This window comes from Notamacropus eugenii, chromosome 6 (genome assembly GCF_028372415.1).
Source record: "Notamacropus eugenii isolate mMacEug1 chromosome 6, mMacEug1.pri_v2, whole genome shotgun sequence".
NCBI lineage: Eukaryota > Metazoa > Chordata > Mammalia > Diprotodontia > Macropodidae > Notamacropus > Notamacropus eugenii.
Genome location: NC_092877.1, coordinates 42,520,693 through 42,592,781, shown reverse-complemented (window position 1 = coordinate 42,592,781; position 72,089 = coordinate 42,520,693). Strand labels below are relative to the sequence as shown.

The 72,089-nt window shown below is 37.6% G+C and overlaps 2 protein-coding genes across 2 annotated transcripts; both read right to left on the bottom strand.

Annotated features, from left to right (window-relative positions):
* Positions 1-18,617: 18,617 nt before the first annotated feature.
* Positions 18,618-19,556, bottom strand: LOC140512849 (olfactory receptor 5p57-like). The gene has a single exon (XM_072622219.1). The coding sequence runs from the start codon at positions 19,554-19,556 to the stop codon at positions 18,618-18,620; it is 939 nt and encodes a 312-aa protein (XP_072478320.1).
* A 32,435-nt stretch (positions 19,557-51,991) lies between these two features.
* On the bottom strand, positions 51,992-52,930 carry LOC140512848 (olfactory receptor 5P80-like). Its single transcript, XM_072622218.1, has one exon. The coding sequence runs from the start codon at positions 52,928-52,930 to the stop codon at positions 51,992-51,994; it is 939 nt and encodes a 312-aa protein (XP_072478319.1).
* Positions 52,931-72,089: the final 19,159 nt, after the last annotated feature.

Here is a 72,089-nt window from a genome sequence, read left to right as displayed (position 1 = left end):
GTGGCCCAACACTGTATGATCTGCCCTTTTTGCTAACATTTGCTTTTATCCAAATGTTTAAATATTGTTCTGCCACAGTTAATCCCTTCCAAAGAAACAGGTTGCTTTTTTAACTATGGCATCTCAAAGGACCATCTTTCACAACTGAAGATATTATACATTTCATGCTAATTGACAATGAGGACAGTCTCATTTTCCAACATGACCCTTGTGCTATAAAATCATAAAAGAAACCAAAATGAAGAGTCTAGATTTTGAATCTTTTCATTTTACTTTGCTCCTAGAACTTGGAATTATTGCAAAGGTCTATCAGTATACTAGATAGTGCAACTCTGAAAGATTGTAGGAAATTTCCCATAGAAAACTACTGTTTATGAAGGCAAAACAGTGAAAAGCACGTGCTCAACTGGCTGTAACCATATACTGTTTACGTATTGCCTCCTTCAGTTGGGGAATAGCTGAGAAAATTGTGTGTAGAAATGTAGTAAAATTTTATTATGTCATAAGAAGTGATGAATAATGACTACTTTGGAGTAATATGACAATCCTTTTTTTTAACTGATGCAGAGTGAACTAAGAACTAAATAAATGATTTCTGTGATGACCACAAGGGAAAACAACTTTGAAAGACCTCAGAATTCAGATCAGTACAGTGATGAATCATGTCTTCAAAGTCTGATGAGGAAATTGTGTATATCACTTCTTGGCAAAGACATATCAATTGACACATGCATTCAGATATGGCGGATCTGTTTATTTGCTTTCCTTAGAGAAAAGTATGTATGTGTGTGTGTGTACATATATATCTTACAAAGAAGGGTCTTCATTATGAGCAGGGAGAGGCAGCTAAGTGAGTAGTGCTAGACATGGAGGAAGGGAAAGAACAATAACAAAATATCTGAAAAACACACAATAGAAAAGAGAAATACAGGTGAAGATACAAACTAATAAATAATTTCCATTCTGTTAAACTTTATATTTATATACATTTCTTATAAAAATCAAACTATATTGAAATGTTTGCTTTTTATCTTTGTTAAGTTCCAAATAAAAGAAATTATCTTAAATATTACTTTTTCCTGGAATGGTGTTATTGTTCCCAACTCTAAATTCAGTTTTCTTCTTTTCTAAGTCCAGTAAGAAAGAATAAAAATACCGAAATCCTGTTCACCTCAGAGAAGAATTTGACTCTAATATTCATATATGGGTCTATGGTTCAACTCTTTCTCTATGACCACAAAAAGTGGAGAGTGCTAAGTCAATTTTTCAACACCTCCTATCTCATCTTTTACTCTCAGGAGACTATGTTATATGCCAATATTCTGACAAAAGTAAGGCTATCTCTGCGGACTCCCTTTTCCATCCTGTTGTACAATTCAGACCTCCTCAATATCAAATCCTATTGTTTTTGCAAAAATCACTGAAAAAAAGAAAGCCCTTCTTTTCTCAAGGGCCAGCTCCTCTACTTCTTCAATTGATCCCTTCCCTTATATGTCAACCTGAAACTTTCCCCATTGAAAAGCTCCTTCTAACCTTTAATATCCTACTCTATGGACTCATTCCCTTTTGTCTACAAATGGGCCCACATCTGTCCCATACTTTAAAAATCTCAATTTGATACTGACATCCTTTCACTGACATGTTATCATACTATATCTCTTCTCTTTTCCAGTTAGCTCTCAGGAGGGAAAATGTACCCTCAATGAGTCCAATTCTTTCTTCTTACTCACTTATTATTTCACTGTGCTGTTGCTTCTGATTCCATCATTCCACTGTAACCATTCCCTGCAAAGTCACCAATTATTTCCTAATTCCTGCAGCAAGATTGTAATCCTCATTTAAATTCCTGTAGTGTAAGACTTGTTTCAGCCTTTGTATTTGAATCCCTAAAAGTTAGAATGTGCTTAATAACAGCTTAATGATTGGCTTCTGTGCAGTATTTGACACAGGGGACATCTTGCTCTTACTGGATATTTTCTCCTCATGAGTGTTCATGACACTACTCTCTCTTGATACTTATATTCCACTTACTTGTGTAACCTTTCCTTCTCAGCTTTCTTTGCCAGATCATGATCTCTGTGCTGCATCCTAACCAAACGTGTGCCCTAAGGTTCTATCATAGGCCTTCCTTTCTTTTTTTACTACTCCTCAGGGAGCCCATTAACTTCCACAAATCCCATTAACATCTCCATTCTGCTGAGTCCCAAATTTATAGATCTTAAACTAGAACTCATACATCACCAGTAGTTGGACATTTGCACCTGGATGTCCCAAAGGCATTTCAAACTCAACAATTCCAAAAAAGAACTCCTCATCTTATCCCCAGCCTTCAGCCTAATCCTACTCATCACTATAATTATTTCTTTCTACGCAGGGCCCCACCATCCTTCCAGGTACCCTTCTTTGTAATTTTCTCCATCTTCCTTTCCCCAGCCACTCAACTGCCACTTCTTGCCAGTTCTACATCCACAATGTATATCACATCTACTCTTATGACTCACACAGCCACTTCCCTAGTCAGATTTGCATCTCCTCTCACTTAGACTTTTGCAAAAATCTTAACTGGTAATTCAGTCTTTCCTTCCTCTAAACTATCCTCTAAAAACCTACAAAAATGTTCTTCCTAATATATTTATCTGACAATGTCATTTGTTTACTTAAGGTTTCCACAGATCCCTTTTTGCCTAGAGAACAAAATAACAACTCCTCAATTCAGTGTTTATACTCCCACATCACCTGAATACAGGTCCCCTCTTCAGATTTGTTTCACTTTACTCTCAGGCATATACTCTATCCTATATATTCCACCTCAACTGACCTGCTTTCTGTTCCCCAGACTCAGAATTCTATCCTTACCTCTGTCCCTCTGTAAAGACCATTCCATGCCGAAAATGCCCTTTTTCATCTCTGCTTCTTAGAATCTCAAGCTTTCTTCATATATCAGCTAATGGGTCACCACTTACAGGAAGCCTAGTTTCTAAAACTCTGTACCTCTTCAACTTATCTTATATTTGCTTATCTGTGCAAATATTTTATCCTCTCCTCTCAAATGTAAGCTCTCTGATATTAAGGGCTGTTTGGCAATTTTCTAGTATCACCAGTGGTTAAGACACTGTGGACACATCAAAATACTAGATGGATTGAAGGCAACCACACACTTTTGAAAACTTCAAGTCTCATTTATATTGGTAACATAATCAAAATAACCACACGACAGGAATACCAATAACTCAATACCACAATTTAAATTTCATAAATTAACAATTCTTAGAGGAAAATATTGGTGTGCTCATTTTGTAGATGAGGTAACTGAAGATCACAGAGGTTTAGTCACCCATGATTTCAGACAGACCTAGTAAGAGGCAGATCTTGGATTCAAACCCAGGGTCCATGATGTCTAATCCACTTCTCTGTCTGCTATATCAACTGATCATTATATCAATGAAATTCCTCACCCCAAAGCCTCAGTCTGAGATGGGAAGAAAAAAGTAATACATGAAACAAGTGCACCTATGTATATCTTTACATAAAGTATCATTTCCTAACCATGTTCTATCAGACACTTACTGTATGTAGTGATGTTTCAGGATATGTGGTATGACCTGTGATAGATTGGGATTTACTGACTAACATGCCATAATACTCCATGCATATACCTCACTTCCAGACCTCAGACTTTATATGGCACTATGAGAGTCCAGAAACATGAAGAAACAAATCAGGAATGGAGAGAGAGAGAGAGAGAGAGAGAGAGAGAGAGAGAGAGAGAGAGAGAGAGAGAGAGAGAGAGAGAGAGAGAGAGAGAGGAAGAAGAAGAAGAAGAAGAAGAAGAAGAAGAAGAAGAGGAGGAGGAGGAGGAGGAGGAGGAGGAGCTAAAACTCCAAGTAAAACTGAAATAAAATAAAGTCTGATATAGCCAGAATAATAGATAGACTTCCCTAAAATAAACTACAAATCCAAAAAAGATCTAAATATTTTTATAGTAAAACCAAAAACAGCAGTAATACCTATTGATGCAAGAAGATGATTATACTCCAAGGTATTATCTTTGCAAGGCAGAACCATATTTATATTGTGTTTGGCAGCATTTGGGATATAAACTCTTGAGCACCTTAACTCCAAATGTAGCCTACATCATTAAAATGCAATTTGAAATCCATGGGGATTCAGAAAATTACAAACACAGAGGCAAGCTGTATGAGTGTTCTCAAAATTCTCAGGGGCCTTCATTTATTTTTCTTTGTTTGTGCTTATCCATGACTTTAGAAAATGAAACACAAGATTGGATGGCAACATAGAAAAACTAATAATTGCTTTCAGCCTCAGTTTCCTAGTCTGTAAAATTAAAATAATCACACCTACCTCAGAGACATTGGGAGCATCAAATGAGATATCCATACTTTGCAAAATCTTAAAGTACTGTATAAATGTTAGTTATCATTATTGTTATTTCCTTTCTTTCTCCCACAGGTAGACAGCTCAGGAAATTCCTCTTCATTTGAAGTTATTCATGAAACAAACCTAGACGCAAGAGCTACCCAAGAAATCGTCCTTCTCTGAAGAGATAATCTGCACTGACATTGTCCAAAACGGCCCCAGTCAAAAAAATGTAAATGAGAGTATGTAACTCTGATAGGTTTCTCCAGGATACTTTACTACTGCAAGGTATTCTACCAACACTTAGGGCTAGAAAGCTCCTTCTTTTTTTTTTTTTTTTTTTTTTAAATTTTATTTTTTTTTTCCATTTTTTTTTTATTTAGCTTTTAACATTCATTTTCACAAAATTTTGGGTTACAAATTTTCTCCCCTTTTCTCCCCTCCCCCCCCAAACGCCAAGCATTCTAATTGCCCCTATGACCAATCTGCTCTCTCTTCTATCATCCCTCTCTGCCCTTGTCTCTGTCTTCTCTTTTGTCCTGTAGGGCCAGATAGCTTTCTATACCCCTTTACCTGTATTTCTTATTTCCTAGTGGCAAGAACATTACAGTTGATCCTAACACTTTGAGTTCCAACTTCTTTAGCTCCCTCCCTCTCCACCCCTTCCCTTTGGAAGGCAAGCAATTCAATATAGGCCAAATCTGTGTAGTTTTGCAAATGACTTCCATAATAGTTGTGGTGTATAGGACTAACTATATTTCCCTCCATCCTATCCTGTCCCCCATTACTTCTATTCTCTTTTGATCCTATCCCTCCCCATGAGTGTTGACCTCAAATTGCACTCTCCTCCCCATGCCCTCCCTTCTATCATCCCCCCCCACTCTGCTTATCCCCTTATCCTCCACTTTCCTGTATTGTAAGATAGGTTTTCATACCAAAATGAGTAGGCATTTTATTCTTTCCTTTAGTGGAATGTGATGAGAGTAGACTTCATGTTTTTCTCTCACCTCCCCTCTTTATCCCTCCACTAATGAGTCTTTTGCTTGCCTCTTTTATGAGAGATAATTTGCCCCATTCAATTCTCCCTTTCTCCTCCCAATATCTTTCTCTCTCACTGCTTGATTTCATTTTTTTTTTAAGATATGATCCCATCCTCTTCAATTCACTCTGTGCACTCTGTCTCTATGTGTGTGTGCATGTGTGCATGTGTGTGTGTAATCCCACCCAGTACCCAGATACTGAAATGTTTCAAGAGTTACAAATATTGTCTTTCCATGTAGGAATGTAAACAGTTCAACTTTAGTAAGTCCCTTATGACTTCTCTTTGCTGTTCACCTTTTCATGGTTCTCTTCATTCTTGTGTTTGGAAATCAAATTTTCTTTTCAGCTCTGGTCTTTTCATCAAGAATGCTTGAAAATCCTCTATTTCATTGAAAGACCAATTTTTCCCCTGAAGTATTATACTCAGTTTTGCTGGGTAGGTGATTCTTGGTTTTAGTCCTAGTTCCTTTGACTTCTGGAATATCCTATTCCATGCCCTTCGATCCCTTAATGTAGAAGCTGCTAGATCTTGTGTTATCCTGATTGTATTTCCACAATACTTGAATTGTTTCTTTCTAGCTGCTTGCAATATTTTCTCTTTCACCTGGGAGTTCTGGAATTTGTCCACAATGTTCCTAGGAGTTTCCCTTTTTGGATCTCTTTCAGGTGATGTTCTGTGGATTCCTTGAATACTTATTTTGCCCTCTGGTTCTAGAATCTCAGGGCAGTTTTCATTGATAATTTCATGAAAGATGATGTCTAGGCTCTTCTTTTGATCATGGCTTTCAGGTAGTCCCATAATTTTTAAATTGTCTCTCCTGGAACTATTTTCAAGGTCAGTTGTTTTTCCAATGAGATATTTCACATTATCTTCCATTTTTCCATTCCTCTGGCTTTGTTCTGTGATTTCTTGCTTTCTCATAAAGTCCTTAGCCTCCATCTGTGCCATTCTAATTTTGAAAGAACTATTTTCTTCAGTGAGCTTTTGAATCTCCTTTTCCATTTGGCTAATTCTGTTTTTGAAAGCATTCTTCTCCTCATTGGCTTTTTGAACCTCTTTTGCCAATTGAGTTAGGCTAGTTTTCAAGGTGTTATTTTCTTCAACATTTTTTTGGGTCTCCTTTAGCAGGGAGCTGATTTGCTGTTCATGCTTTGACTTCATGTCTCTCATTTCTCTTCCCAGCTTTTCCTCCACCTCTCTAACTTGATTTTCAAAATTCTTTTTGAGCTCTTCCATGGCCTGAGCCCATTGAGTGGGCTGGGACACAGAAGCCTTGATTTCTGTGTCTTTGCCTGATGGTAAGCATTGTACTTCCTCATCAGAAAGGAAGGGAGGAAATGCCTGTTCACCAAGAAAGTAACCTTCTATAGTCTTATTTCTTTTCCCTTTTCTGGGCATTTTCCCAGCCAGTGACTTGACCTCTGAATATTTTCCTCACACCCACCTCACCTCCTGATCCTCCCAGCCAGTGTTTGGGGTCTGAGATTCAAATGTTGCTTCCAGCCTCAGGGCTTTTGGCGGGGGCAGGGCTGCTATTCAGTGTGAGATTAAATTCAGATGCTCAGGTGAGGGCAGGGCTGCCTCTCAGGCTCAGTTCCCTCAGGGAGTTTATGCACAGACCTTCAACAATGGATCCAGGCTCCTGCCTGCTTGGAGAGCCCTGGTCTGCCGCTGCCCCTCAGCTTCTGTCTCCTGAGGGGGCCCGAGCCATGGGGGCACCCCATCCCCCCTCAACCCGCCAAAGGGACTCTCTCACCGACCCCCGTCACCTGTGGGTGGAGGTACTTGTGCGGCCGCTGGAGATCCCGACCCTGAAGCCCGCTCGGATCTGTTCCTCTCGGTGCCGCGGCCACGGCAGGGCTGTACTCAGCTCCCAGTCCCGGCGCCCAGTCCGCAGCACGAAGGACCTTTTACGAGAGGTTTGCAGGTCTCTCCAGAACAGAAATCTCCCTCGCTCCAATGTTCTGTGGCCTCTGGGTGCAGAATTCACCGTGAGTTACTTCTTTGTAGTTGTTCTATGGGTTGTGGGTTCGGAGCTATGTGTATGTGCGTCTTTCTACTACGCCATCTTGGCTCCCTCAGCCTAGAAAGCTCCTTCTAAAGTCTCTATTCTCTGAGCTTAGAAAAGGAAAAATGTAGCACATATAAAGAATCTTGAGATCTAGAAATTTCCTTCAAAGGTCACCTGAAAAAACTTATCAACCAATAGTACTCATTGGTGTTGTTATTCAGTCATGTCCAACTCTGTGACTCTATTTCTTGGCAAAGATACTGGAGTTGTTTTCCATTTCCTTCTCCATCTCATTTTGCAGATGAGGAAACTGAGGCAAATGGGATTAAGTGACTTGCCCAGTCTTGCATAGCTAGGAAGTGTCTGAGGTTAGATTTGAACTCAGAAAGATTGGTCTTCCTGATTCCAGGCCCAGAACTCTACCCACTGCACCACCCAGAGCTGCCCACAGACACTTATTAAGAATCTACTATGTGCCAGGTACTGAGGATTCAAATACAAAAAAAAAAAAAAAGTAAATAGTCACTACTCTAAAGACAGTTACTTTTTACTGGGGAAACAAAATGTACATATAAAGTATAAATAGGATAAAATAAAAAATGAATGCAAAGTACTTAAATATACAGCTTTCCATGTGAGTCTTCTGAAAGGTAGTCATTGGTTGATCCTAGAGTTTGGAGGAGGAACATTCTTTGAAAATATCTTCTATAGGGGCGGAGCCAAGATGGCGAAGTAGAAAGACGCACATACACATAGCTCCAAACCCACAAACCACAGAACGGCAAAGGGGACCAACCCAGGGAGAATTCTGCACCCAGAGACCACGGAATATTGGAGCGAGGGAGATTTCTGTTCCAGTGAGACCTGCAAACCTCTCACGGGGGGTCCTTCGTGCGGTGGACTGGGCGCCAGGGCGGGTAGCAGAGAGCAACCCTACCAGGGCAGCGACACCGTGAGAAAAAGATCCGAGAGGGCTACGGGACGGGATCTCCAGTGGCCACGTGGGTCCCCCCACCCACAGAGGGACCAGCAAACCTCTCGCAAAAGGTTCGTCACGCTGCAGACGCAGAGCCCAGCCCGGACCTGTGGCGGCCGCGGCTCCGAGAGACACAGTTCTGAGAGGGATCCGGAGGCGGGATCTTCAGCAGCGGCACGGGCCCCCCCACCAACAGGTGACTGACGGGGGTAGGTGAGAGAGTCTCTTTGGCGGGTTGAGAGGGGAGTGAGGTGTCCCCATGGCTCGGGCCCCCCCGGGAGGTGGGGGCTGAGAGGCGGCTGCGGATGGGGGCTCCCCAAGCGAGCGGGAGCCTGGATCCATTGTGGAAGGTCTGTGCATAAACCCCCTGAGGGAATTGAGCCAGAGAGGCAGCCCTGCCCCTGACCTCAGCACCTGAGCTTAATTTAACACTGAATAACAGCCCTGCCCCCGCCAAAAATCCTAAGGCGGGAAGCAGCATTTGAATCTCAGTCCCCAAACACTGGCTGGGAAGACCAGGAGGCGAGGTGGGTGTGAGGAGAACATTCAGAGGTCAGGCCACTAGGTGGAGAAAATGCCAAGAAAAGGTAAAAGAAATAAAACTATTGAAGGGTACTTTATCAGAGAAAAAACACTTCCTCCCTTCCTTTCTGATGAGGAGGAACAAGGCTTGCCATCAGGCAAAGACACAGAAATCAAGGACTCTGTGTCCCAGCCCACCCAATGGGCTCGGGCCATGGAAGAGCTCAAGAGGAATTTTGAAAATCAAGTTAGAGAGGTGGAGGAAAGACTGGGAAGGGAAATGAGAGGGATAAGGGAGAAGCATGAAAAACAGATCAGCTCCCTACTAAAGGAGAACCAAAAAAATCTTGAAGAAATTGGCACCTTGAGAACTAGCCTAACTCAGCTGGCAAGGGAGGTGCAAGGGGCCAATGAGGAGAAGAATGCTTTCAGAAGCAGAATTAACCAAATGGAAAAGGAGATTCAAAAGCTCACTGAAGAAAACAGATCTTTCAAATCTGGAATGGTACAGATGGACACTTTGGACTTTTCGAGAAAGACAGATATCTCAGAACATACCGCGCAGATTCGAAAAATGGAAGATAATGTGAAATATCTTATTGGAAAAACAACTGACCTGGAAAATAGGATCAGGAGAGACAATGTAAAAATTCTGGGACTACCTGAAAACCATGATCAAAAGAAGAGCCTAGACATCATCTTCCATGAAATTATCAAGGAAAACTGCCCTGAGATTCTAGAACCAGAAGGCAAAATAAATATTCAAGGAATCCGCAGAACACCGCATGAAAGAGATCCAAAAAGAGAAACTCCCAGGAGCATTGTGGCCAAATTCCAGAATTCCCAGGTGAAAGAGAAAATATTGCAAGCAGCTAGAAAGAAACAATTCAAGTATTGTGGAAATACAATCAGGATAGTACAAGATCTGGCACCTTCTACATTGAGGGACAGAAGGGAATGGAATAGGATATTCCAGAAGTCAAAGGAAATAGGACTGAAGCCAAGAATCACCTACCCAGAAAAACTGAGTATAATACTTCAGGAAAAAAAATGGTCTTTCAATGAAATAGAAGACTTTCAAATTTTCCTGATGAAAAGACCAGAACTGGAAAGAAAATTTGACTTTCTAACACAAGAATGAAGAGAACCATGAAAAGGCGAACAGCAAAGAGAAATCATAAGGGACTTACTAAAGTTGAACTGTTTACATTCCTACATGGAAAGACAATATTTGTAACTCTTGAAACATTTCAGTATCTGGGCACTGGGTGGGAGTACACACACACACACACATGCACACACGCACACATACATAGAGACAGAGTGCACAGAGTGAATTGAAGAGGATGGGATCATATACTAAAAAAAAAAAATGAAATCAAGCACTGAGAGAGAAATATTGGGAGGAGAAAGGGAGAAGTTATATGGGGCAAATTATCTCTCATAAAAGAGGCAAGCAAAAGACTTATTAGTGGTGGGATAAAGAGGGGAGGCAAGAGAAAAACACGAGGTCTACTCTCATCACATTGCACTAAAGGAAAGAATATAATGCACACTCATTTTGATAGGAAAACCTATCTCATAATACAGGAGAGTGGGGGACAGGGGCACAAGCAGGATGGGGGGGAGGATAGAGGGGAGGGCATGGGGCGGAGAATGCAATACGAGGTCGACACTCATGAGGAGGGAAAGGACCATAAGAAAATAGAAGTAATGGGGGACAGGACAGGATGGAGGGAAATATAGTTAGGCCTATACAACACAACTAGTATGGAAATCATTTGCAAAACTAAACAGATATGGCCTATATTGAACTGCCTGTCGTCCAAGGAGAAGGGGTAGAGAGGGAGGGAGCTTAAGAAGTCGGAACTCAAAGTGTTAGGACCAAATGTAATGTTCTTACCACTGGGTAACAAGAAATACAGGTTAAGGGGTCAAGAAAGCTATCCGGCCCTACAGGAGAAAAGAGAAGACGGAGACAAGGGCAGGGAGGGAGGATAGAGCAGAGAGCAGATAGGTCACAGGGGCAATTAGAAAGCTTGGGTCTGGGGGGGAGGGGAAAAAAGGGGAGAAAATTTGTAACCCAAAATTGTGTGAAAATAAATGTTAAAAGTTTAATAAAAAAAAATACTTTAAAGGCAAAAAAAAAAAAAGGAAATATCTTCTATACCATTAGGATCTACTAGGTGGGGGAGGGGTGGGAGTAAGATATCGGGAAGGTTTGTAAGATGACTTAATCTCTTTCAGCCTCAGTTTCCTCATGTGTAAAATTAAAATAATCACCTGTCTCAGAGAAATTGGGAGCATCAAATGAGATATTCATAAAGTATTTTGCAAAATCTTTAAGTACTGTATAAACGTTAGTTATCATTATTATTTCTTTCAACAGGCTATCTCAGGGGGTGGCTCCTCCAATCAGAATTCATCCTCTCAAAAGTATGAAACAAACAATTAATCTTACAGACAGCCTTAGCAACTGAAACTCATTCCCAAGGTGGCACCAGAGAGATGGATCTAAACCTGCCAATTCATCTTGGGGTTGCTATAGTCACTGAAGCTTAATTTGGAGTCCATATGATAATAGAGTTGGAAGGGTTCCTATGAGTCCATCAAGTCCAACCCCCTCATTTTAAATTGGAGGAAACTGAACCATAGAGAAGACAGGAAGATATGGGCTTAAGCCTTACATCAGACATATAATATCTATTTGCCTCTGGGCATATGTAAAGTTAAGGGAATTTGAAGATCTTCCCTGCCCCTTAATAGGCTCATGTGACCTACTTTGAACTCTGGCCCAGCCAACAGCTTGAGTCATATGGAGCCAATGGTGGGGGAAGGCTTGCTGAAAGGGTAGATCATGCAGGGTGCAGCAGGAGAGAGAGTAAGGTGGATCAGAGAGAGAGAAGGCAGAGAGAGGCAGATCAGCTAGCTTGGGTGAGAGAGAGACGTTTTGCCTAAGGGAGCTTGTTTGTGGGAAGCCTGACAGAGTGAAGGCTTGGGGATGAAGGTACTCCTTGCACTGGTAATATGCACAGACTTCCATAATACCATGGTGAAACTGGTTTTCTGGTATCTGAATAAATATTTTGCTTCCATCTTTTAGTTTATACTTTTGAATTTACCCTGGAAATACACCTGGAAACAGTGACTGCTGTGATTATCACATTGGTAATATAAATGATGGTGAGGATGGGATTGCAAAATATGAAATCTCTAATTAGAGATAGGAAGGTTCTAGGGAAGGAAATGGGTATCCTGGATGGGAGGATTTACCTTATGCCTCCCTGGTGAGAGAATGGGTTAAAAGTACAGGACTTTGTGAAAACTGGTAACCAAGGCTACAGAAGGGAGAACCCAGAGATTTAGAAAGATGCTTGCAAGGATACCAGTATTACCTGGGGAAGAAATGGGAGGGATATGTAGAAGAGGATAGGCATTGTTAACAAGTTATTGTATTATATGTAAAAGTAAAGACAAATTGCTGGAAGAAAAGGTTCTGCTGAAAAAGGAGTTTTTCTGCAAAAGAAGCTTTCTATGCTATAGGGTCAGTTCAAACTTTCCTTTAGAAGAGCAAGATAAAAAGTATCAGGTGGTAACAGAAAAGGCAGCTGTGAGTTTAGCTCAGAAAAAAAAAAAAGAACAAAATGAAGGTTTACATAATCCTTGCATCTGTGGGGCCTGACTGGGGCTCAGACACCTGGGAGGAAGATACATAGGATAAAAATGAAATAAATGTAGATGAAGAGGCTTCTAGGAATGTGGGTGCACATCCAATACTACTAAGGAAGTGAGAGAACTGGGGAGCCATACAATGTCGAAGGAAATAACTGAGGATTTTACTCAACAGGAGGTCACTGATATTTTAAGTCAATTCACTCAAAAAATGGGAGGATCATTAATATATTGGATGGTGAGAATCAGTGAAGAAGGGGCAAGAGGAGTATGGAGAGATAACATAGATTGTTTTAAATTCATAGGTATTAGAATCCTTTTGTACAACAAGCTTTTAGGGGTTACCATATTAGAGGCAGTAACAATGGAACTAATCAGTTAGCTGTAGCTGCTGAGGGAGCAGTAAGCAATATCCCACTGACTGTATGTGACCTAGGTGAGATAGCCCCTGGTATTCACTTGGAGACTGTATGAGAAAGTTACAGGAAGAGGTAATGAAAATAGAAATAAAGGTCAGAGACACCAAGGCTTATCATAGTACATCCCTAACAGTTTCTCATAGGAATATAATAGTGAAATCTATTCATCTTGCTTATAAGCATCTAATTCTGACTACCAATTGGGGAAAGAAGATACCCTCTTTTGGAGGTGCTAGATAAGATTTCACAGTTAAGTGATTTAGGGAAATGGGGAAAAAATAAATTTCCTCAAGAGAGAAAAGCAAATAGCCAGATTCAAAGTCAGAATAGACTAACAAGGGGAGAAATTTTTACTGTTTTATTAAGATAATGGATAGATTTTGGAAGAATAGATGATATCCTAACTAATGAACTATATAAGATGTACTGAGAAAAGGGACTTAATGTTAGATGGAATAAAACAGTAAGAACTGCCCCTATAGATCCTCCTGAATCATTGTTTCCAAGTTCATCACACCTGCAGGGAGAATAGGAAATTGGTCAAGCCATAGCTCAGATTAAAGAAATACACAGGCAGCACTACAGACTTCAAATCAGTTTAACCACATCCTAAAAAAAGTGAATCAGCTACTATAACTAGGGCATTAATAGAGACTGGGGCAGAGGACTCTCTTATATAAGGAAACCCTACAGTAAGGAAATTAGGAATTAATGCAGTTCCAGTGGGTTCATGAACTCCAGAAGTACAATTGATGCTGTATTTACTCTTCCTCTGGTTATTGTCTCCTTATTTTTTTGGCCTTTGTTTGTTTGTTTAACCTATTTGCTAGATTTGTCTCCCTCAGGATTACTGCCCTACACTTGTAGATGACTGACTGTTTAAGTTGGATGTCACCCTCTGTCCAAGACTATGGTATGTGACTCCTGGACCAAGCATTGACTGAGCTTCAGATACTGGCTAAAGAATTCACCCCTTAAATGGGACCTCTTGAGGCAGGGACAGGTCTACATCCAATCTCAGCAGGAAGTAATTATAGAACATGAGTTCATTGCTCCTTACCCAAGGGATTTTGGGTCCCATTCGTTCGAGGTTGGAATGATGGTGTGCTTATATCCAAGCCCCCACCCTAAGATACTGTTTTATGTAATTATCTTGTGTTATTCCTATTATATTGTTATGAAGTTAGTTGATACCATTTGCCTCTAAATTCCCATTGACCTATTAATGAACACAAAAGATAGTGCAGCCAAATATAATGTTAAGGGAATTTAAAGATCTTTCCTGCCCCTTAATAGGCCCATATGACTTGCTTCAAGTATTGGCTCAGCCCACAGCTTGAGTCACATGGAGCCAATGCCGAGAAGAGCTTACTGAATGGGAGACACAGGAAGGGTGCAGCAGGAATAGAGAATGAGGTGGAACTAAAAGAGAGAGGAGGCAGAGAGAGGCAGAAAGGTGGCCTGGGTGGGAAGGGGAAATTTTGCCTAAGGGAGTTTGTTTGTGGGGAAGCCTGATAGAAGTAAGACTTGGGGATGACAGTCCTCTCTGCATTGGGAATATGTAAAACCTTCCTTGTTACCATGGTGGAATTGGCTTTCTGGTTTCTGAATAAAGATTTTGGTTTTTGTCTTTGAGGAAGAGACATCTTATTTTGTGAATTTACCCTGGAAATATGCCTACAAATGGATATTGAAAGAATTCATCATTCGCCTCCTGAAAGAAACCCGAACAGAGAAACTCCTAGAAATATTGTGGCCAAATTTCAGAGTTCCCAGATCAAGGAGAAAATACTGCAAGCAGCTAGAAAGAAACAATTTGAGTACTGTGGAAATACAATCAGGATAACAGGATCTGGCAGTTTCAACATTAAGGGACTGAAGGGCTTGGAATGGGATATTTCAGAAGTCAAAGGAACTGGGATTGAAACCAAGAATCACCTACCCAGCAAATATGATATAATACTTCATGGAAATAAAATGGTCATTCAGTGATATAGACGACTTTCAAGAATTCATGTTGAGGAAGACCAGATCTATATTTAAAAATTTGACTTCCCAAGACAAGAATCAAGAGAAGTATGAAGAGGTAAACAGAAAAGAAAAATCACAAATGACTCTCTAAAGCTGAACTGTTTACATTACTACATGGAAAGAAAATATTTTTAACTTTTGAATGTTTTCTCATTATTTGGGTAGTTGGAGAGATTGTACATACACACACACACACATACACATAGATAGATAGAGAGTACAGGGTGTGTTATATCAGAAGAGATGATAAACACACCCAAAAAAATAAAATATAATAAAATAAAAATTAAGGGGAGAAATAGGAAAATTCTGGGAAGAGAAAGAGTAATGGAATGGGGCAGGCTATAATTCATAAAAAAATAAGAAAAATCTTATTCAATGGAGAGATAAGGGAGAAGGGGAGAGGGGGAAAAATAAAGCTACTCTCCTCACATGTGGCTGAAGGAGGAAATAACATGCTCACTAAATTTGATACGAAAATTTATATGCACCACAGGAAAGTAGGAGAGGAGGCAACAAGTGGAGCAAAGGGAATGTTAGAAGGGAAGGCAAATGGGAGAAGGGAGTCAGTAGAAATAAACACTTTCGAGAAGGGACAAGGCCAATTATAGGGGGAAAAAATAAGAGGGGATAGGGTAGGAAAAAGGGCAATATAATTAGTATTACACAACATAATTATTATGGAAGTCTTTTGCAAAAGAACACGTATTTAGTCTGTATTGAATTGCTTCCGTTCTCAGTGGGGCTGGGGAGGGAGCGGGGGAGGGAGAGAAGTTGGAATTCAAAGTATTAGAAACGAATGTTGAGAATTTTTATTGCAATTAATCGGGACATAAGAACTACAGGGAATGGGGTATGGAAATTTATCTTGCCCTGCAAGAAAAGAGAGAAGATGGGGATAGGAGAGGGGTGGGGTGTGATGGAGGGGAGGGTACATTGAAAGAAGGAGTAATCAGAATGCAAAATATTAGGAAGCAGGGGGGAGGGGAGTGATGGGGAGAAAAATTGGACATGTTACAAAGTGAGGTAAAAGCAATTAGTATTAAAACAATAGACTGAATTAATTACTGAGAATAAATCAATGACATCTTTAGTTTAGAGAAAAGAATTTCAGTCTAAATTTCCTAGAGGAAGGTAATCTCGGGTAAAATTTGGCATTGATAGAAAAGTCAAACCTTTAATGGTAAATTTGATTTTATGATTGCCATTTAATCAGGAGCTAGAACATGTATAGAAAGGCATGTAAGCCACTTAAGACTTGCCTCAAAAGATGTTCCTTAGCCAAAGTGAAACTATAATCATATTTGAAACCTGGTTATTGGAACTTGCCATTTTTAGATGCCATGGGACTATTAAGTGACTGTTCTTCTGAGTCTCACTCCAGATATGGGTAGCAAGAAAGGCGATCTGAGCCTCCAATACATGATGCCAGTAAGCTGACGTGATGCTGGTATGAACTGCATAAGGTGATCTCAAGGGAAGGGGGGGAGAGCGACTGTTCATCATGGGCTGAGGTGGGATTCTCCTGACTCGGTTTCCCCAGTGACATCTAGCAGACTTTAAGCCTGACTGAATGCAAGTGGATAATCTAATCCTGCCTGGAATTGAAGCTGGGGAGATATTGTATCCCTGCAATGTCCCTACTCTTGGTGGCAATTTCCTATAGTCAAAAGATTTGTAAGCTTAATACCAGATCTATTAAATTATAGATTATTGGTAGGGGAACATCCGAGGTTAACTCTAAAATTAAGCTATTAGGCTTAGGACTTAAAACCAACAACAATAAGTTAGGGTCCTTTACTTCTTAGTAATACTATGGAGACAATTAGGTCAAGAGCTTATGAAGCTAGCAACATAAAGATTATTTGTGTCTCAGTTGGCTAATGTTTTAAAAAAAAAATTCTTTGGTGGTCCATATTGTAAATGCTTTAAAAAAAGTATCACCTGACCAAAAGTTTGAATTGCTTTATCTGTTATAAACTGAGTTAAAAATAAATTTTAAAATGCACATAGGAAAAAAAATAAATAAATAAAAATTATCTTTTAAAAAAAATTCTCTTTCCAAGTACAAGATAAAAGAGGTGTGACCAAAAAACTAAACTGAACACTCCATCTGAAAATGATCTGGTGATTTTAGTGAATTGCACAGATGAGATGAGTTGAGCACAATGTTGGGCAAAAAATTGCTAAAGCATACTTAAGCTGCATAAGTGAGGCATAATGTTCAGAAATAAGAAGATAATCATTCTACCCTGCTTGAGTTAAATCAGATCTTCCATAGCACTGTGCATAGCACTCAGACACAAATTTTTGAAAAATTTTAACAAACAGAAATGTATCCAGAGGATGGCACCTGTATTTGTAATGGGTCTTGAGACCATACTTTCTGACTTTGAAAGGTAGAGAGCCTTAAAGCTGCCTTTAAGTATCTCAAAGGAGAGTTATTAAATTTGTTCTGCTTAGTCCTACATAAAAGAACTAGAACAATTGGAAAAGTTATGCAAGAAAAAAAAGATTTTCACTAATATAAGGAAAAAATGTCTACCAATTAGAATTTCCCAAAAGGAGAAACTTAGGAGATAGTGACCTCCTTTTTCTGGAGGTCTTTGAGGGAAGACTGTCATGACTGCTTGCTGTAAATGTTGGAAAGGGAATCATTTAACCGATACAGATTGAACTAAATGGCTGTTGAAGCCTCTTCAGACTCTGAGGTACTGTGACCCTACCACTATTTCATCCCCAAATTCTTCAGTCTAATAGTTCCTCCCACTGACTGAGCTAAATATGATGATGCATTCCACTGGAAATTGGCAGAAAAAAATTTCAAAGAGTTCATCCTTCATTTTCCTTTGGCCTATATCTTGAACTACCAAAATCTCATAAGCAAATTCATCATGGATATTAATGCATCCAATATCTCACTGGGGACTAAGTTCAATTTTTCAATAATCAACTTAGCAAGTATAAGATAAAAATATATGGTAAACAACAGCACATGTAAGAAAAAGCTGAGGATTTTAGTAAATTGCATAGACAATAAGAGTTGGCTGAGTGACAGCAGAAAAAAAAAAAAACAAAGCAGATATAGGTTATAGTAAGAGAAGCACACCGTTCCCTGCATCCCAAAATGTTCCACTGCCATCTCCCTTGTACTGATTTTGTGCATACTATTTCTGAATATGCATCATGACAAGAAAGAACTATGTATCATATGGGAGACAAAGCTATTACTAATGAAGGAAGTATTTGAAATATGGGGGGTTCACCACGCAAGAATATGATAATCACATCATCATTCAAAACGTAAATTTCCTTCAGACTACCAATCACATTAAACAACATCAGATTCATTGGCTTTTATTTTCAGCACATTCAAATTCACCAACTTAATTTAATAACAATGAATATAAAATTTTTCAAGTTCATTTATTTATTAGTACTACTCAGACCTAACTATGAGAGTAGAATGTAAACTGTCCATGGCCAGGGCCTATTTTCTTTTTGTCATGATATCATTGACACAATGCCCTGAAAATAGGAGATACTTGTTGTTGTATGGAATTTAATTTATGAAAATAAGTGTTTTGTGCCTATCAATTTTTTCATGGCCCCCTTCACTTTCTTGTTCCTCAGACTGTAGATCAAGAGGTTCAACATGGGAATCATTACAGTGTGGAAAACAGACACAACTTTGTTCTGATCAGTTGAATGTATTGATTCGGGCAATACATAAATGAATGCAATGGTCCCAAAGAACATTGTAACAGCAGTAAGGTGGGAGGTACATGTGGAGAAAGCTTTGGATCTCCCCTCAATGGAACGCATCTTCAGGACTGAGAAGAGGATGTATACATAGGAGACAGTTATGATTAAAACTGTTATTACAATTATTGAGCCTGAAGAGACAGAAGGAAGAATTTCAAAAAGAGGAACATGAGAACAAGAAAGTTTCAGCAAGGGTTTGTAGTCACAGAAGAAGTGATTGATTTTATTGGGTCCGCAAAAAGACAAATTCAATAAGCAACCAGTAAAGGACAAAGCATTCACACAACCACCCACATGAGATATGATGACCAACAGAGTGCAGACCCTGGTAGACATGTGGATGGAGTAGAGTAGGGGGCTGCAGATGGCCACATACCGATCATAAGCCATCACAGCCAGCAGGAAGCACTCAGTTGTCCCAAAGGTGACTACTGAACAAAGTTGGACCACACAGATTTGCAAGGGGATTGAGGTAATGTCCCCAAGTAAGTTCATAAGCATCACAGGTATGACAGATGAGGAAAATACAATATCCACAAAAGCCAAATGGCTAAGGAAAAGGTACATTGGAGTGTGAAGTTGGGAACTCTTATGGATCAATACTATGATGCTAAGATTACCAAGTAAAATGACAATATAGACTCCTAAAAATACCACAAATAAGAAGACACGAAGGGTTGGGTCATCTGTTAACCCTAAAATCAAGAATTCTGTCACAGTAGTGTAGTTTGTGCCAATCATCTGTTCTCAAATGGTGCCTGTTAAGACAAAAGAAATGGTGATTAGAAAGAAATAAGATTAGAAACAACTTAGAAAGAAAGAAAAAACTAAAATCTGAGGATTTCTTCTTATCTATTGAATAAATATTTATTGCCAACCTAATATTTGTAAGATGCCATGCTAGACACAGCACAAATACAATAGAAAGATTAATAAGACACAGAAGGAGATATCAGATACATAAATAATAACAATCATAAATAATAAACAAAAACATAATGTGGTAAAGGAAGTGGTTCATACAATTACTGTGCTCTGAAAATACAGAAGAAGGAAGTCAGGGATTCCTTCATGGAGCTGCAGGTATGTGAACTAAGTCTCAGAATCAGTAGATTTCAACAGGAAAAGATGGGGTTAGGATGCAAGAGATTATAAATAATCTGATACTAGATTGGCTCAGAAAAAGCCTAGACACAACAGCACACAGTTCATATTTGAAACATTTGGCCAGTTTAATATGTTGGAAGCTTTGTTAATATCATATTAAGAGCAAGTCTTATGTGCCCACACTACAAAGGTTCATGCAAAGAGATAGGCCATAAGGAATCCAACTGACTGAACAGCTGAGACTGCCCAAATAGAAAAGCTTATTATATTGCTTTCATGGTGATTATGCTTATGTTTAAGTTTTCTTGTCTATCACATGGGGCACAGAACAGAACACAGCCCAGAAAGGGCCGCACCACATGGGCACAGACAGGACTGGAAAAAGCTGTCAGGGTGTGGAATCATGGGTAGCAGCTGAGGTTCCCAGATTTCTCAACCCACAAATGCCAAAGACAACTTCAAAGGTCAGTGAGAAAGCTCCTTTACCTGGGTGAAAGGGGTGTGTGGTCTGGTCCCAGCTCCAGGGCAGTGACAGCCACTGTGGCAGCAGTATCCACTTTTGGAGCCTTCAGTCTAAAGAGCCTGGGGGATCGAGTGACTGATCTGGATCTTAGATCTGAGTGGTGACCCTGGCTTGAGGAAGAGCACTGGTTTGGTGGAGTCGGTGGTGGCTTTGGAGAGGGAATTCTACTTGCAGATCCTGGGTAGAAAAGAGTGCTTGTGGTTGCTCCCAGACCACAGCACAGGACAGCAGAGGAGTAAGCTCCTCTTCTTTGATTGTGCCATCTTGAAGGAACTGAGAAGTTACAGGTCTATAGAGCACACCCTCCACTTGACAAAGGACTCAAAAGTCAAGTAACTGGCCAGAAAATGTCTAAAAGGGGGTAATATAAGACCATAGAAATTTACTTTCTTGGTGAAAAGGTATTTTCATCCATCCTTTCAGATGAGGAAGAACAAAGCATACCATCAGAGAAAGACATAAAAGTCAAGATTTCTACATCCAAAACCTCCAAAATATATATACAATGGCCTCAGGCCATAGAAGAGGTCAGGGAGGTGGAGGAAAATTTGGGAAAAAAAATGAGAGTGATGCAAGAAAAGTATGAAAAACAAGTCAACAGCTTGCTAAAGAAGACCCAAAAAATGATGAAGAAAATAAATCCTTCAAAAATACACTAACCTAAATGGCAAGTGAGGTCCAAAAAGCCAATGAGGAGAAGAATGCTTTTAAAAAGCAGAATTAGCCAAATGGAAAAGGAGGTTCAAAAACTCACTGAAGAAAGTAGTTCTTTAAAAATTAGAATGGAGCAGATGGAAGCTAATGACTTTATGAGAAACCAAGAAATTATCAAACAAAACTGAAAGAATGGAAAAATAGAAGACAATGTGAAATATCTCATTGGAAAAATCACTTATCTTGAAAATAGATCCAGGAGACATAATTTAAAAATTATTGGTCTACCTGAACACTGTGATCAAAAAAAGAGAGCCTAGACATCATCTTCCAAGAAATTATCAAGGAAAACTGCCCTGATATTCTAGAACCAGAGATGAAAATAGAAATTGTGTGTGTGTGTGTGTGTGTGTGTGTTCATCCTTCATTGCCAAAGAAGACTATGCCATCAGAGAAATAATGACGTGACTTGCACTTGGCTTTGTTTTGAGTGAGGGAGGGCTGTGCAGGTCACCAGCCTCACTTCTCCCCCAGAGTCATCTGAATCCAGTGACCAGATATTCATCAGGATGACTGGAGATGACCCAGGACGAGGCAATTGGGGTTAAGCAACTTGCCTAAGGTCACACAGCTAGTGAGTGCCAAGTGTCTGAGGTGAGATTTGAACTCAGGTCCTCCTGACTCCTGCACTGGTGCTCTATCCACTGCACCACCTAGCTGCCCCAAAAAATATAAATGGAAAAAATTCACCTATCACCTCCTGAAATAGATCCCAAAAGGAAAACTCCTAGGAATGTTGTAGCCAAATTCCAGAGCTCTCAAGTCAAGGAGAAAGTATTACAAGCAGCCAGAACGAAATAATTCAAGTATCATGGAAATACAATCAGGATAACACAGAATTTAGCAGCTTCTACACTAAGGCATCGAAGGGCTTGGAATATGATATTCCAGAGGTAAAAGGAGATAGAATTAAAACCAAGAATCACCTACTCAGCAAAACTTAGTATAATATTTCAGGGGGGAAATGGAATTTCAATGAAATAGAAGCATTCTTGTGGAAAAAACCAGATCTGAGCGGAAAATTTGACTTTCAAATACAAGAATCAAGAGAACCATGAAGAGGTAAACAGGGAAGAGAAGCCTTAAGGGACTCATTAAAGTTGAACTGTTTACATTCCTACATGGAAAGATGTTATTCATAACTCATAAGACCTTTTTCAGTATTAGGATAGTTAGAAGGAAAATATATATATGTAGGTGTGTATGAGTGTGTATGCGTATATTATATATGTGTAGGTATGTATATGTACATGGATGTATGTGTGCATATGTGTGTGTTTATATATGTACGTGTGTTTATACATATGTGTGCATACATATATATGTATACACACACACACACACATAGACAGAGGGCAGAGTATGAGATGAATGTGAATGGAGAATACCAAAAAATAAATTAAATTTACTGTTTAGTGGAATGTACTAGGAGTAAGAGAAAGGAAAAGGTAGAATGTAGCAAAGCATCTCACATAAAAGAGGTGAGAAGGAGCTTTTACAATGGAGGGGAAGAGGGGAGAGATGAAAGGAAATAAGTGAGCTTTACTCTCATGAGATTTGGCTTAAGGAGGGAATAATACACACTCAATTGGATGTGGAAAGCTACTTTACCCTGCAGGAAGGCAAGGGGGAAGGGAATAGGAGAGGGAAGATAATAGAAGGGACTGCTCATTGGGGAAAGGGATAATCAGAAGCAAACATTATTGTGGGAAGACAAGTCAAGGTAGAGAATGTAATAAATGGAGAGCAGGATAGGACAGAGGGAAATGTTGTTAGTCTCTTACAACATAACTATTATGGAAGTGCTTCACATTATTACACATGTATGACCTATATTGAATTGCTTGTTTTCTCAATGAGGGTGAGTGAGGAGGGAGGGAGAGAATATGGAACTCAAAGCTTTAAGAATGAATGTTAAAATTTGTTTTAGCATGCAACTGAAAATTAAGCTATACAAGCAATGGAGTATAGAAATCTATTTTGCCCTACAAGAAAATAAAGGGGAAGGGGAATGGAAGAAGAGTGGGTTATAGAGGAGAGAGCAGAGGAAAGGATGGATGGAGCACATGCTGTCCTGGGGAGAAAATTTTGAATTTAAATTCTTGTGGAAGTGAATGTTGAGAACTGAAAAATAAATTATGTATCAAAAAATAAATTATATTTATAAAAAATTCTCGTTTTCTTATCTGTTAACTTCTTTGGCAGCTGGGTCTTTTCTGCTCAAGGTCATCCCATATCCACATTTTTTCCTTATGAAAGGATTTGCCAGATAAGACTCAGTCCTTTCAGCATGCTTAGATTTTCCCTTCCTGTTAAGTTACACAGAACATGTGAGATCTTCCCTGTCTGTTATTTATCCAATATGTAGAGATTCAGTGAGTCTACTTCTGGCCATCAGTGCCTGAGAATATGGTGCTATATGGTTACATGCAGTTGTCTGGTTTCTGTAGCACTGGAGGAATTGATGACTCAGTATGCACCATAGAAGAAATGAGTTTATATAGAAAACTTTGGCTATGACACACACTTTCATTTCTAGTAGTAATAATATGAACTTCCAGACCGAGGGAGGGAGAGCAGCAGCCCTGTCTCCTACCCTGCTATTATGAGCATATGGTACCCCTGTTTCTTTTCTATCTGTTCTTGTTGGATATTAAATAAATGAGATGAGAGAGCCCAGAAAACTGGTGAAAGCAGGAGATCATCAAAGCCATGAGATGTCGAACCTGCAACTGAAATGAGTAATAGTAACAGCCAAATTTAATAAAAGCTAATACAGCAGCTGAAGGACCTGCCTGATTGATCCAAGCAGCCAATCTCCCCATCAGATGAAACACTGAGCCCTGTAAGGAGCCAGGACAGCTATACAGAGGAGTGACTCATCCATAGCCAACATCATGTACCAGAAATTAAATTAATGGTGATTTATTAAAGGGAGTGTGAAAATGATATTTAGAGCATCCTCCAGCCCCCTTCTTCCAAATGTCAGTTTTTTGTCAGAAGGACATTACTGATAATCAAATTACATTGCCTCTCTTTATCCTGGCCAAACAACACCCAAGCTTGCAAGTAATTTAATCTAAAGTAAGGAAGACTTAGTGGAGACAGATTCTTCTGTCTAGATAAGCCAAATTGGGGCGGGGGGGACGGGGGCAGGGGGATGTTCCCTGATAGAAGAGATATTTCCTCTGTCTGGAGATGAATTGATGATAAAATGATATCAGCCCCTGTTGGAAAGGTTTAAAAACTGTGCACCCTAACCCCAAAGTGAGCCCAGTTCCAGATGGGCTCCCATAGAAAGCCTAGGTATACACTGCAGTTCCCATACAATGCATTACTGCCCTCTTTGAGAGAAGTAAAAATATGGACTATGCAACCTGTTTCTGGTCATCTTTCTTAGACCACGCCCAGAGACTGTCAGGAGAAAAAGATTACCAGGGCCACATCTCAGACATATGTATGTCTTGCTACTTTTATGATTCAAGTTTGAGTCCATTCTTCCCAGGGACCTTATAATTGTGAAGGGGGGTTATAGTGTACTGAATGGGAGGGAAGGGAGAATGTTTTGAAGCATCTACATTAAACTTGAATCTATTCTCCCCAGGCATCCCATGGATATAAGTAGAGAGAATGTGTTCTTGTTTTATGGTATGGGTTTGTAACTTCTCTTCTTGCTATACCTTCTCAGTAAATATCTCTTTGTAAAAATAAAAACAAAAATCACTTCTACTAATTGATCGATATTCTGGGTAGAGCACACAAAAATGGGGGCACAGAAGCGCTCAGGGTTACCTCAATGTGTAAAAGGAAATGCTTTGGTGAAGCTTGTTCAAAAGATGGAAATCTGGTGGGGCTAAAAGAATGAGAATGTAAAAGCCTTCATATACAAAATATACCCTAGAAAAGGTCTGAGGTTTCAATAGCTAAATTGCATCTGAAGAGGCTAGCTAGACTATGAACTTGCCTCTAGAATACAAAATGTATTCATACCACTGCTCCTGGCCATTCATCTACACAAGATGCCCAAAAGAGTAGGAAAAATAGAACTGACTGAATTGGGACTGAGAATCCTAAAGCAGGGTGGATCCTAAATCCAAAAAGTATTGTCCAAACAGTGCAAGCTAGATCTCTTTCATATACAGCTTGGAAGTAACAAACCAAGTCAGAGATAAGCTTTTAAAGGAGTCAAAGAGAAGCAGATGCTGCCAATCCTAAACAAAGAGTATTGCCCACTTTTTTATTTTTTAAGCATTTCTTTTCTTTGCAGAGATAAATAGCCTTCCAATTCCTAATCTACATTGTACTTTGAATACCCATCTGTTGCCTTTAGGAGAGACCTTAGAAACCTATCTGAGCTTTCTCTGCTTTTTCCTGGCATGCTGGTGTGGGGATTTAAAGATCCAGAGATGTAAGAAGGGGTCTTACCCTCGTCTCAGAATCCCCAGGGCTGAACTCAGATCAAGTTAACTCAGAGCTGGGGCCCTTTAGTGAGCAAAGGCAAGCAAGTCCCCCTAGTCCAACACTGTGAGATGTGAAAGGATCATCTCTAGGATCTTAGATTGCTAACTGGAAAGGAACTCTGAAGCTATGTAATACAACCTCCTCTTTTCACAGAGGAGAGAACACAAAGGTTATGCAATTTGTCCAGGGCCAAATACATAGTGTCAGAGTCAGGATTATGAATTTAGGTCCTTTAACTAGAGAGTCAAGCTAAGTGGCAAAGTGGATAGAGTGTAAGGCCTGGAGTCAGGAAGACTCCTTTTCCTGACTTTAAATTCAGCCTCAGATATTTACTAGCTGTGTGATCCTGGGCAAGTCACTTAACCCTGTTTGACTAAGTTTCTTCATCTATAAAATGACCTGGAGAAGGAAATGGAAAACCACTCCAGTATCTTTGCCAAGAAAATGCCAAATGGTATCATCAAGAGTCAGAAATGACTCATCAACAATAACTGGAGAGAGAGTCATTGTCCTTTCCACTGAACCACACTGCCTCTAAGCTCCCTTCAAACTCTATATCCTAGAAACCCATGTTCTTACTTGTTTAAATCATTCAATACATAACTTGAAGCACAGTGTTGGTCACAACTCTCACTATCGAGAGTCTGAAAATATGTTGCTCTGACGTACATTATAACACTCCCCCATCTGAGAGGAAGTTATGGAAGAGAGGTCATTTAAGAATTTACTCCAAAAAAAAAAATTTTATATTTTAATTTAAAAAAAAAAAACATGTATTCATTCCTGGATTCATCATGAGATCGTGGAAAGAAAGGAAAAAATTACTAAGTTCAATCCTTTTTTTTCAGATGAGAAAATTGAGTGACTTGTTTAAGGTCATAGAATTAGGAAGCAGAGGATTTAAACCCTCTGGCGCCAGTCCTCTTTCTACTATGTCAGAGTCTCTTCTTCAAGAGTTTCTGCCCAGTGAATTTCATGTAGTAACTATTAACATATCCTCTTAATTGGGCTCACTGCTCCTGATCTTTTTCTTTTATGATTCACTCTCAGCCCAGCTGTTAAAATTGTAAAATTCTTGTCCTACAGTACAAGTCTTATCACATCATTCCCCTCTGACCAGCCTTCAGTGACTCCCTATTTTCTCTAAGATAAAACTGGGCTCCTATTCCCTTCACTCAGGGTAGTAAATATTTTACAGCTCCCTTTCAGGATGCTAATCTGAATTATTAACATTTTCTCTATCACTTTCTTATGTCTACATAATCAACATAACAAATCGAGTCCTGATTTGTAGTTTGTTTAGATTTTTGAGACATAATACAATGAAAACTTAACAACCTACTCTTGCAAGTTGCTTAGAGCTTGCCCCAACACACTCTTGCTCCCACACCTGATGTTCTGTCTCCTTCCTCAGACATTTGCACAAGCTGTCCTCCCATGCACAGAATGCTCTTAGTCTTTTCAACTCTTAGGTTTCAAAATCTCAGACACACTATTATGTGCTAGAGATCTAAAGACAAAAAAAGAAATGATCTCTGATATCATGTGGCTTATATTCTACAACTTGTACACCAGTAAATACAAATAAGCAAGTAATTTCGAGAGAGTGCTAACTTGGTCAAATCAAGAAAATACTCCTGTAATAGCTAACACTACAGTACGAGTTCCACAAGGCAGAGAGGGGGAGAATGCTTTATAACCCCTTGTATAAAGGTAAAGAAACGATTTCAGGTATATTTATAGACGTATGTCTAAAGGAAGATAGAATCCCACTGTCTCTTGCTTTTTCATTAGAAAGTTCCTTGGAATTGTTCAAATAAAAGATTGATGATCACCTCTCAGGGATTCTAAAGAGGAGATCCCTGCATTGCGATTATACTAACTGGTTCATTATATTATCAACTCCAGTTTTTCAGGGGGTGACCACCACAGAAGAATCCAAACTGAGGGGACAATAGGATGATGGAAAGAAGTGTGGTGAGAGTAAATAGGATGACCTGCTTCAAGGTCAGTATAAAAGTATCATCAAAGAAATGCAAAACCAGAGGGGGAAAAACCTATGGGCAAGCCCTGTGGCTAAGTAAGGGTGAACAACCTTGAATCCAGCCTCAGACACCTACTAGTTAGATGACCTGGGGCAAGCCACTAATCCTCTTCCAGCCTCACTTTCCTTACCCATAAAATGAAAATAATAATATCTGCCTTACAGGGTAGTTGTACAGCTTTTTCTATAGCTTCAAGCACTATATAAATATTAGCTATTAATATTAATAATATTGTCACTGAAATACTGCACTGCTATTCATGAAATACTAAAAAAAAAAAGAAAAGAAAAGAAAAAGACCCATTGGAAGGTCCCCAGAGAACTCTGCAAAACTTTTATGGAGAATTCTGGGGAGGATATAGGTATAAATGTAGTAGATGAAAAACATGGGGTGGGAGTGGAAATGCTGCTTGAGATTTTCACCTAGGGAAAGAGTGCCCATGTGGATGCTTCTAAGCATCAGAAAAACTCTACAATTTTATAATTTTATGTATATTTAAATACAGAATGATTTGACTGTTTTAAGTAGTAAAATGTGATCTAACTGTATAAAAGAATATTGTAAGGTAGTTGCTAGCTCTGAATAAACAACCGTTTTAACCACAGAACTCATCATTGGCAATGCCCATGGATGCTTTGGGTGGTCCAAGTCGCAACCAGAGGAGTAAGAAGAAAAGGAAGAGAAAGTAAAAGAAATTCACCTGTAGGAGAAAAATTGAAAGAGGAGAAAAATGAGAGATAAAGAGGAGGGGGTGGATAAACATGTGGTAGATGAGCAATAGAAGAGAATTTGGTATCCATAATTATGTCTTCTTCATATTAGTCTTCCAACTAATATGGAACAAGGTTCAGTAAAATGTTTTGCCTATAAGGAGTAATGCTATGTTTCCTCAAGTGGTTACTTAGAATTACTATGAACACATGACAGTAGTACTAAGAACTCATACTTATGAAGATCTTTAAGTGAGGCAGGTCATGACAGATATTGTTGTGGAGTTGGGAAAACTGAAATTTCCAGAGGTTAAATGACTTGTCAGTTGTCACACAACTAATTAGGTATCCCAGTTCCAAGACCAATTGCCCTTTTACTACATAGAATCAGTAAGTGTCTAGCAGATGGTTGCTTCATAACATGGATGTTTGTCTCCTTGCATGCATACATATTACATATTTGTGTGTATTTTGTAGAATACTTTTTCTCCTATGTCAAACTGAAACTTTGGGGTGAATAAAGAAATCAAATTGGTACATTGGTTAATATCTTAGTAAGAAGAATTCTGAAAATGGAAAGGCTTCAATTAATAGGATGCAGTGTGATATGATGGCAAGAGCTCAGGATTGGGAGTTTGAAGACCTGGGTTCAAATCTTCCCTTGTTATTTACTGTCTGTTGGTCAAGTAAGTCCCTTCATCTCCTTCAGCCTCAGGTTTCTCATTTGTAAAATTAAAGAGTTGGACTAGATGGCTTTTCAGGTCCCTCGTATCAGGAACTAGAGGTGGAATAGATGTCAAAGATCATCAGTTTTCTACTGTTTATGTAACAGATGAGAATATACAGGCTTGGAGAGCTTATAGGCCTCAAATGCCCAAGGTGACAGAGGCAATGTCAGAGGGAAAGCTCTTTCCACCATTATACAGCTTTCTGGTAATAGAATTCTTCTTACTTTCAGAATTCTTCTTATTAAAATGTCAGCCATTGCATCAGTATAATTACTTTTTTCTCTCCAAAGCATCTGTCTGTGATGAGACTGAAACGAAACTCTTCCAAACAAACACACACACACACACACACACACACACACACACACACACGCATACACAAAGAAAAACATCCAAGCTAATCATTTATAATAAGATACTTTTTGTTGCAGCATTTTAGGGTATTTGATTGGACCAGAAAAAATGCACTGGATTTGCAATCAGGAGACCTGGGTTTGAACCTCAGCTCCTCTTAATACCTGTATGGCCTTGTGTCAATCCTTTAACATTTCTAAACCTCAATTTCCACATTTATAAAATAAGCAGAGCAAATAATTTCTAAGAACATTATTAATCCTAACTGTATGTTCCTATGAATTGAATTTACTTACTAGGATGTGACGTTATAATAGCACTCAATGTATACAAACTCAATGCCACAAGAAAGTAAATATGTGAAAAAACAGATCTTTCTCTTTTAAACATCACATGAATTAAAAACCTAAGGAAATTCAAAAGAGCTATGAATGCTCACAGGACAAGAAGAATAGACATACTTGCCTGAAGTGAGCCCTGAAAAGTTATAGCATCAAGAAAAAATCCATATATTTCCACAACAATTTCAAAGAAAACAGAGGTACCTTTTGGTAGAGGGAGAAGATGTGTTTAGATGCCAAGGAATTATCTGGGTACAGAAGTACACATATTTGTGTTGGGCTCAATGGCATTTGGGATCTAACCCCTTGAGAATCTATGACCAAACGTAGATTGGGTCATTAAACTACAATGTGGATTTAAAAATTCCATACAAACAACTGTAAAAAAGCAAATTCTTGGGGGTTCCATTTATGTTTTCTTGGTTCATGTATATCAAGGATAAAAAATAAAATCTGATAATGAGATAGTCAGATCAGGAAAGATCATCCTCCCATGGCAGGTCTTAAATTTAGATCTAGATCAATGCATCCTATATAATTGCAACAAGTTATATTACACATGAACACTAGGCTCATAATCCTTGTGTCTACAGCTTTACACACCAAAGAAACTCAGACTCAGACTTTCAACTAAAAGGAAAGCTGCTCGGGGGCGGAGCCAAGATGGCGGAGTAGAAAGACGCAAATACACATAGCTCCGAACCCACAACCCATACAGCATCGGTATAAAGTAACTCACGGCGAATTCTGGAGCAGTGAGGCCACAGAACAGTTAAAAGAAGGAGATTTCTGTTCCAGAGGGACCTGCAAACCTCTCGCAAAAGGTCTGTCATGCAGCAGATGCGGAGCCCAGCCCAGCCCAGCCCTGTTGCGGCCACAGCACCAAGGGAAACAGACCCTAGCAGGCTTCAGGGACGGGATCTCCAGCGGCCGCACAAGTCCCTCCACCCACAGGTGACGGGGGCCAGTGAGAGAGTCTCTTTGGTGGGTCGAGAGGGGAGTGGGGTGCCCCCATAACTCTAGCCCTTCCCCCCCGGAGGTAGAGGCTGGGAGGCGGCTGCAGACCAGGGCTCCCCAAGTGGGTGGGAACCTGGATCCATTGTTTCCATTGTTGAAGGTCTGTGCATAAACCCCCTGAGGGAACTGAGCCTGAGAAGCGGCCCTGCCCCCACCTGAGCACCTGAACTTAATCTCACACTGAATAGCAGCCCTGCCCCCGCCAAAAGCCCTAAGGCTGGAAGCAGCATTTGAATCTCGGACCCCAAACGCTGGCTGGGAGGATCAGGAGGTGAGGTGGGTGTGAAGAGAATATTCAGAGGTCAAATCACTGGCTGGGAAAATGCCCAGAAAAGGGAAAAGAAATAAGACTATAGAAGGTTACTTTCTAGGTGAACAGGCATTTCCTCCCTGCCTTTCTGATAAGGAAGAACAATGCTTACCATCAGGCAAAGACACAGAAGGCAAGGCTTCTGTGTCCCAGCCCACCCAATGGGCTCAGGCCATGGAAGAACTCAAAAAGAATTTTGAAAATCAAGTTAGAGAGGTGGAGGAAAAGCTGGGAAGAAAAATGAGAGACATGAAGTCAAAGTATGAACAACAAATCAGCACCCTGCTAAAGGAGACCCAAAAAAATGTTGAAGAAAATAACACCTTGAAAAATAGGCTAACTCAATTGGCAAAAGAGGTTCAAGAAGCCAATGAGGAGAAGAATGCTTTCAAAAGCAGAACTAGCCAGGTGGAAAAGGAGATTCAAAAGCTCACTGAAGAAAATAGTTCTTTCAAAATTAGAATGGCACAGATGGAGGCTAAGGACTTTTGAGAAAGCAAGATATCACAATACAAGCCCAAAAGAATGGAAAAATGGAAGATAATGTGAAATATCTCATTGGAAAAACAACTGACCTGGAAAATAGATCCAGGAGAGACAATTTAAAAATTATGGGACTCCCTGAAAGCCATGATCAAAAAAAGAGCCCAGACATCATCTTTCATGAAATTATCAAGGAAAATTGCCCTGAGATTCTAGAACCAGAGGGCAACATAAATATTCAAGGAATCCACAGAACACCACCTGAAAGAGATCCAAAAAGAGAAACTCCTAGGAACATTGTGGCCAAATTCCAGAATTCCCAGGTGAAGGAGAAAATATTGCAAGCAGCTAGAAAGAAACAATTCAAGTATTGTGGAATTACAATCAGGATAACACAAGATCTAGCAGCCTCTACATTAAGGGATCGAAGGGCATGGAATAGGATATTCCAGAAGTCAAAGGAACTAGGACTAAAACCAAGAATCACCTACCCAGCAAAACTGAGTATAATACTTCAGGGGAAAAATTCGTCTTTCAATGAAATAGAGGATTTTCAAGCATTCTTGATAAAAAGACCAGAGCTGAAAAGAAAATTTGACTTTCAAACACAAGAATGAAGAGAACCAGGAAAAGGTGAACAGCAAAGAGAAGTCATAAGGGACTTACTAAAGTTGAACTGTTTACATTCCTACATAGAAAGACAATATTTGTAACTCTTGAAACTTTTCAGTATCTGGGTACTGGGTGGGATTACACACACACACATGCACACATGCACACACACATAGAGACAGAGTGCACAGAGTGAATTGAAGAGGATGGGATCATATCTTTAAAAAAATGAAATCAAGCAGTGGGAGAGAAATATATTGGGAGGAGAAAGGGAGAAATGGAATGGGGCAAATTATCTCTCATAAAAGAGGCAAGCAAAAGACTCATTAGTGGAGGGATAAAGAGGGGAGGTGAGAGAAAAACATGAAGTCTACTCTCATCACATTCCACTAAAGGAAGGAATAAAATGCACACTCATCTTGGTATGAAAACCTATCTTACAATACAGGACAGTGGGGGATAAGGGGATAAGCAGGGTGGGGGGGATGATGGAAGGGAGGGCATGGGGAGGAGGGTACAATTTGAGGTCGACACTCATGGGGAGGGATAGGATCAAAGGAGAATAGAAGTAGTGGGGGACAGGATAGGATGGAGGGAAATATAGTTAGTCTTATACAACACAACTACTATGGAAGTCATTTGCAAAACTACACAGATTTGGCCTATATTGAATTGCTTGCCTTCCAAAGGGAAGGGGTGGAGAGGGAGGGAGGTAAAGAAGTTGGAACTCAAAGTGTTAGGATCAACCGTCGAGTAATGTTCTTGCCACTAGGAAATAAGAAATACAGGTAAAGGGGTATAGAAAGCTATCTGGCCCTACAGAACAAAAGAGAAGACGGAGACAGGGGCAGGGAGAGATGATAGAAGAGAGAGCAGATTGGTCATAGGGGCAATTAGAATGCTTGGTGTTTGGGTGGGGGAGAGGATAAAAGGAGAGAAAATTTGTAACCCAAAATTTTGTGAAAATGAATGTTAAAAGTTAAATAAATAAATTTAATAAAATTAAAAAAAAAATAAAAGGAAAGATGCTATTAGCAGTGTGGAGAAGTATCCAAATTTGAAAGCAGCAATGAAATTTTCAAACCTCCAGGTAGTAGTTCCCTGTAGCAGAAAGTGAGAGTTTCTGATATAATACAGATTTATTTCAGGATTGCTGAGAGATGATGTGTGTCAGGTATTGAGAGTCAGTGTAGACTGAGAGGGAATTCAAATGACTCATCTAAGCAGCCCGGAAATACCAGATCTTTACTCCAACTTTCCCTAGACCACAAGGATCATACATAATTTAATTGGATTTGCAAGGAAAGATATTAATTACAACAGTTTGCCCTCCCTAAATGTCTGCTTCCCATCTGAGTTAAAAAAAATAAAATGAAATGAAGAATTAAATAATGATAATAACTTTCCTTTAGAGAGTGCTTTAAGGTTTGCAGACTTAGACGATAGAGATGTTCTTTCATTTGAGTGTTACAGCAAACCACTACTAGGGTCATAAATTTAAAGCTAAAGGAACCTTAGAGATAATTGAGTCCAAGCTCTCCATTTTACAATTAAGCCTAGAGGGTACAATGACTAGTCTAGGAGCAAAAGCCAATAGGTGTTCAGAACAAGATTTTAGTGAAGGTCTTCCCGACTCAAAAGTCCTGTACCCTACTCACTCCACTGTGTTGCAACCCATGTTATTATCCCCTCCATCTTTCAGATGAGGAATCCAAGACTCAGAAAGATGGAGTGACTTGCCTAATATCCCTTCGCTGGCATCTAAAGTGTTATTTGAACCCATCTAACAGTGATCTGAGGCTGCAACTACAGTACCTCATTCAGATCATTCCCCCTTAGTCAAAGGTTTAACTTTCAAACATAGGCATACCTCATTTTATGGCACTTCACAGATGACATGGAAGTTTCTTACAAATTGAAAGTTTGTGGCAACCTGGGGCCAAGCAAGTCTATCAGTGCCATTTTTCCAACAGCATGTGCTCACATCATGTTTCTATGTCACATTTTAATAATTCTCACAATATTTCATACTTTTTCATGATTGTAATATCTTTTATAGTGAGCTGTGATCATTGATTTTCGATGTCATTGTTGTAACTGTTTGGGGACTCCACAAACCTTTTCCATGTAAGACAGTGAACTTAATAAATATTACATGTGTTCTGACTTCTCCAACTGGCAGACCATGTCTCTCCCCCTCTCCTTGGACTTCCCTTTTCACTGTGACATACAATATAGAAATTAGAACGAATAATAACTCTAAAACAATCTCTAAGTGTTCAAGTGAAAGAGTCAATCCATGTGGCAAACTTCATTGTTGTCTTATTTTAAGGGATTGCCATAGACACCTGACCTTCAGTAACCAACAGCCTGATTAGTCAGCAGTCATCAAAATCAAGACAAGATACTTCATCAGCAAAAACAGATTGTGACTTGCTGAAGACTCAGACGAGTGTTAGCATTTCTTAGCTCTACAGTATTTTAATTAAGGTGTGCATATCATTTTAGACATAATATTGCTTATTGCACACTTAATAAACTATGTAAACATAACTTTTATAGGTACTAAGGAACTAAAAAATCCTTGTAACTCACTTTATTGCTATATTTGCTTTATTGCCATCATCTGGAACCTAACCCTCAATATCTCTGAGGTATGCCTACACCAGGTTTGGTAAAACACACTAAGTTCATTCCGAGCCAAAGTAAACCCAATAAACCAAATCAAGTTGAGAATTTAAGATGTTCCATTCCTTCTAATGCCTAACAGCTCCTGGGCCTGAAAAGTTACCAGTGGTATTTAAATTTCAAATCCAAAGGAAAATTCTGAATTAATTCAGTCCAACATACATGAAGTAGGAATCTTCTTTACAAAATCTCCAACAAGTGACCATCCAGCTTGCTATTAGGTGTAGTGGGGGGATGTTTCTGAACTTATCACCCCAAGAAAAAAAAAACAGCAACACATACATAGTAAAACACCAAGATAAAAGGAAATAAATGAAACCATAAATCTCCATTTCATTCTACTAGCTTTAAAAAAGAGGATAAGAAATTCTACATGTAATTTTCAAAACTGTTCTGTTTATCTGTGCTTCTGTCTTTTCTCCTCAAGACACCAGACTAGAATTATATCTATTTGCTCATCTAAATATGTTGAGTTTGAAGGAAATTATTTTTAGCATTAAGCCATGCTCTTGGAAATTATCCCTTAATAGGAAATTAAGTCCCCAAGTTATATTTAAAGGTCAGTTTCCTTTCCACAAAAGGGTAGGTAAACAAAGGCCATCAAAACCAATGAATAGGAATAAACTCACATATTCAAAATTCACAAATTCAAAATTCAAAAACGTCAGATTAGACTATGCCAGACAATGCACCAATGAAAATGAAATCAAAGCATTATTAAGAGCTATTTTGCCCAATCATATGCCAACAAAGCTGATAATCTAAGTGAAGTGGGTGAATATTTACAAATATATAAACTGACCAGATCAGCAAAAGAGGAAATACAATACTTAAATAATTCTGTCTTAGGAAAAGTGATTAAACAAACCAAAAATAAACTATCAATGAAAAATCACTAGGATCAGGTGGATTTACAAGCGAATTCTGTCAAACATTTAAGGAATAGTTAACCCCTAAACTATGTGAAATAATAGGTAAATGAGTCCTCCCAAATTCTTTCTATTACGCAAATATGGTTTTGAAACCTAAACCAGGGAGACCAAAAATAGAGAAAGAAAAGTATAAACCAATTTCTCTAATAAAAATTGAAGCAAACATTTTAAGTAAAATGCTAGTGAGGAAATTATAACAATATATCACAAAGGACATACACTGTGACCAATCTGGATTTACACCAGATTGTAAGACTGGTTCAATTTTAGGAAAACTATTAGCATAATTGATCACAGCAATAACAAAAAGAACCAAAATCATGTGAAGCTACATAGATAGATGATAGACAGACAGACAGATATCCATTCCTATTTTTAAAAAACACTAGAAAGCACAGGAATAAACGGAATCTTTTTTAAATGATAAGTAATATCTATCTGAAATAAAGATACCTGAAATAAAGGTACCTGAAAAACTAGAAGTTTTTCCAATAAGATCATGGATGAAGAAAAGATATCCATTATTACCAAAATTAATCAATACTGTACTAGAAAATCTAGGTCTAGCAATAATACAACAACAAGTATAGGCAGTGAGGAAAGAAAACCATCATTCTTTGCAGATTATATGATGGAATACTTAGAAAACCCTAAAGAATCAGCTAAAAAAGCTAGTTAAAACAATTAATAGCTTTTTATATTTTTTATATTTTTCCTAATAATTTATAAAGATAATTTGAACATTCCTTATATTTGTTTTTCAGTTACAGATTCTCTCCCTCCTTCCCTCCATGTCTTCTCCCTGGGATGGTAAACAATCTGATATAGATTATACATGTGCAGTCATGCAAAACAGATTTCCACATTAGTCATGTTGTGAAAGAAGACAGACAAAAAAGAAAGAAAAAATAAGGAAAGTGAAAAACAGGACGTTTTCATCTGCATTCAGACTCTATCAATCATTTCTCTGTAGATGAACAGCATTTTTCATCATGGGTCCTTTGATATTGTCTTGGATTGTTTTTGTTGTTGTTGTATTTGTCCTTCATTCTCAGAAAGGACCAAAATATCAGGGAGATAATTACATGACTTGCAGCTGACTTTGATTTGAGGGAGGGAGAGCTATACAAGGTCACCAGTCTCACTTTCTCCTCCAGAGCCATCTGGTTCCAGTGGCCAGATATGCATCAGGACAACTGGAGATTACCCAGGATGTGTTGAAAGAACCTGGACTTTCCTTCTCCCTCTCCAGTCCCTCTACCTTTCCATCCCCATCTCTTGGATCATTATATTTCTGAGAACAGCTAAGTCTTTCCCAATTTTTCATCATATAATGTTTCTATTACAGTATAAATGGTCTCCTGATTTTGCTCACTTCACTTTGCATGGGTTCATTTAAGTCTTCTCAGGTTTTTCTGAAATCATCTCACTCTTCTCATTGCACAATAGTATTCCATTACAATCATTTCCCACAACCTGTCCAGCCATTCTTGAACTGAAGAACACCTTCTCAATTTTAAATTCTTTGCCTTAACTAAAACAACTATTTTTGTATATATGGGTCCTTTTCTCCTTTTTTATCTTTTCAGAATATAGGTCTAGATCAAAATTTCCAAAATCAAAGGATATGCACAGTTTTAGACCCCTTTGGGAATGTTCCAAACTGGTCTTCAGAGCGGTTGGATCAATGTACAATTCTACCAACAGTGCACTAGTGTTCCAATTTTCCCACATCCACCCCAACATAAAGCATTTTTATGTTCTGTCACATTAGTCAATCTTATAGGTATGAGATGGTACCTCAGAATTGCATTTCTCCAATCAGTAGTAATTTGGAGCATTTTTTCATATGTCTACAGAGAGCTTTGATTCCATCCTCTGGAAACTGCCTGTTTATATCCTTCGACCATTTATCAATTGGGGAATGGCTTGTATTTTTATAAATTTGACTCTGTTCTCTATGTATTTGAGAAATAAGGCCTTTATCAGAAATATCTGCTGTAAAAATATTCCCAACTTTCTGCTTTGCAATTAACAACTTTAGAAAAATTGTAGAATATAAAATAAGCCCACATAAGCCATCAGCATTTCTATATATTACCAAAAAACCCTAGCAGGAAAAGATAGAAAGGGAAATTTCATTTAAAATAATTGCAAACAATATGAAATATTTATGAGCCTACCGAACTATATAAATAAAATTTTAAAAGTTTTAGTAAAAATAAATAGAGCTCTAAACAACTAGAGAAATAATCATTGCTCATAGGTAGACTGATCAATATAACAAAAATTATGCTTCTGTCTCAGTTAATTTACTTATTCTTTTTACCTTGGAAGACAACAAATTTCACACTGAATTTTCTTTCCCTAGTATTCACTTTGTTGTCACATAATGCTACGGGAATATTTTCACATACTCATATTAGATCTTGTTTCCAGGTAGATATGAACTGTGTGACCTTGCATAAGTCAATTAACTTACATCAGTTTCCTGAACTAGAAAATGGGAATAAAAACAAAATCTGTCTCATAGGATTTTTGTGAGAATTGAGATGACATACTGACAGATCATTAGAAACATTATGGTAACATATACATGCTAATGATGATTATAATTGTTAATGCCTCAATAACTACTAGTTTCTCTGGGGATGAAGGAAAAGAAAGCTTGGGAAAATTATCACATGTAAAACCGTGCACAAGCAGACATCTGTACAAGCAAGGAGGAAGGAACAGGGCAGCTGACTCTGGAGTTTCATTCTCATCTGAGCTGGTTAAAAGAAAGAAGAATATACAAATACCGTTGTGTACACGAATATATTTTACTCAATATGAAAATAGGAGGGAAAAGTAAGAAGAGGGAGGGGGCATTAGAGGGAAGGTAGAGTAACAGAAGCATTACTCCTATGTAAAGCATTCTAAGGATGTACAAAAATGTTTACAATACTATTTGGGATGGCAAAGGATGGGAACCTGAGGAAGTATCGATAAACTGGGGAATATATGAATGAGTGATGGGATATGAACGTGATGGAATATTATACTACTGTGTTCTAAATACTGAGCACTCATCAGTGTAATGACCAACCAGGATTCTAGAGAGCTAATGGTAAAAGATGTTATGACTCTCCTGATAGAAAAATGAAGGACTCATAATACAAATTGAGACAAATATTTTTAGGTCCTGGGAAATGGGGGAAAATTGTAGTGAATAACTATGCACATCTCTAATGTTTTTTGATTTGCTTGCTTTCTCATTGGGATTCAGGAAGAAGTTAGGAGAAAGGAAAGAAGACTGAAATTTGAGAATAAAATGAGAGAGAGACAGATATAGAGACAGAGAGAGAACTAAAGTAAAACATCAAACTTCTATTAAGGAAGATAAAACAGGAAACATATTCTTTAAATTTGTATGGTTCTGAAAATGATTGCTCTGTAGTAGCATCGCAGATTGAGGATATGAAGTACTGCCTCTTTATTTGTGAATAGAATAGCAGAAACAGAAAAAAATATATATGCTACACTGAAAACACTGGCATCAAAGAAGTTGATTCCAGGACAGATATATGTAATAAACCAACTACTGCGTTATCTTGAAAAAGATTTCTTACTAATATTTTTTGAAAAGTTTTGTCAATGTGATGTATCAAAATTGTACACTTTTTTGAAAACTGGAAAAACAAACTTCTACTAATCAGTAAGGCTAAAACCAAAGAGGAAATGTCTGGAGGGTCATCAAATAAGAGAAATGATGAATAACAAACATTTGAACAAGAATTAAGTGAAGTTTAAGAAGTTTCATTGAAATAATTTTTTTGAAGTTAGCCAAAACTTCCTGGGAAACTACAAGACAGAATATTACCAAAAATTTTCTCAAAGCCTTGAAGTTATATAATGCACCATGTCACTCAAGATCTGCCTTAAATCCGTATTTTACCTTCTTTCCCTAGAGCCTGCATACTATCATTAATAAGCATGGTTAATTATTCTATAGAGGAATCACTATAATGGAAAAACAATACCAGGAACAGTGCATTAAAAATACAGTGGTTGACTACTATTGGATATTTAAGAAAGACATTCCACAGGCAAAATACAAAAGAAATCATCAATACATACATGTTAGGTGACATGAGCAAGCAATATTTTGTTTAGTGAAAATTATTTTTAGTAATACAAAACTGTAGTTTCTATGATAATAGAGAAGATCTCAAATAATTTTTGAAATCAGCACACTCCAAAAAAACTATAAGTTTCACCTATTTTTATGGGAGTAATAGAACAACTCCTTTTATTGTTGGCCAGTATAATTAAAGAGATATTCAAGGTTCTTCACAGGATCATTGATTTATAGTTGGGAAGGACTTTACAGGTTATTGAATCCAACTTTTTCATAATACAAATGAGGAAATTACGGTACACAGAAGTTAAGTGACTTTACCAGAGTCACGCAGTTTGGATCAGAGAAAGAATTGAACTCCAGATCTTCTTAACAAGCTCAACCCTCTATCTACAACATCATACTAGCTGAACTAATAAAACAAGGACAACACTTCCCAAATTTTTCCCTAAATTTCATGGTGTGCTGATCAAAATACTGCCAGCATAATCTGTGGAATTATGTAAAAGTAAAACAAAATTAATGTAGAAGAACAAAACATAAAGAATACAATGAAATTATGAAAAATCAAAAAGGAGGAAGAGTGGCTTGTACTCCTTCACCTTAAATTATACTATAAAACAGTAATTATGAAAACTAAGTAGTTAAAAATAGATCAGTGAAAGAGTTTTAAAATAATGGCAACAATTTCATACATATAATGAAGGTACATATAATGAAGAAAATTTAAAAGATCACATAAAATAAAGATAAGTGGTTTATACTACTTTTAAGTCAACTTGCATCTTTTTCAAAGGTGGGGTCAGAAATCAGAAAATTGGGTGCTTTCATGTGCATGGAAAATCATGTATAATATCTCAGAATTTTCTCTTTATTCTTTCTTAGATATTTATTATTCTTGTTTTCTTTTCCTGTTTTCTTTCTGTATATTTGGACATCTGTATTTCTTCAATGAAGTTAAAATAAAACTTTTTACAACAAAAGTGGAGTTAATTAGAATCTCCATTTTATAATGGTCATTTGTTCATATTATCCTTACTGATTAAATAATTTTTGTTATCCTGTGTGATGAATGGTAAATATCTTCCATTTTGTATTTAGTTGTGAATTCAATCAATCTTTATAAAAGTGACACATAATGCTTAAAAATAGCCATACTAGCTTTTTTTATAGTTGTCAAATGTCTACAGTATACACTTTTTCTCACATTCTGTTTAGTTTTGTAGATTTCTTTCTAGTGGACTTGTCTAAATGTGAAAGAGTCAAGTTGAAATCCTCAGAAATAATTGTTTTGCTACTTACATTTTTTCATAATTCAGTTAGCTTTCTACTAAAATACTTGCAGTACTTTTCAATTACTTAGATACTATACTATTTGTTAGTTATATTTAATACTGATGTTGTTTGATTATCTATGATAACATTTACCATAATGTAGTATCTCTTTATCTCCTTTAAACGTGCCTATTTTTACTTTTGCCTTGTCTGAGATCACAATTGTCTCTCAGTTGAGGCAAAATAAATTCTATTTCATCTTCTCATTTTAGCTTTTTATGAATTATTATTTTTAAATGAATTTAAATTTGTAGCCTTTGGTTTTGCAATACATACATTTTTGAAGGTATCTATCCCTATCTATATGACAAATAATCCCTTATAACAATGAATCAAAAAAGAAAAAAAAACTTATCAATATATTTTTTTTAAATCTGACATTAGCCCCCAACAATCTTTGTATACAAGTAGGGAGTGAATGTAGGAGCCGATCTTGTTCATTATCATTTCACTATATTCCGTTTCAGTCATTTTACTATTGTTCTTTCCATTTATATTTGTAAATATTTTCTTTGTTCTCTGCATTCATCATCTTTATCATTTTTCACAACACAGTAATATGATATTGCATTTATATAACACAACTTGTTTCATCATTACCCAATAGATGATCATATTCTTTGTTTATAGGGGGGTTTTGTTATTACAAAATATGCTCATAATATTTCAGTATACATGGATCCTTTCTTTCATCATTGGTTTTCTTGGGACACATACCTAAAATCAGACTTTCTGAGGCAGTGGATATGGATATTTTATTTGAACACATTACATCATTACAAATTTTTTTCCAAATAATTGGACCAATTCACAGAAAGACCAAGGATGTATTAGTGTACCCAAGTCTTTACATTCTGTGTGTTTCTTATATAAAGAAAATTGGTTGAGTTTTTGGGGGTTTTTTTGGGTTTTTTTGCTTTCTAATGCATTCTGATGTCTTCTTTCAATTTATCGGTGAATTTACTCCATTAATATTCACAGATATGATTATTGTTAATTTTATTCTCTACTGAATTCTTTTATCCTTATTTTTATACATATATCAGAACAAGATATCCAATCTCAGTCCCTCCTTTCCTCTCCATTTCCAACCAAGATCAAGAACTTGGTCTTGTCCTCTCTTACTTATATTTTTTAATTAGCCTTCCAGAGATTTCTTGTGACAATATCCTCATTGTTCTCACCCTCCAGTTAAAACTCTCCTCATTCATGCCTTATGAATCCATGTCCCCACATCATATACTGTACTTTTATCATGATAATCTTTTTTAAAAAACACTTTCCTTGATGAGCCCAGGTAACAATGAAGTTCATGAAGTTTCTATTCCCCCAACTACATTTCATCTCTATGTCTTTACATCTTCTATTGTGTCTGATTGTAAGAAATAGTGAGTTCTTTCCTCATCACATTTTTTTAAATTGTCCCCTAAGAAATATATCACTCCATGTACCAAGACAAGCTCAAAACAGATAATTTTGATTACAATATTAAAAAGCTTCTGCACACACAAAACCAATGTAGCCAAAATAAGAAGGAAAACAGGAAACGGGGAAATTTTTATAAGTTTCACTGATAAAGGTCTGATTTCTCAAATATAAGAAACTCAACAAAATTTATAAAAACTAATGAATAACAAAAGGATATTAAAAAGCAGATTTCAGAAGAAAAAAACTATCAATAATCATATAAAATACTCTAAATCACCAATAACTACAGAAATACAAATTGAACGAACTCTGAGATAGCACTTCATACTCATCAGATGGGCTAAGATGATTGGAAAAGAATATGACAAATGCTGGAGGGGACATAAATATCTACACTAATGCACTAGTGCAGCTGTGAACTAGCTGAGCAATTCTGGAGAACAATTTGGAACTATGTCCAAAACAATTCAGAACTATAAAAGTGTGCACATTCTTTTTACCCAGCAAGAATGTTACTAGATTTTTATCCCCAAACAGGTAAAAATAAAAATTAAAAGGCCCATATGTACTAATATATATCAAATGAAAGAGATTGAGAAATAACCAAAAAAAAGAATAATCCAAGAAAAACAAGATTAGGAAAAGAAGGTCAATCAAATAGAAAAGGAGATTCAGCATCTTAACGAGGAAAACAACTCCTTGTACTTACGTATATATTGTATTTATAAAAGTCTTCTAAATTCAGAAAGAAATAAAATGTTAAAGGAATAGGGAAGGGAAAAGGATAAGGGAAGGCTCTCTGGAGGGAAGGGGTTGGGAACAGGTTAAAGAGAGGGTACAGAAGGGTGTTTACATTAATGGTAATGAGAGAACAAGGAAGGGATCCTTGGGAGGATAAGGGAGGGATCTTTAGAGGGAAAGGTGAAGGAATGTGTCAAAGGTTGTTGTTGTGTTCGTCCTTCATTTTCTAAGAAGATCATGACCTCAAAGGAATTATGACATGACTTGTGCTTGACTATATTTTGAGTGAGAGAGGGCTGTGCAAGGTCACAAACTCCACTTTCTCCTCCTGAGCCATCTGGATCCAGTGGCCAGATATTCATCAGGATGACTGGAGATGGCCCAGGATGCAATGGGAGACGTTGGCCTTTTAAACTAAGGCTTTTGCAGGTACTTACTTAGAGGAAGACAAGGTCCATTCAGTGAATAGGCCTATTTAAGAAGTAGTCAGAAAGGAGGAAAGAAGGGAAGAAAGATGGAAAGGAGGAAAGGAAGGAAGGAAGGAAGAAAGAGAGAAAGAAGGAAGGAAGGAGAAAAAGAAAAACAAGAAGAAAGAAAGAAAAAAGAAAGAAGGAAAGAAAGAAAGGAAGAAGGAAGAAAAGAAGGAAGGAAAGGAGGAAAGAAAGGAAGGAAGGAAGAAAAAGAAAGGAAGGAAAGAGAAAAAAGAAAGAAAGGAGGAAAAAGGAAGAAAGACAGAAAGGAGGAAAGAAGGAAAGAAAGATGGAAAGGAGGAAGGAAGGAAGGAGGGAAGGAAGGAAGGAAAGAAAGAAAGAGAAAGAAAGAGAGGAAGGAAGGAAGGAAAGAAGGAGAAAAAAGAAAGAAAGGAGGAAAAAGGAAGAAAGGCAGAAAGGAGGAAAGAAAGATGGAAAGGAGTAAGAAAGGAAGGAGAGAAAGAAAGAAAGACAGGAAGAAAGAAAGAAACAAAGAAGGAAATACATGTAGCTAGTAAACCCCAAGTTAACTGGGCATCCTCTAGCCATTCAAATTTATCTTCCTTTGGAAAAGAGAAGGAAGGATAGAGGGAGACAGAAGGGACAGCATGAGCTGATTTACCCAGCTAGATGGGTCTCCACTCAGACAACTCTGTCTACTCAGAGGTTGAGTTTGTCCTTCACTTCCAAAGAAGACCATGACATCAGAGAAATGATAACATGACTTGCACTTGACTTTGTTTTGAGTGAGGGAGGGCTGTGCAAGGTCACCAGCCTCACTTTCTCCTCCTGGGTCATCAAGTCAAAGAAGGGCATAGAAGGATGTTTAGATTTTAGGGAATGGGAAGATAAGGGAAGCATACTTTGAGGGAGGACTACGTTAAGTAATAGGAAGGCATGGTAGAGAGTTGAAGGAAAGTAAAGGAATTATGAGGGATAGAAAATAAGATATGCACAAAACCATAAACACAAAGATCAGAAGTAGAATCTGTTTAGGAAAGTCTATATATGCATGCACATATGTAAGTACACAAGCACATAAGTAAATATGAATGTACGTGTATATAAGGATATGCGTATTTCTATATTTAGGTCTGTATATAAATACATCCATATTTGATTACAGCCTTGGGGGGAGAAAAAGAGAAAAAAGATAAAGTAAAAATTGCACAGCAGAGAACAAAAAAAAAATCAGAAGCAAAGAAACAATGGACAGCTCTCAACACAACGTGTAGGACTTATTATATAGGTTTTCGTGAAGGAGAAATTTATTGTTATGTATTGTGAATACTCTCATGTTCTGCTGTGCACATGGCATGCATTATTTCCTTTTTATTATGTACTTAAAATATAGAAGTTTATAAAGTTCCTTTTCTTATTGTGTATTTGAGATTCAGTCATTTAGAAAAGAAAAAGAAAGAAAACTATAGACTCAACATTCAAGTAAAAATGATTATGATCAACTCTACTCAACACAAGGTTTCTTCTACTTAGGAAATTTCCATTTCAGTACACAATAATAAATGCCTCACTTGCTCCATATATCAGGCTAAGATGTCTCCAGCAATGCTTCAAATTGTTGCCTGGTCATCCCTCAAGGGCATCCTTGCTACCAAACCCCACCACACCTTCTCACTTGACAGTTCTGAAACCCTAATCGATGCATTACTGCTCTTGCTACTGAACACCTTGTCATTTACTCTCCTAAAGCTCTATTGACTATCATTAGGTAACATCTGTTACAGTAATTAATTCCTTGTAGGCCACTGAGGTTATTTGATGTCTCCAAAGGTCTATGTAGTTCCCTTCTTTTCAGTTTTAGGGAATTTGTTTTCTATGAAACGTTACGACTTCGGTAACAATTTCCCAAATCCCCAGTTAGAAAAATTCTTAATATTCTAAATAAAATGCCAGGGTAATCATGTCCACACCTAGGTTGACATGACTCTGAGAATTTGGCCCTCTGGTTACTTCTACCTTTGGCTATTCCATCTTGTTCTTTGGTGTAGTGTTAGAGATGGCTAAGACCATGTGAGTTTCAAAAAGTCTGAAGAACAAGCTGCCAGAGATTTGGAATTTGGAATCTCGACCAGAGTCTGTAGATAGCCAATTCTTCTCCATCACCATAGCCTTAAAAAAAGACTAGAACCCATTCTAGCAAGGTACTGATTTCAAAGACAATATGCCAGCTCCAATAAGCAATGAAGAGATTGAACCAATGAACTAGTCTATATTTGAGAGAGAACTTGATGGAGTCAATGCTTTTTAGCAACTATAACTTCAAGTCCAGTCTCTGGGGACAGAGGAGGATATGCTAATTGGATATAGGGATGAGTCTATATTAATATTTTTGGTTATATGGTATTAGAGGACTAATTGCTGCCTAAAATGATGATGTTGAGGAGATATTGACTGCCATTAGAGACAGATAATGGGGAAAACACACACAAGTAAGGAGAAGGGTTCAAATTGAAAGTATTAGGGAAATATAGTATAATGTCTTAAAGTTACCACTAGAACTTTGAGGTTCTAAACAGGTTTGCTCTGTGGGGACTGACTAATCAGTGGAAGTGTGAGTAAGGATAAGGACCCTAAGGGTCTGTATGAATTGCAAAATAATATAAAGGGGAATTGTGAAGGAAAAAAGAGACTAAAAGTGTCAGATGTCATTATTTTCTGAAGACATTACGAGAAAATTATTTTTTAAAGTTACTCTTTCCTAAAATATCTCATACTAAGTGAAGGTAGAAAGGTAGAACAGAACAGAATAAACAATTAAGAATTATTTTATTTGAAATTTTTATTATTTATTTATGTTTAACATTCTTTTCTTTTTCAGCTTTGAATTTTAAATTCTCGTCTTCCAACCTCTCCTCTCTCAGTGAGAAGGCAACCAATGTATCTATTATACATGTGAAATCATACAAAATATATTTCAATGTTAACTATATCACAAAAAAATTAAAAAGTGAGAAAATTATACAGTTTGCACTTAGAGATCATCAGTTCTCTCTGAAAGTGGATAGAATTTTTTCATCATGAGTCCTTTGGAATTGTTTTGGATCATTGCATTGATCAGAGTAGCCGGTTCTTTTACACTTTTTCATCATATATTGCTGTTATAGTGCACAATGATATTCTGGTTGTTCTCATTTCATTTTGCATGAGTACATATAGGTCTTGTCATGTTTTTTTTTTTCTCAAAACACCCACTTCATCATTTTGTGTAGTCAATAGAATTCCATCGCAATCTTAAGTCACAACTTTTTCAGGCATTTTCCTTGATGAGTTTTCCCCTAGTTTCCAATTCTTTGCCACCACAAGGTGTTTAAATATATACATTTTTATATTTGTACACCATTTTCCTTTTTCTTTGACCTTTTGGGGGTACAGACCTAACAGTGCTATTACTGGGTCAAAAGGACAGTGTTTATAGCTCTTTCATCATAGTTCCAAATTGTTTTCCTGAAAGGTTGGATCAGTTCACAACTTTATCACCAGTTTCTTACTGCACAATTTTCCCTCATCCCCTCCAGTGTTTGTCTTTCTGACAGGTGTGAGGTGCTACCTCAGAGTTGTTTTGATTTGCACTGCTCTAATCCACAGCGATTTTGAACAATTTTTCATATAACTATTGATAGCTGTGATTTCCTCTTTTAAAAACTGTCTGCTCAAATCCTTTGACCACTTTTCACTTGGGGAGTGGATCATAGTTATGTAAATTTGACTCAGTTTCATATATATACACATATATATATGAAAAATGACATCTTTATCAAAGAAACTTACTGTAAAATATATATTACTTCACTGTCTTTTAACAAAATGTAGTTTCACTGAATATCTTTTTTAATTAAAACTGCTTTTGCTTCTGCTTTTTCTGAGATCATGATTTACTATCCTTGCCGTTTTTCCTTCATTTGAAATATTAATAGATTTTGGTCCAGCACTTTATTTTAATTCTGTGTGTCTTTCCGTGTGAAGTGTCTTTTGTAAACAACATATCGGTGGATTCTGGTTTCTAATCCATTCCTCTATCCACTTCCATTTTGTTCCTGAAGCCATTCAATTCACAGAATGGAACTTATTTATTAATTTGTATCTTTATCTGTATTTCCTTTTTCTTTTGTGAGTTTTCCAAATATTTTGTTATTGTTCTTTCCTTTTTTTCCATGTCTAGATTTACTCACTTAGCTATTTCTCTGTACTCATAGTGGAGGCCTTTCCTTATAATACACACATAAATATATACATGCATATATATGTTTTTTTCTCAAGGAAAATAAATCTACAGATCTCCCATATCTGAATGCAGTCTCACTCTGTAGGTCTAGTCTATCACCTCTTTGCCAAGAAGTGGTATGTACTATTTCCTCATCAGTCTTTTGAAGATGTAATTCATCACTGTACTGGTTTGAATTCTGAGGTCTTTCAAAATTTTTCCCCTTGTAGTCATCACATAGATTGCTCTTCTAGTACTCAGTACACTCTACATCAGTTAATAAATGTATTTCCATATTACTCAAAAGTAGTCATAATTCATCACTTCTTATGGTACAATAAAAGGTTACTACATTTCAACACACAATTTTCTCAGTTATTTCCCAAAGAGAAGCTCAAAATATGTGCATAATATATATGTGTGTGTGTGTGTGTATACTATATATATATATAGTAAGTCAACTGGGGAACATGGAAAATTTTACCTGAGAGTTAAGGGAATAAAGGATAAGGGAAGATTTTATGACTGAATAAAAGACAGAAAGGAGCATGTGAAGTAAAATATTAAAAAGCTTTTGCACACACAAAATCAATGTAGCCAAAATAAGAAGGAAAACAGGAAATGGGGAAATTTTTACCAGTTTCACTGATAAAGGTCTGATTTATCAAATATAAGAAACTCAACAAGATTTATAAAAACTAATGAATGACCAAAGGATATTAAAAAGCAGACTTCAGAAGGAAAAAAACTATCAATAATCATATAAAATGATCTAAATCTCTAATAACTATAGAAATACAAATTGAACTAACCCTGAGATAACACTTCATACTCATCAGATGGGTTAAGTAAATGGCCAGGGAAATGAGCAAAATCTGGAAAGATAATCAGACTATAGAATGTTACTTTGGTGACCAGGAAGACCAAAATATGTAAGCAGAGAAAACAAAGTTAAGGCTCCTCCATCTAAAGCCTCCAAGAAAAATATGAATTGGTCTCAGGCCATGGAAGAGCTCAAAAAGGATTTTGAAAATCAACTATGAGAAATAGAGCAAAAATTGGGAAGAGAAATGAGTGATTCAATAAAATCATGAAAAATGAGTCAACTGCTTGCTAAAGGAGATCCAAAAAATGCTGAAGAAAATAACACTTTAAAAAATAGACTAACCCAAATGGCAAAAGAGATCCAAAAAGCCAGTGAGGAGAATGCCCCAAAAAGCAGAATTGGCCATATGGAAAAGGAGATCCAAAAGCTTACTGAAGAAAATAATTTGTTAAAGATTAGAATGGAGCAGATGGAAGCTAATGACTTTATAAAAAACAAAAAATTGTAAGACAAAAGCAAAGGAATGAAAAAATAGCGAACAATGTAAAATATCTCACTGGAAAAAAAAAACTGACCTGAAAAATAGGTCCAGGAGAGACAATTTAAAAATTATGGGACTACCTGAAAGCCATGACCAAAAAAAGTGCCTAGACATCATCTTTCATGAAATTATCAAGGAAAACTGCCTTGATATTCTAGAAACAGAGGGTAAAATAAATATTGAAAGAATCCACTAATCACCCCCTGAAAGAGATCTGAAAAGAAAAGCTCCTAGGAATACTGTAGACAAATTGCAGAACTCCCAAGTCAAGAAGAAAATATTACAAGAAACCAGGAAGAAACAATTTGAGTGTTGTGGAAATACAATCAGGATAACACAAGATCTGGCAGCTTCTATGATATTCCAGAAATCAAAGGGACTAGGATTAAAACTAAGAATAACCTACCCAGCAAAACTGAGTATAATACTGCAGGAGAGGAAATGGTCATTCAATTAAATAGAGAACTTTCAAGCATTCTTGATGAAAATACCAGAGCTGAATAGAAAATTTGACTTTCAAGCACAAGAATCAAGAGAGGCATGAAAACGTAAACAGGAAAGAGAAATCATACAAGATTTACTAAAGTTGAATGGTTTACATTTCTACATGGAAAGATAACATTTGTAACTCTTGAGACTTTTCTCAGTATTGGGGTAGTTGTAGGGATTATATACATATAGACAGAGGGCACAGGGTGAGTTGAATATGAAGGGGTGATATCTAAAAAAAATAAAATTAAGGGATGAGAGAGGAATATATTGCCAGGAGAAAGGGAAAATGGAATGGGGCAAATTATCTCTCATAAAAGAGGGAAGAAAAAGCTATTTCAATGGAGGGGAAAAGCAGGGAGGTGAGCAGGAAAAAGTGCAGCTTACTCTCATCACATTTGGCTTAAGGAGAGAATATCATGCACACTCAATTTGATATGAAACTCTATCTTACACTACAGAAAAGTAGGGGAGAAGGAGATAAGTGGGATGCGGAGGGATAGAAGGGAGGGCAAATAGGATGAGGGAGTATTTTGAAGTACACACTTTTGGTGAGGGACAAAGCCAAAAGAGAGCAAAGAATAAATGGGGGGGCAGGATACGATGCAGGGAAATATAGTTGATCTTTCACAACATGACTTTTAAGGAAGCCTTGCACTTATTCACGTATGGCCTCTGTTGAATAGCTTGCCTTCTCAGTGGAGATGGGGGGGAGAAGTGGGGAAGGGAGAGAAGGTGGAACTCAAAGTTTTAAAAATGAATGTTAAAAATTGTTTTTACATGCAACTAGGAAATAAGAAATACAGATAATGGGATATAGAATTCTATCTTGCCCTATAAGAAAACAGAGGAGATGGGAATAAGGGAAGGGATGGGGTGTGATAGGAGGGAGGAAGGATTGGTGGAAGGGGTTATCATAATGCAGTGTCTTGGGGTGGGGGACAGGAGATATGGGGACAAAATTTGGAACTCAAAATCTTGTGAAAACGAATGTTGAAAAGTAAAAATAAATAAATTTTTAAAAAAATAAGAAGAAAGAAATGTTGAAGAGGAAATCACTTAACAGATACAGATTGAACTAAATGGTATTTGAAGTCTCTTCACACTGTGAGGTTCTGTGACCCTACATCCTCAAGTTCTCCAATTTAATAGATCCTCCCACTGACAGGGTTAAACATCATGATTCATTTCACTGGAAACTAGAGGCAGAAAGAACTTTAAAAGAGCTCATCCTTCATTTTCCTTTGGCCTTCATCAAGATCTACCAAAATCTCACAAGCAAATCATCATGGCTACTAATGCATCAATATCTTACTGGGGCTAATTCTCAGTTTTTTAAAGAATCAACTTAGCAAGTATAAGATAAAAGAAATATGGCAAACAATAAAAAAAATAGCAAAAAAACATGTAAGAAAAAGCTGAAGATTTTAGTAAATTGCATAGACAGTGAGTTGGCTGGGTGACAATACAATAATGAAAGAAGATTTAGGTTATAGTAAGAGAAGCACAGTGTTCCATGGATTCCAAGGTGTTTCACTACCCTCCCCCATGTACAGATTTTCTGCATTCTTCTTTTGAATACGCATCATGACAAGAAAAACTACACATCGTATGGCAGACAAAGTTATTAGTAATGAAGGCAGTATTTAAAATGTGGAGGGTTCACCATGCAAGAATCTGATAACCACATCCTCATTCAAACTGATGACAAAAACCTAGATTTCCTTCAAAATACCAATTGATTAAACAACATCAGATTTATTGGCTTTTATTTTCAGCACATTTAAATTCATAAATTTAAGTCAATAACAATGAATACATAAAATTTCTCAAGCTCATTTATTTATTAATACTACTCATAACTAACTATTAGAGTAGAATATAAGCTGTCCATGCCAGGGCCTATTTTCTTTTTGTATTTATAACATCAAGACAATGTCCTGAATACAGGAGATGCTTATCATTGTATGGAATTTATTTTATGAAAATAAATGTTTTGTGCCTATCAATTTTTTCATGGCCCCCTTCACTTCCTTGTTCCTCAGACTGTAGATCAAGGGGTTCAACATGGGAATCATTATAGTATAGAAAAGAGACACCACCTTGTTCTGATCAGTTGAATATATCGACTTGGGCATCACATAAATGAATGTAATGGTCCCAAAGTACAATGTAACAGCAGTAAGGTGGGAGGAACATGTGGAGAAAGCTTTGGATTTCCCCTCAGTGGAGCGCATCTTTAGGACTGAGAAGAGGATATATACATAAGAGATAGTTATGATCAAAACTGTTATTACAATTATCGAGCCTGAAGAGAAAGAAGGAAGAATTTCAAAAAGAGGGACATGAGAACAAGAAAGTTTCAGCAAGGGTGAGTAGTCACAGAAGAAGTGATTGATTTTATTGGGTCCACAAAAAGACAAATTCAATAAACAACCAGCAAAGGTCCAACCATTCACACAACCACCCAGGTAGGATGTGATGACCAACAGAGTACAGACCCTGGTAGACATGTAGGTGGAGTAGTATAGGGGGTTACAGATGGCCACATACCGATCATAGGCCATCACAGCCAGCAGGAAGCACTCAGCTGTCCCAAAGGTGACTGTCGAACAAAGTTGGGCAACACAGCCTTGCAAAGAGATTGAGGTTATGTCTTCAAGGAAGTTCATGAGCATCACAAGCATGACAGAGGAGGAAAACCCTATATCCACAAAAGCCAAGTGGCTGAGGAAAAAGTACATTGGAGTATGAAGCTGAGAGCTCTTTTGTATCAATACTATGATACTGAGATTGCCAAGTAAAATGACAATATAGATCCCTAGAAATACCACAAATAAGAAGACACGAAGAGTTGGGTCATCTGTTAAACCTAAAATAAAAAATTCTGTCACCTTAGTGTAGTTTTTGCCAGTCATCTGTTCTCAAATGGTGCCTGTTAAGACAAAGAAAATGGTGATTAGAAAGAAATAAAAAACTAAAATTTGAGTATTTATCTGTGGAATAAATATTTATTGCCAACCTAATATTCCTAAGACCCTATGCCAGACAACAATGCAAATAGAAAAATAAATAAGACATAGGAAGAGACATCAGATACATAAATAAATAACAACCATAAATAACAAACAAAAATGTAATACGGTCAATGTATAAGAAAGTGATTCAAACAATTACCGTGCTCTGAAAATAGAGAAGTCAGGGATTCCTTCATGGAAATGCAGGTATCTGAACTAGGTCTCAGAATCAGTAGATTTCAACAGGAAAATATGGGGTTGGGATGCAAAACATTATAAATAACCTGATACGAGGTTGGCTCAGAAAAAGCCTGGGCAACATATTACACAGTTCACATTGGAAACATTTGGCCAATTTCATATGTTGGAAGTTTTGTTAACATCATATTAACAGCAGATCTGAAGTTAATCCACAGAAATAGGCCATAAGAAACAGCTGAAACTGCCCAAACTTACATATAGTCATAGAGATGGATGACAGAAATCTAAACTGATACAACACTTCAGTTTATTCATGTTCACACACATAGTCCAAAGCAAGTGGGCAGATGAAATATTATCCATTGAACTTAGGCAACAAAGAAATCCAGAAAGTCATGGCTTAAATAAAAGTTCACTTTTACCCTAGATAAATGCCAGCTATTCTTCTGTTCTTTGCAGACCTGGTTAAACAATGCATCTGGTAAGTGGACATTAGGGACATTTATCCAGGCAATACACTTACAAAGCATGCAAACATTTATGGTACGAAGTTAGCAAGCAGACATTTGAAGACAAATTTCTATGACACATCACATCTTCACAGTCATAGAACTGATTGAGAGATAGAGAGAATGCAAGATCCTGTCATGTTTATTGTTTGCTAATTGCAAATCCTGGCACAAGTTCTATGGGTAATTCTGTAGTGATTTACTCTCACATCCATGAGAGCAGACACAATGTTTTAGACCACCGCCTGTGCTATATGAAGAATTCAAAATGACACTTAAGAAAGTGAAGTTGGAAAAAAACAGCTGGATATGACTAAATGTAGACATAAGAAATCAGTGTGGGAGGTAATATTGTAAAGGCATTGAGGGAATCTATTTCCAAGGTATCACAGAGATGGGAAGATTCCAGAAGAAAGGAAAAGCTCACAGATGATATTGTTGGCCATCCCTGCTAATCCCTTAACCTCTCATGGCTTTAATTTCCCCATTTGTAAAATGGAGATGCTCATAGCAGCTACCTTGCCATGAAGATCAAATGAGATAATATATGCAAAGCATTTTACAAACTTTAAAGCTTTATATGAATGCCAACTATTTTTGTTTCCATTTCTTTGATATATGAAAATGTACTGCTAGGAATATTTTGGTGACTACTGGACCTTTCTTTTTGTCTTGCACTTAATGTACACACATACACACATACATACATATATATATTTGTATGTATGTATATAAATATGTATATTGTGTTTGTGTATACGTATGTCAGAAAGATAGCTTTTTTTGTGTGGATCATGTTACATCATGAATTGAACTTTCAAAAGAATGTGATAAAAAAACAGATATTTGAAAACGGTTAAATATTTAAAGGAATATATTCTGTTTTAAAACAGATAATGATAATATTTACTACAACAAAGAGCATATTTTTATTTAAAAATTTGTGCTTATCACTTAGAAAAATTATGAAAATATGTAGGATGATTTAACGATGCAACTTCAATACATTAATTTGAGCCTACAATCAAGTACTTGCTATATGTCTGCTATATGACTAAACCCAGAATGATTTAGTCATAATTTATAAGTAAAAGATAAATGGAATGTAACTGTTAGGGAAACAAAAAAATTAATAAATATTCAAGCCCTAATCTGTGATTAGTGAAATTTTATTCTTTAAGGTAAAAACTCTTGGGACTATATTTTGATATTGTTTTGAGTTTTGATTACAAGAATATTTGTCTGAATTGTCGTGAATCCAACAGTAGAAAATGGCATATGCTTCAGCCTGAGAAGAAGTATATATGTCTGTCTTGAGAATAGTAGGGGGAATGACCTTCACATGGCCTAAGGAAATATTCTCTTGACTCAGTTTCTCTTTGTGCGATGACCTTTCTCAACAGAAAATTTCCCCACCTGGATAATCCTGACCCTGGCTTTTGATCACCTATGACTACATAATTGGCTATGAGATATGACTCATGACTGGAATCAAACAGAACTATGGGAGTTTTTTCTCCTGTTATGGTACATGTCAGATCAGTCTCTGCCCTTGAGGAGATGAGTTTTGACATTTTTATAAATATGGCCTTCTTTTCCTTTCATAGCAAATTTCTATAATCAAGACAGGACAGCAGAAGTTTTGCAAGTACAATACTAAATCTATTAATTAATAAATTGATACTTAACATTTCTGAGTTGCTATAATAGGATATGTGTATTTAAAAATCTTATAATTTTCATCTGTATTTGTAGTCAACTTATAATATAGGCATGACATTCTCCAAAAGGAGGAATTGGATTAACTAATAAGGCAAAGATGTAAAGTAATAGTTTTCAAATTAGGAGAGATAACAAATTTTGAGAAAACAACAGGATTAAATTGTTTTCTCCAAGAATTATACATATGGATATGATTGACTTCTAATGTGCTTATCATGGTAATTCAGACTTTTAGTATGTTTTAGTAATATGTTCTCAAAATTAGATTAAGGATTTTACGTATAAAATTGCACTGGTAATTACAAAAAGTTGACTTTTTTTCATTTTTAAAGTATCTTTAGAAATAAAACATTCATGAATTGTTTTAAGATTTCCGTATTGTGTACAAAAAGCAAATGGCATATAAAAACTGAAATTCTCTGAAGTTTCAGGTTTGGAGAACCAAATTTAAGAGATTGTACCAAATTGTATAAAGTGTTGTTACTAACAGATTTTAGCAGAATTACCTAAAAACCTCTACAAGTTATTGTAAGGCTTATTTAAAATGGGAATATCTTTCTCATTCATTAATATGCCCATGTGACCTTCCTGGGTCACATAGAAGCCTGAGTCACATGAGTCTGGGTTATATGGAGTCTATAGTTGGAAGAGTTTGCTTAATGGATAGAAATGGAAGAGGCAGAGCTAGAGCAGAGCTGAGTTGAGAGGAAGTTAGTGAGAGAGCAGTCAGAGCAAGAAAGGATGCAAGCAAACGGGCTGCTGCCTACTGTGAGTGAAAGGGCGTGTTTGTGATTTTCTTTAAGGGAGTTGGTTTGTGGAAAGCCTGGCAGGAGGAAGGCTTGGGGCTGGTGTTGTGCTCTGCATTGTTGTTGTGTATAGATTTTTTTGTTACTACGAGGGATTAGGCTTTCTGTGTCTGAATAAATGTTTTGGTTCTGCCTTCCATGTGGAAGTTCTGTGGTATTTTGTGGTTCAGAACTGCACTGCAATATTCATGGCTGCTGGGAATATTGCATTGGCACTACACTTATTTGAATCTAGAGAGCTATGAACCCCCTTCAAAGTTTGCATGAGAAGGAGGCCTATTCCAGAATGTCCAAGGTAAAAGATCTAGGAACCAGATGGCTATACGAGACTTCTAAAGACTTCACTAAAAATGCGCTGATTAAATAGACATAGAGAGTGGGTTACTAGGATACAAAGCGACATCAAGTTAATTAATATTAAGGCTCATTATATTGCTTTGGCCTTTTGTTTCATGGCATTTATGCTTGTATTTAAGTTTTCTTGGTTGTCTTGATGATTGATGACATAAAAATCTCCCTTGTGAAAATTAGTCCTTCTATGAGCCCTCTAAGTATTTCTATCTGTAAACTGACTTTTGTAATTCTGATTATGAATATCTGGGGAAAAAACCTTCTAGATTTGGCTTATATATAAGTGATCCATACTTTTTTTGTGGGAGGAGTAGGCTTTCCACTCACTCATGAATCAAAAGGGGGAAAATTGAGAGAACTAGGGAAATGGAGCAAAAGGTATGGGAATTAAGGCAAATGAGGGAACCACACTGATTCCATCTTATGACTCGATTTTGGAGCCAGTTTACTTTTCTTTCTATTCAGCTTTTGTCTTCTGAGAAAACTTTGTTCATTTGTGAAAACTGTGAGAAACCATACTGCATTGTTGGAACCTAACCATGCATGACTGGGAAACTGGATCACCTCTAACTGCTACATAGAGATACTTAAATAAGGACCTAAGTTATGCACACCGGAAACCCATTCCGATCAAAAGATTTTTTTCAGAACTATACATTTTAAGCAACCCACATATCTTATCTGTATCTATGAGTCAAAGGATAGGGACATTTTGGTCACTTTTTAAAACATGATTGCAAATTTCTCTCCCAAATGGGTCTACCAGCTCTCAGATCCACAAATATTATACTCTTTTGGTCACTGTTGTCATTTTGTTGAATGTTAAATGAACCTTCAGGGTTATTCTGATTTGCATTTCACTTATTATTAGTGACTTGAACCAAATTTTCATACAGATGTTAATGCTTTGTAATTTAAAAAAACTCTTTGCTCATATCCTTTCACCACTTATCCACTAGAAATGGCTCTTAGTCTTATATCTTTGTTTCATTTCTCAATATATTTTAGATATCACATCCAAATATTAAAAACACTTCATGAAAAGATTTTTGTCTCAATTTCCAGTTTCCTTTTTACATAGCCTCATTGATTTTTCACATAAAGGTTTTCAATTTCACGTTACCAAAATTACCAATTTTTTGTGATTTCTGCTAAGTTAATAATCTCCCCAAGCTGAACATTTTCAAAGTCCAATAATACCTTTTCTTTGTTCCCTTTTTCCCTTGCCCTCCACACTGGCTTAGAGAAAGGAGGGACTCCATCACTTTTTACCCCAAGGAGAGGACTCCTCATGATGTCTTCCCTCTGAGATTATCTCCCATTCATCCTGTATATATTTTATTTCTCCATAGCTATTTGCACATTGTGTGCCTCCATTAGATTGTGAGCTCCTTGAGGGCTAAGACAGTTTTTGCCTTTTTGTGCCTCTGGCACTTGGCACAGTGCCTGGCACATACTAGGCACTTCATAAATGATTATCAATTTGACTTGACCTACCCTTTATCAACTCTTCATAGTGAACACTAAAGTACTTTATTAATTTTTCCCGATATTGCAAGGCTTATCTTCTAATATCTCTTGAGAATAAAATTTTCACTGTCACAGCAGCTACTTTCTTTGGCAACTAGTTCTTTTCTGCCCAAGGTCATCCCATATCTAAATTTTTTCTTAATGAAGAGATTTGCCAAGTAAGTCTCAGAACTTTGAGCATGTTTGGATTTGTCCTTCCTGGTAAGTTACATAGAACTTGTGAGATATCCACTGCCCGTTACTCATTAAATACACAAAGGTTCAGTGACCCTATTTCTGATCATCAGGACCTGAGAGTTTGGTGCTATATAGTGACAAAGAGCATTGGTTCCTGCAGAACTGGAGGAAAGAATGACTCAGTATGCACTATAGTAGAAATGAGTTTATATAGAAAAGTATGGCGCACCCTTTCATTTCTAGCATTAATTCAGGAAAGATCTAATGTGGACTTCCAGATTGGGGGAGGGACTGGAGCAGTCCTATGTTCTACCCTGCTATCATGAGCATGTGGTACTTCTGTTTCTTTTCTATTTGTTCTTTCTGGATATTAAATGATTGAGATGGGAGAGCCCAGAAAACTGGTGAAACCATGAGATCCATCAAAGCCACAAGATGTCTAACCAACATCTGAAGTGAGCAGTAGTAACAGCCAAATTTACTGAAAAGCTACGGCAGCAGCTGAGGGACCTGCTTAATCAATACCAGCATCCAATCTCCTCATCAGATGAAACACTGAGCCCTGTAAGAAGCCAGGACAGCTATGCATGGGAGTGACTCTTCCATAGCCAACACCATTTGCCAGAAAATAAACTAATGGAGATTGATTAAAGGGAGAGTGAAAATGATATTCAGAGCATTCTCCAGCCCCCTTCCCCCAAAGTTCAGTTTCTCTTCAGAAGGATATCACTTTCAATAAGATTACATTGACTCTTCTTATCCTTGTCAAACCTAGTCCAAGCTTGCAAGTAATTTAATTTAAGGTAAGGAAGACTTAGTGGAGACAGTTTCTTTTGTCTAGATAGCCCTGATTGGGGGACAAAGGGAGAGTTCCTGATAGAAGAGGTATTTCCCCTGTCTACAAATGAGTTGATGAAGAAATTATATCAGCCCCTTTTGGAAGAGTTTAAAAACTATGCATCAGGGGTAGAGCCAAGAGGGCAGAGTAGAAAGACACACATACACTATCTCTGAACCCACAGCCCATAAAATATCTGTAAAGAAGAACTCCCAACAAATTCTGGAGCAGCAGAAGCCACAGAACAATGGAGCGGAAGAGATTTCTGTTCCAGAGAGCCATGAAAACCTCTCACAAAAGGTCCGTCACGCCCTGGACCTGGAGCCAAACCCAGCCCTGCCTTGGACACGCAGCACCAAGAGGAGCAGATCCGAGCAGGTTTCAGGGACAGAATCTCCGGCAGCCGTGCAGGTCCCTCCACCCACGGGCCCCAAAGGTTGGTGAGAGGGTCTTCTCGGCTTGCTGAGAGGGGAGTGGGGTCCCCCCATAACTCAGGGCCCCTCGGGAGGCAGACAGGGGCTCCCATAGTAGGCAGGAATTCGGTCCCATTGTTGAAGGTCTCTGAATAAACCCCCTGAGGGAACTGAGCCCCGGAGGTGGCTCTGCCCTGACCTGAGCACCCGAATTTAATCTCACACTGAATAACAGCCTTGCCCCCGCCAAAAGCCCTAAGGCTGGGAAGCAGCATTTGAATCTCAGACCCCAAGTGCTGGTTGGGCGGATCTAGGGGCAAAGTGGGTGTGAAGAGAATACTCAGAAGTCAAGTCACTGGCTGGGAAAATGCCCAGAAAAGGGGGAAAAAATAAGACTATAGAAGTTTACTTTCTTGGTGAACAGGTATTTTCTCCCTTCCTTTCTGATGAGGAAGAACAATGCTCACCATCAGGGAAAGACACAGAAGGCAAGGCTTCTGTATCCCAGCCCATCCAATGGGCTCAGGCCATGGAAGAGCTCAAAAAGGATTTTGAAAATCAAGTTAGAGAGGTGGAGGAAAAACTGGGAAGAGAAATGAGAGAGATGAAAGAAAAGCATGAAAAGCAGGTCAGCACCCTGCAAAAGGAGATCAAAAAAAATGCTGAAGAAAATAACACCTTGAAAAATAGGCTAACTCAACTGGCAAAAGAGGTTCAAGAAGCCAATGAGGAGAAAAATGCTTTCAAAAGCAGAATTAGCCAAATGGAAAAGGAGGTTCAAAACCTCACTGAAGAAAATAGTTCTTTCAAACTTAGAATAGAACAGATGGAGGCTAATGACTTTATGAGAAACCAAGAAATCACAAAACAAAACCAAAAGAATGAAAAAATGGAAGATAATGTGAAATATCTCATTGGAAAAACAACTGACCTGGAAAATAGATCCAGGAGAGACAATTTAAAAATTATGGGCCTACCTGAAAGCCATGATCAAAAAAAGAGCCTAGACATCATCTTTCATGAAATTATCAAGGAAAACTGACCTGATATTCTAGAACCAGAAGGCAAAATAAATATTGAAAGAATCCACCAATCACCACCTGAAAAAGATCCAAAAAGAGAAACTCCTAGGAATATTGTGGCCAAATTCCAGAATTCCCAGGTCAAGGAGAAAATATTGCAAGCAGCTAGAAAGAAACAATTCAAGTATTGTGGAAATACAATCAGGATAACACAAGATCTAGCAGCTTCTACATTAAGGGATCAAAGGGGGTGGAATAGGATATTCCAGAAGTCAAAGGAACTAGGACTAAAACCAAGAATCACCTACCCAGCAAAAGTCAGTATAATACTTCAGGGGAAAAATTGGCCTTTCAATGAAATAGAGGACTTTCAAGCATCCTTGATGAAAAGACCAGAGCTAAAAAGAGAATTTGACTTTCAAACACAAGAATGAAGAGAAGCATGAAAAGGTAAACAGCAAAGAAAAGTCACAAGGGACTTTACTAAAGTTGAACTATTTACATTCCTACATGGAAAGACAATATTTGCAACTCTTGAAACTTTTCAGTATCTGGATACTGGGTGGGATTACACACACACACATGCACATGCACACTCACAAACACATAGAGACAGAGTGCACAGAGGGAATTGAAGAGAATCGGATCATATCTTTAAAAAATGAAATTAAGCAGTGAGAGAGAAATATATTGGGAGGAGAAAGGGAGAAATGGAATGGGGCAAAATTATCTCTCATAAAAGAGGCAAGCAAAAGACTTTTTAGTGGAGGGAAAAAGAGGGGAGGAGAGAGAAAAACATGAAGTTTACTCTCATCACATTCCACTAAAGGAAGGAATAAAATGCACACTCATTTTGGTGTGAAAACCTATCTTACAATACAGGAAAGTGGGGGATAAGGGGATAAGTAGGGTGGGGAGGATGATGGAAGGGAGGGCATGGGGAGGAGGGAGTAATTTGAGGTTGACACTCATGGGGAGGGACAGGATCAAAAGAGAGAATAGAAGTAATGGGGGCAGGATAGGATGGAGGGAAATATAGTTAGTCTTAAACAACACGACTATTATGGAAGTCATTTGCAAAACTACACAGATATGGCCTATATTGAATTGCTTGCCTTCCAAAGGGAAGGGGTGGGGAGGGAGGGAGGAAGAGAAGTTGGAACTCAGAGTTTTAGGAACAACTGTCGAGTATTGTTCTTGCTACTAGAAAACAAGAAATACAGGTAAAGGGGTATATAAAGTTATTTGGCCCTACAGGACAAAAGAAAAGATGGAGACAAGGGCAGAGAGGGATGATAGATGAGAGGGCAGATTGGTGATAGGGGCAATTAGAATGCTCAGTGTTTGGGGGTGGGGGAGGGGACAAAAGGGGAGAAAATTTGGAACCCAAAATTTTGTGAAAATGAATGTTAAAAGTTAAATTAATTAATTAATTAATAGATAAATAAATAGATAGATAGATAGATAAATGAATGAATAGATAAATAAATGAATAAATGAATGAATAAATAAATAGATAGATAAATAGACTATGCATCCTAACCCCACAATGAGCCCAGTTCCAAACTGGCTCCTTAAGGGAGCCCAGGTATAGACAGCAGCTCCCCTACAATGCATGATGGCACTCTTTGAGAGAAATAAAAATATGAACTATGCAACCTTCTTCTGCTTGTTTTTCTTAGACCAAACACTGAGACTGACTGGAGAAATATATTACCAGGGCCATCCATCAGACATATGTATGTCTCACTAACTTCACGATTCAAGTGTCAGTCCATTTTTCCCAGGGAACTTACAACTGTGGAGGGGGCATATAGTGCAATGAGTGGAAGGTAAGGAGAATGTTTTGTACCAAGTACACTAAACTTAGGTCTATTCTCCCCAGACAACCTATATACATAAGAGGAGAGGGTACTCTTTTTTCAGGGTATGAGTTTGTAACTTCTTTTCTTGCTAGACCTTCTCAAAAAATATTTCTCTGCAAAAAAAAAGTCATATCTTCTGGTTGATCAATATTGTGACAGAGCACACAAAAATGGGGGCATAGAACCCCTCAGAGTTTTTTCAGTGGGTAAGAGAAAGTGTGTTATGGGAGTCTGGTAAAAGATGGAAATCTGGTGGGGCTAAAAAACTGAGACTTTGAAACATAAAAGCCTTCAGATACAAAATACTCCCTAGAAAGGGTCTGAGGTTTTAATAGCTAAATTGTATCTGAACAGTCTAACTAGACTATGAACTTGCCTCCAAAACACAGAATGTATTCATACTGTTGGTCCTGCCCACTCATCTGCACAAGATCCCCAAAAGAGTACGGAAAGTAGAACTGACTGAATTGGTACTAAGAATCCTAAAGTAAAGTGAATCCTAAAGGCAAAAAGAACGTCCAAACAATATAAACTAGATCTTTTTCATATACATCTTGGAAGCAACAGACCAAGTCAGAGACAAGATTCTGAAGGAGACAAAGAGAAGCAGATTCTGCCAATGCTAAACTAACGATGATTGCCCTTTTTTATCTTTATGTTTGCAAAGATAAATAGCCGTTCAATACCTAATCTACATTGCACTTTGAATATACATCTGTTACCTTTAGGAGAGACCTTAGAAACCTCTCTGAGCTTTCTTTGCTTTTTCCTGACATTCCAGTGTGGAGATTTAAAGAAACAAGAGAATGTAAGGAGTCTTACCCTCTTTCTTTGAGGTCAGGTTCCCCCAGGGCTGAACACGGATCAAGTAAGCTCAGAGCTGGGGCCCTTTAATGAACAACCAAGTCACCCTGGCTCAACACTGTTAGGTATGAAAAGGTCATCTCCAGGATCTTAGCTTTCTAACTGGAAAAGAACTTTGAAATCATGTAATCCAACTTCCTCCTCTCACAGATGAGAGAATATAAAGGTTATGCAACTTGCCTGAGGCCAAATACATAATGTCAGAGTCAGGGTTATGAATTTAGGTCCTTTAACCTAAAGAGAGTCAAGCAACTAAGTGACACAGTAGACAGAGTGTCAGTCCTGAATAGACTCATCTTCCTGACTTTAAATCCAGCCTCAGACATACACTAGCTGTGTGACCCTGGGTAAGTCACTTAACCCTGTTTGATTCAGTTATCTCACCTGTAAAATGATCTGGACAAGGAAATTGAAAACCACTCTAGTATCTTTACCAGAAAAAAAAAATCCAAATAGGGTCATGAAGAGTCAAAAACGACTCATCAATAATAACTAGAGAGGGGTAGAGTCAAGATGACAGAGTAGAAAGACAGGCCTGCTCTAGCTCAATCCCCATAGCCCATAAAATACTTGTAAAAATAACTCCAAAAAATTATAGAACAGCAGAAGCCACAAAGTGAGAAAGTGAAAAAGATTTCCAGCCCAAGACAGCCAAGAAGGCAGACAGGAAAGATCTATCACACCTGACTCAGAGCAGAGCACAGCCTAGCCTTGGCCTCACCACCCAGCCAGACAGAACTGGAGCACCCTTCAAGGCGTGGAATCACAAGTAGCCGCTGCGGTTTCCAGATTTCTCAACCCACAAGTGCTGAAGACTGCTTCAAAGTCAGTGAGAAAGCTCTTTCACCTGAGTGAAAGGGCAGTGGCAGCCACTGTGGAAGTAGCATCCATTTTTAGAACCCTCCACCCAAAGACCCTGGGGGAAATCAAGTGGCTGCTCTAGGTCTCAGTCCAGGAGGCAGTCCTGGAGTAAGGAAGAGAAGTGGCATGTTGGAGCTGGTGGTGACTGTGGAGAGGGAACCCTACTTGTTGTTTCAGGGAAGAAAAGCTTGTGGTTGCTCCCAGAGAGCTCTGGCCAGAAGGGAAATAAACTTTCCTCCCTTAATTGTGGCACCTTGGAGAAACTGAGAACTTACAGGTCCCTAGAGTATACCCTGCACTTGACAGAGGACTAAATAGTCAAGTAACTTACTGAGAAAATGCTCAAAAAAAGGAAAAATAAGATTGTAAAAGGTTACTTTCTTGGTGAAAAGGAATTTTCTTCCACACTTTCAAATGAGGAATAACAAAGCACACCATCAAAGAAAGACATCAAAGTCAAGCTTTCTACATCCAAAACCTCCAAAAAATATATGCAATGGTCTCACGCCATGGAAGAGCACAAAAAGGATTTTGAAAATCAAGTAAGAGAAGTAGCGCAAAAACTGTGAAGAGAAATAACAGCAATGCAAGAAAATCATGAAAAGCAAGTCAACAACTTGCTAAAGGAGACCCAAAAAAATGCTGAAGAAAATAAAACCTTTAAAAATAGACTAACCCAAATGACAAAAGAATTTCAAAAAGCCAATGAGGTTAAGAATGTGTTAAAAAGCAGAATTATCCAAATGAAAATGGAGGTTCAAAAGCTCATTGAAGAAAATAGTTCTTTAAAATTTAGAATAGAGCAGATGGAAACTAATGACTTTATGAGAAATCAAAAAATTACAAAACAAAACCAAAAGAATGAAAAAATAGAAGACGATGTGAAACATCTCAGGATTTTATCCCCACCAGATTTCCATCTTTTACCAAACTCCCATAATGCACTTTCTCTTACCCACTGGAAAAACTCTGAGGGGTTCTGTGCCCCCATTTTTGTGTGCTCTATCACAATATTGATCAATCAGAAGATATGACTTTTTTTGCAGAGAAATATTTTTTGAGAAGGTCTAGCAAGAAGAGAAGTTACAAACCCATACCCTAAACCAAGAGTACACTCTCCCCTTATGTATATAGGTTGTCTGGCAAGAATAGACTACCAATGAACCACACTGCCTCTAATCTCCCTTCAACCTCTAAATCCTAGAAAACCATGTTCTTACTCATTCAAATCATTAAATATATAACTTGAAGCACAGTGTCACAACTCTCACTATCGAAAGTTTTCAAAATATGGTGCTCTGAAGCATATTATACCACTCCAACATGAAAGGGAGTTATGGAAGAGAGGTCATTTAAGCATTTACTCAAAAAAATTAAATTTAAAAGAAAAGAACATTTATTCAGGCCTGGATTCATCATCAGACAATGGAAAGAATGGAAAAAACCGCCAAGTCCAATCTTTTCTCTTCCAGATGAGAAAACTGAGTGGCTGGTTTAAGGTCATACACTTAGGAAGCAGCAGGTTTAGGATTCAAATCCAGGTCCCTCTAGACCCAGTCCTCTTTCTCTCATGTCAGAATCTCTTATTCAGAAGTTGCTGCCCAGGGAATCTTACACAGTAACTATTAACATATCCTCTTAATTGGTCTCACTGCTCCTGGTCTTTTTCTTCTATGATTCAGCCTCTACTCAGTTGTCAAAATTCTAAAATTATCTTCCTACAACATAAGTCTGACCACATAATGCCCCTGTTGACAAGCCTTCAGTGACTCCCTATTGTCTCTAAAATAAAATACAAAATCCTCAGGCTGCTATTTAGGGTCTTCCTTGATCAAGTTCCTACATTGCCAGTTTTTTTCACATTGTTTTCCTTCATACACTCTATATTGCAGGCAAACTAGCCTCTAACTATTCTCTGCATTCAAGACTGTGCTGGTAAATGTTTTTGAGGTGGCTTTCAGGTGGAGGAAAAGTACAGTCAATACTAATCTAAATTATTAACATTTTCTCCATCACTTCTTAAGTCGAGACAATCAACAAAACAAAAAATCAACCCCCAATTTGTAGAATTTTTGTAGATTTTTGAGGTATAACACTCACAATGAAAATTTAACAACCTGCTCTTGCAAGGTGCTTAGAGTTTGCCCTAGCACAATCCTGCCTGCACCAGATATTCTGTCTCCTTCTTCCAGACATTTGTAATAAACTGGGCCCTTAGCCTATTCATTTCTTAGGTTTCAAAATCTCAGACACACTATTACGTGCTATAGATCTGAAGACAAAAAAAGAAACCATCTCTGATATCATGTGGCTAGTATTCTACAATTCATAAGCAAGGAAATATATGCAAATAAACAAGCAATTTGAGAACAATGTCAAACTGTTAAAATCAAGGAAAAGCTCATGTAACAGCGAATACTACAGTGAGGATTCTACAAGGCCGAAATGAGGAGGAGAACGCTTTACAGCCCCTTGTATAAAGGTAAAGAAAGGATTACAGATATATTTAAAGAAATATAATAACCAAAGGAAGGTGGAATTCCACTGTTCTATGCTCTTTCATTACAAATTTCCTTGGAAATGCTCAAACAAAAGATTCGTGATCATCTCTCAGGAATTCCAAAGAGGGGAACCATGCATTAACATTAGAATTAATGACCTCCACATTGGTCCATTATATTACCACCTCAAGTTTTTTAAGGGCTGATTACCTCAGAAGAATCCAAATTGAAGTGACAATAGGATAATGGAAAGATGTGTAATGAGAGAAAATAGGGTACAACATATTATCAAGGATGACCTGTGTCAAGATCAGTGTAAACATATCATCAAAGAAATGCCTAACAAGAAGGGGAAAAACGATGAGTAAGCATTGTGGCAAAGTGAGGGTGAACAACCTTGAATCCAGCCTCAGACAGCTACTAACTAAATGATCCTGAGCAAGCCACTAATTCTCTTTCAACCTCACTTTCCTTACCCAGAAAATGGAAATAATAACACCACGTCACAGGGTAGTTGTGAAGGTCAAGTGAGATAAAATATGTTCAGCCTTTTCTGTAGCTTAGAGCACTATATAAACATTAGCTATGAATATTAGTAATATTATAGCTGAAATGCCGCACTGCTATTCATGAAATACTAAAGAAGACCCATAGGAAAGCCCCCAGAGTACTCTGTAAACCTTTTATGGAGAATTTTGGGGAGGAAATAGATATACATCACACAAGATGAAAAGCATGGGGTGAGAATGGAAATACGGCTTGAGATTTTCACTTATAGAGGGAACACCCATGGGGATGTTTCTAAGCATCAGAGAAATTCTATGATTTTATAACTTTTGTGTACTTAAACACAGAATGATTTGACTGTTTTAAGTAGCAAAATTTGATCTAACTGCATAAAAGAGTATTGTAGGTTAGATGCTAGGTCTGAAAAAAACAATCTCTTTAACCATAGAAGCCATCACTGACAATGCCCATGGATGCTTAGGGTGGTCCAAGTCAGTCAGAAGAGGAAGAAGAAAAGGAAGAGAAAGTAAAGGGAATTCCCTTGTAGGAGAAAAATTGAAAGAGGAGAAAAATGAGAGATAAAGAAGAGGGAAGTAGGTAAACATGTGGTAGATGAGCAACAGAAGAGAACTTGGCACCCATAATTCTCTTCTTGACAAAAATAACTAATAATAAGTTATTATTAACTAATAATAATAATAACTAATAATAAGTTCAGTGAAATGTTTTACCTATAAGAAACAGTACTATGTTTCCTCAAGTGGTTATTTAGAATTACTATAATCAATAGTACTAACAACTCACACTTATGTAGATCTTTAAGTGAAGCAGGTAACTGCAGATATTATTTTAGAGTTAGGAAAACTGAGGTTTCCAGAGGTTAAGTGACTTATCAATTGTCACACAGCTAATAGGTATTAAGTATCCTGATTCCAAGACCAATTGCCTTTTTACTACATAGAATCAGTAAGTGTTTGATAGATGGTTAGTTCATAACATGGATGTTTGTCTCCTTATATGCATCCATATTACATATTTGTGTGTATTTTGTAGAATCTTTTTTCTCCTGTGTCACACTGAAACTATGGGGTGAATAAAGAAATCAAACTGGTATATTGGTTAATATCTTAGTAAGAAGAATCCTGAAAATGAAAAGGCTTGAATTAATAGGATGCAGTGTGATATGATGGCAAGAGTTCAGGACTGGGAGTTTGAAGACCTAGGTTCAGTCCTCCCTTTCTTATTTACTTCATCTCCATCAACCTCAGTTTTCTCATCTGTAAAATTAAAGAGTGGGACTAGATGGTTTTTTAGGTCCCCAGCCCCAGGATTACAGGTGGAAGACATGTCAAAGACCATCTGTTTTCCAGCCTTTGTGTAACAGATGAGAACACATAGACTTGGAGAGCTTATGAAAGAATCACTTGCCCACGGTGACAGAGGTAACATCAAAGGGAAGACTTGACCTCACATTATGTGACTGAAGCCAGGGCTCTTTCCACCATGTTATGCTGCTTCCTAGTAATAGATCGCTTTTCATTTTCAGCATTCTTCTTAATAAAATATCAACTATTACATCAGTATAATTCCTTTATTCACTCCAACACTTCAGTCTGTGACAAGAGTGAAAAAGAAACTTTTCCAAACATGCATACACACACACACACACACACACACACACACACACACAACCACACTCATACATATGCAAAGAAAAACACCCAAGTTAATCATTTCTAATCAGACACTTTTTGTTGCAATGTTTTAAGATGTTTGATTAGACCAGAAGAAAATGGATTTACAATTAGGGGATCTGGGTTCGAACCTCAGTTACTCTTAATACCTGTGTGGCCTTGGACCAATCACTTAACATTTCTAGACCTCAATTTCCTCATCTGTAAAATAAGGAGACTGGATAATTTCTAAGAACTTTATCAATCCTAATTCTATGATCCTATGAACTGAATTTACTTACCAAGATGCAACATTATAATAGCACTCAGTGTATACACATTCAGATCTCTGGTGTCACAAGAAAGTAAATATACAAAGAAACAGATCTTTCTTTTTTAAGCATCAGATGAATTAAAGACCTAAGAAAATTCAAAAGAACTATGAATGCTAACAGGACAAGAGGAATAGATATGCTTGCCTGAAATGAAACCTAGATAGCTATAGCATCAAAAAGAAAAAATCCATATATTTCTACAGCAATATCAAAGAAAACAGAGGTACCTTTTGGTAGAGGGAGATGATGTGCTTAGATGCCAAAGTTATCTGGGTGTGGCAGTAACCATATCTGTGTTGGGTTCAATGGCATTTGGGATTGAACCCCTTGAGAATCTATGACCAAACGTAGATTGGGTCATTAAATTTCATCATGGATTTTAAAATTCCATGCAAACAGATGCAAAAAAAATCCTCAGGGGTTCCATTCATTTTTTTCTTGGTTCATGTACATCCAGGATAAAAAATAAAAATCGATAATGACATAAACAGAGCAGTAATATTATTCTGCCATGACAGATCTTAAATTTTGATCTGGAGCAGTACTTTCTATACCCTTTCAACAAGCTGTATTACACATGAAAACTAGGCTCATAATCCTTGTGTCTACACCTTTATATACCAAAGAATCTTAGACTCAAACTTCCAACTAAAAGCAAAGATGCTATTAGCAATGTGGAGGAGTATTCCAATTTAAAAGTAGTACTGAAATTTTCAAACCTCCAGGTAGCATCTCCCTAGAAAGTGAGAGTTTCTTGTATTACAGATTTGTTTCAGGATTGCTGACAGATGCTGTGTGTCAGGTATAGTCAGTGGGAAGTGAGAGGGAGTTCGAATGATCCATCCAAGCAGGTCAGAAATTCCAGATCTTTACCTCAACGTTACCTAAACCACAAAGATCACACATAATCTAATTGGATTTGCAAGGAAAGATGCTTAATTGCAATTCTTTGCCTTCCCTGAATCTCTACTTCCCATCTGAGTTCAAAAAAAACAAAATGAAAAATTAAATAATGGTAGTGGCTTTCCTATAGATAGTGCTTTAAGGTTTGCAGACTTAGATGAGAGAGCTATTCTTTCACTTGGGTGTTACAGAAAACCAGTACTAGGGCCATAAATTTAAAGCTAGAAAGGACCTTAGAGATAATTGAATCCAAGTTCATTTTACAATTAAACCCAGAGTGAGAAAGGACTTGTCTAGGAGCATAAGCAAATAGGTGCTCAGAATAATATTTTAGTGAAGGTCTTCCTGACTCAAAAGTCCCATATTCTATTCACTCCACTGTGTTAACACTCATGTTATTATCCCCCCCTCCATCTTTCAGATGAGGAATCCAAAGCTCAGAAAGGTTAATTGACTTGCCTAATGTTTCCTTGATAGCATCTAAAGTGTTATTGGAACATATCTGACTGAAAGATCTGAGACTATGACTACAATACCTCAGTCAGACCATACTCCCTTAATCAAATGTTTAATTTTCAAACATATTCATACCTCATTTTATGGCACTTCACAGATATCATGGGATATTTTACAAACTGAAAGTCTATGAAACCTGTGTTGAGAGAGTCTATCAGTGCCATTTTTCCAATAGCATGTGTTCACATCATGTTTCTGTGTCACATTTTAATAATTCTCAAAAATATTTCAAACATTTTTATTATTATAATACCTGGTATAGTGATCTGTGATCAGTGGTCTTTGATATTACTTGTGTAAATGTTTCAGGGCCCCACAGACCTTTCCCATGTAAGACGGTAAACTTAATAAATGTTATGTATGTTCTGATTGCTCCAACTGGCAGTCCTTTTCTCTCTCCCCCTCCTCAGTCTCCCTATTCACTGAGATACACAATATAGAAATTATGCCAATCAAAAACCTGAAAGCCACCTTTAAGTGTTCAAGTGAAAGAGTCAATCTATGTGGCAATCTTCATTGTTGTCTTATTTTAAGGAATTTCCACAGCTACCTGACCTTCAGCAGCCACCAGCCTAATTAGTCAGCAACCACAAGTATCAAGGCAAGACACTCCACCAGCAAAAAGATTATAACTTGCTGAAGGCTCATAAAATAGTAAGCATTTTTTAGTTATAAAATATTTTAATTAAGGTATATACATATTTTAGACATAATGTTATTTATTGCACACTTAATAAACTATGTAAACATAATTTTACAGGCACTGAGAAACCAAAAACATCTTGTAACTCACTTTATTGCCATGGTCTGGAACCTAACTCACAGTATCTTTGAGGTATGCCTACCAGGTTTGGTAAAAGACGCTAAGTTCATTCTGAGCCAAACTAAACCTGATAAACCAAATCAAAGTGAGAACTTCAGATGTTCCATTCTTTCTAATGCCTGTTACACCTCCTGGACCTGAGAAATTACCAATGGTATTTGAATTTCAAATCCAAAGGAGAATTCTGAATTCATTTAGTCCAATATGCATGAAATAGAAATCTTTACAAAATCCTCAACAAGTGACCACTCAGTCTGCTTTTAGGGAGTGTGGGGGATGTTTCTAAACTTAAATCATCACACACAAAAAAAGAACTACTGGGGCGGAGCCAAGATGGCGGAGTAGAAACAAACAAATACGCTAGCTCTGAACCCACAGCCCATGAAATATCTGTAGTAAAGAGCTGCCAATAAATTCGGGAACAGGAGAAGCCACATAACAGTGGAGCAGATAAGATTTCTGTTCCAGAGGGACCTGCAAACCTCTCGCAAAAGGTCCATCGCGCTGCGGATGTGGAGCCCAGCCCAGCCCTGCCCCGCCCCGGCACCAAGAGGAGAAAATCTGAGCAGACTTCAGGGACGGCATCTCCAGCAGCAGCGCAGGTCCCTCCACCCACAGGTGATGGGGGTCGGTGAGAAGGTCT

Excerpts from the sequence above, each read along its gene's own strand:
- LOC140512849 (XM_072622219.1), bottom strand. The coding sequence starts at position 19,556 with ATGATTGGCACAAACTACACTACTGTGACAGAATTCTTGATTTTAGGG.
- LOC140512848 (XM_072622218.1), bottom strand. The coding sequence starts at position 52,930 with ATGACTGGCAAAAACTACACTAAGGTGACAGAATTTTTTATTTTAGGT.